The sequence below is a fragment of the Adiantum capillus-veneris genome, chromosome 27 (genome assembly GCF_014529385.1).
Source record: "Adiantum capillus-veneris isolate H3 chromosome 27, ASM1452938v2, whole genome shotgun sequence".
Taxonomy (NCBI): domain Eukaryota; kingdom Viridiplantae; phylum Streptophyta; class Polypodiopsida; order Polypodiales; family Pteridaceae; genus Adiantum; species Adiantum capillus-veneris.
Genome location: NC_140957.1, coordinates 83,505,426 through 83,577,514, shown reverse-complemented (window position 1 = coordinate 83,577,514; position 72,089 = coordinate 83,505,426). Strand labels below are relative to the sequence as shown.

The 72,089-nt window shown below is 42.0% G+C and overlaps 1 protein-coding gene across 3 annotated transcripts; it reads left to right on the top strand.

Moving 5' to 3' along the window:
• Nucleotides 1-41,380: 41,380 nt before the first annotated feature.
• On the top strand, nt 41,381-45,322 carry LOC147422288 (pentatricopeptide repeat-containing protein At3g26782, mitochondrial-like). Of its 3 annotated transcripts, XR_015186825.1 has the most exons (4): nt 41,381-41,739; nt 41,826-44,233; nt 44,318-44,760; nt 44,847-45,322. XR_015186825.1 is itself a non-coding variant. In XM_086503422.1 (2 exons), exons 1-2 carry the CDS (start codon nt 41,528-41,530, stop codon nt 43,918-43,920), a joined length of 2,307 nt encoding a protein of 768 aa, XP_086359548.1. In that variant the 5' UTR covers nt 41,381-41,527; the 3' UTR covers nt 43,921-44,824. The 3 variants fall into 3 exon arrangements, 1 of the variants encoding a protein (XP_086359548.1); XR_015186824.1 differs by having other exon boundaries at nt 41,826-44,760; XM_086503422.1 differs by lacking the exon at nt 44,847-45,322 and having other exon boundaries at nt 41,826-44,824.
• Nucleotides 45,323-72,089: the final 26,767 nt, after the last annotated feature.

The window sequence follows — 72,089 nt, the reverse complement described above, 5'->3', positions numbered from 1 at the left end:
TGGATTTCCCAGCTATAAGCATGTCATCAACATACAAAACTAGAATGATCATCGAGCCATCATCTAGCTTTCTTGTGTACAAGCAGTGATCCTCTTTGCTCCTTTTATATCCTTGAGACCTCATACATGCATCAAATTTATGATACCACTGCCTTGAACCTTGCTTTAAGCCATAAAGTGCCTTTTTGAGCTTACAAACTAGCTCCTCACGAGATGCGTTCTCCTGAACAAACCCTTTAGGCTGCTGCATGTAAACATCCTCATCGAGATCCCCGTGAAGAAATGTTGTCTTCACATCTATTTGTAAACATCCTCATCGAGATCCCCGTGAAGAAATGTTGTCTTCACATCCATTTGGACAAGTTCCATGTCCTCAATCGCTACAAGACCAAGTACGGTTCTAAGCGTTGTCATCTTGACCATAGGCATGAAGATTTCATCAAAATCGACTTCCTTTTGCTGGTTGAACCCTTTGGCTACAAGTCTAGCCTTGTACTTTGGATTTGGATCACCTGAGGTAAATTTCTTCTTGTAAACCCATTTGCAAGGTACAACTTTCTCATTATTTGGCAATTCTACCAAGTCCCAAGTGTCATTAGCCAGAATCAAGTTATACTGAGATTCCATAGCCTGCTCCCACTTCACCACATCATCCGTCATCATGGATTCTTGATAGCAGCTTGGCTCACCGCAATCGGTCAACATGATGTAATCAAGACCTCGCTCAAAACGTGCAGGTGGACAAGAGACTCTAGTAGACCGTCTCACTTCTTGACCATTACTATCCGCTCCCTCTGGAGCATTGCTAGTGGAAGGTACATCACTAGCTCGCTGAGTTGATTTCACTGGCTCTGAGGCAACATCCTCAAAAGTGACTCTCCGAATCTCTATTTCCTTGATAGGTTGTTTATGCATGTTCGACTCATTGAAGATCACATCTAAACTATGGATGACTCGACGAGATTCCGGGTGCCAGAGACGATATCCCATCTCTCCATCTGCACCATATCCTAATGAAAATACATTTGTGTGACTTTGGCTCTAACTTTTGGCGAAGTTGTTTAGGCACGTGAGCATAAGCTTCACAACCAAAAACACGTAGATGGTCATAGTGGGGCTTACGTTTAGACCATAATTCTTTTGGAATCTCATAATTCAATGGCGTACTAGGCGAACGATTTATAATGTGCACTACGGTCAAGACGGCTTCTGCCCAAAAGCCTTGTGTGAGATTTGCCCTAGAAAGCATGGTTGTGACTCTTTCCTGAATCGTACGATTCATGTGCTCGGCAACTCCATTCTGAGCTAGTGTGTATGGTGCAGTAAACTGCCTTTTAATCCCTCTTTTAGCACAAAAATTTTCAAACTCCTTGGAGACATACTCTCTGCCGTTGTCAGTCCACAACCTCTTGAGTTTCTTGCCAGACTGATTCTCAACGAGTGCTAAATTTTTTTGGAACATAGGAAGAACTTGATCCTTATGTTTCAAAGGATATGCCCACACCTTTCGAGTAGAGTCATCTATGAATGTCACAAAATAGCTGCCCCCCCCTAGAGATTTGGTTGACATAGGACCACAAACATCACTATGCACTAAATCTAGAGGTTTAGCTCGCTTTTGACCCAATGGTAAGTGCACGAACCTAGTCTGTTTGCCATAGATACAGTGCTCACAAACAGGAAAGTCAACATAAGACAAGACAGGTAAGTATCCAAAACAAGTCAGAGTTCTTTTTCCTTTTTGGCTAATATGACCTAGCTGGCATTGCCACAACTCAGTAGACGGCAGCTCGGCTATAGAAATGTAATCATGACCAACATCTGACACATGCTTGGAATACAAGGTACCATGCTTCTGACCTCTGAGTACAACAAGATTACCTTTGCATACTATTCACAAACCATTGACAAATGTGGTGCTGTAGCCCAAATTATCAAGTTGACCAACAGAAATCAAGCTTTTAGTCAACTTAGGCACATGTCTGACATTACATAAAGTAAATTGCTTGCCATTCCTTAGATGCAGTTTGAAGTTTTCGACACCCTCAAGGTCTAGTTCATAAGCATCACCAAGTCTCACTTTGCCACAAGAGTGAGAATAAGTAGAGAACCACTCTCTATGTGGTGTCACATGGACACTCGCACCGGAATCTACTATCCAATTTTGTGCATACTGCGCATCTTCTGTAACAAGAGCCTCGACAGGTAGATCTGTTGTGAAGACCAATACGTCAGAGGTAAGTGGCATAACAACCGCTGGAAGAGTCTCTACAATAGGAGCATTTGAGGACTCTAGCACATTGATCTCCTCTAACTTTGCTTTGCCCTTGTTTGAATCATCAGACTTAGAAGTTTCATTGGATTGTTTATCTTTCTTGCTTTGCTGCCATTTCCTGCAATCCTTCTTCACATACCCTTTTTTATGGCAGTGATAGCACTAGAAATTACGCATAGAACCCCCAAAATTACTGTGTGAGCCCCCACGTTCCTTGCTTTTGGCACGACTTTGAGTGCGACCCCTTTGTCTATCACTAGCAACATACGCATCACCATCCTTCTTGCCTTCAAGAGATTTCCTGCGAATCTCCTCGATAAACAGACTTCCAAGGACGTCATTGTACACTAGACCAGTACCAGGTGCTAAGTTGCTAATCGTAGTACAGAACGTATCCCAAGACAAGGGTAAACTGCATAGCAAGAAGATACATTTGATTTCCTCATCGAAGACCAAACCCTGAGTGGTCAACTGAATAAAAATGATATTGAACTCATTAATGTGAGTAGAAATAGTGCCCTCTTCCTTCATACAAAGGTCAAACAACTTCTTCATCAAGAAAACCTTATTAGTGGCACTTTTGTTCTCATAACTGGAACACAACTTATCCCATACATCTCTAGTAGTAGTTCTTTCTCCAACTATAGTAAAGTACACAGATTCGGCCAAATGCAAACGGAGGGTAGATTTGGCCTTAGCATCAAGTTTCTCCCACTCAACGTCTGTATACTCGCCCTCTGGGCGCTCCATGATAGGATCCAGCTGGCCTTTTTGTATAAGAACATCTTGAATCTGCTCTTTCCAGATAGCAAAATTCATCCCATCAAATTTTTGGATATTGTAAATATCCTTTTCACCACTAGATGACATGGCTACAAGCTAAAGATAATATGGCGATAAACACTGGTAATTCTGAAAAAAAAATGGTAGAGTTTCCCCAGAAAAATTGACAGAATCTCAATCCAAAACTGTCACATAGCTACAAGCTAAAGATAATATGGCGATAAACAGTGGTAATTCTGGAAAAAAAATGGTAGAGTTTCCCCAGAAAAATTGACAGAATCTCAATCCAAAACAGTAACGCATCAAAAGTAATGCTCTCAAAGCATAAGAGAGGTGCATCAACCACTAACTGTGCATAAAAAGTCAAAAGCTGACCAAGACTGCCAACACGGCGTCAAATGTACCTAGCCTTCTCTATACATGTCCTATGACGAGGCCACGAAAAAGGGGTACTCCAACAATCTGTATCACCGAAAGGATCTCAACATTCGAGAATCCCCCAGCTCAAGAAAACCTCACGCTATCGACCCTCACAAAAGGTTATGCAGACAAGAAACCAACCCAATGTCAGAAAGGGCCTCCAAACCGAGTCTCCGAAACGGTCGGGACTGCCAGAAACAAGCCAAATCGGCTCCACAAAAGATACATATGGCAGTTTCCGCAACTCAACGTACATCCATTGTCAACAATACTGCAAGGTGCAGTATACGCGCTCAAACAGGTACCAAATAAAATGTGCAAGCAGTAAGCAAATCCCTGCGGGAAGTAAAACCGCTCTAAAAAGAGCTCCAGCACTATCAAAAGTGCCAAAACAATGCATATGTGCATCAAATACTCCCACTGAAATCTGTGCTGATGCTAAACACTGCAACCTGTAAGAAACCTGGATGTCGTGTATGTATGCAAGAAACTGTGAGGAGATGGACGCCTGAAAAACCGGAGACAATGTCGATGCCGAAAAGTGCTCCTAATCAGCCCATAAACACCATCTCAATAGCACATCATAGCCATAAAGCGTCTATATACCATCCCAAAATAGTCTCTGAACAACCTGCACCTGTGTCCTGTACATGTACTTGTATTTGTAGAAAAAGTGGAGGTGAAAAAAAATACAACTCCTGAAGCATAGCTCTAATGAAGCTTTCGACTGCACGAATAGCTTTGAAAGGGGGATAAAACTTCAGGACATCTACTAGAAACGCTCTTGGAACGCTGAATTTGTCGATGCCGAAATCTGAAACCTGTTTGCACTTTTGAAAGTGCGCGCGCGTGGATGCAAAAACGGCAAGTAGAAACCCTGCTCATATACCAGTTGAAGGTGCCGCAAGAAGCGTGTGCGAGTGCAAGTGCGAGAGCAGAGAGAGAGAGAGAGAGAGACCTGCTTTGGGTGGAGCGCACCTTGACCATCAAACCGTTTGATTTTCATCAAACTTTTAGTGTCAGATGCTGAAGAGGAAGAAGCCATTTTAATTCAACCACAAGTACGTATACAAAAGAGATGCAATAGGCTGAAAATTTTAGCAAATAGGAGCAACCACAAGACTTTGCATACGATAGACCACAATTTCTTTACATGAAACTGTCCAAATCTGAAATTTCAACTGAAAAGTGCAATTTCAAGCACCTGTACTCAGCTTTTCACTCAATTTGTCGCAACAAACATCAATACATGTGATCCCACAACTTTGGTACACTTGTGTATTGCTGTTTTGACCTGTTATAACCTGTAAATCACCCGTTTTGACCTAAAAACATCATGTTTTGGGTTGTTTTGGCAGTTTTGGTGACCTTTTCGACTCCGGTAGCAAGGGGCTTCGCGATGGAAGCGAAATTGATCGCGGGAGAGCAATTTTAACTCGCTGTCCAGCAGACTGCATAGGGCTGTTTTGAAACCCTAGGGCTCTGATACCAGTTGAAAGCGTGAAGCAAAAGGTACCGGTAGGTGCGCGTCGCGATATAGTGCAAGATTGGGGCAAGAAGCAGGAGGCGGAGTGCAGCAGAGAGGAAGCGCTAGGGATCGAAGCAGGGAGAGAGAGAGAGAGCTCACATTGTTGGGAAAAACTCAATAAGTGAGTTTTGGGTTTTCCCACTTTTATTATAAGTGACCTTAAAAAAATGTGTCCAGGTTCAATATGAACCTGGACAAAGTATAAAAATGTACAAAAAAGGGTTATTTAGGACTTTAACCCAACACAATATGATGCTTGTGAAGATTGCCTTGGAGCAGTTTTGCTTCAAGAAGGGCATGCCATAGCATATGAGAGTCGAAGACTCAATTTCGACGAGCGAGTATCAGGCATCTACAAGAAGGAGCTACTAGCTATCCTACATGCCCTCGACACATGGAAGCACTATCTTTTGGGGACTCCATTCATCTTACGTACGGATCACCAAAGTCTTAAGTACTTCATGACGTAAACCAAGCTCTCCGACAAACAAATGAGCTGGGAAATTTTATTTCGCAATTTAATTTTCATATTGCTTACATTGCTGGCAAGCACAATCAAGTAGCTGATGCACTATCACGAAGGCCAAGAGCCAATGTGTTGTCCATAACAACTCACAATGATGTATCTTCTATGATAGATGAGTATGCTACTGACCCCAATTTTAAAGATGTAATTTCATCCCTTGCCTTAGGGAAGAAAGAAGAACCAGTCACCTTGCAGGATGGTTATATTGTCTATGGTAATAGGCTATGTGTTACTCACTCTCTCCGTGAGAAAGTGATGTATGAATATCATGCTCCTTCCTATGTGGGGCATCGAGGGATTCAACCTACCCTTCGTAGCGTAGAGACGTATTTCTATTGGCCTACCATGAAGACGGACATACAAGACTATGTGTCAAAATGTGTGGTATGCCAAAAGACAAAGTATGATAGGGTGAAGCAACTTGGATTGCTCCAACCTTTGCCGATTCCTAATTCATCGTATGGGAGAGCATATCCATAGATTTTATCTTTGGATTACCCAAGTCCATCCATGGGAATATAGGAATATGGACAACAGTAGACAGGTTTAGTAAACAAACACATTTTATACGTATCAAAAAGACTATTAAGGCACACCAAATGACAACCTTCTTCATATCCCAAAATTTTAAACACCATGGCTTGCCAACGTCAATAGTGTCGGATAGAGACCCTCGAATGACCAGTAATTTTTAGAAGGGTCTCTTTGAGAATCTAGGTACTAGGCTTAATTTCTCTTCAGCCTATCACCCACAAACGGATGAGCAAAGTGAAATAGCCAACCTTACGATTCTAGATCTACTTAAGACCTATGTTATCAAGGTATATCAACGTTCACAATGGGAAAAGTACCTACTTCTTGTAGAGTATGCGTACAATAACATTGTCCATACTACTACTACCGGGAAGGCACCTTTCGAAATCATTGAAGGAAGACCAAAAAGTCTCTTGCTACTTAAGGTACATTGGAAGATCTTCATTGCCGATGAGTATAGCCGAGACCTACAAGAATCTTTTCAAAAGATTAAGGAGGCTATATCCATCTCGCAACAAAGGCAAAAATTTGTTGCTAACAAGCACAGAAGGGCCTTAGCTTTCAAGGAAAACAATTGGGTCCTACTCAAATTTCCCAAGGCTCGATTGAGGCAAATTTCGGGCAAAAATCCTATGGGCCACCAAAAGTATTATGTTAAACTAGCAAAAAGATGCTATGGTCCTTTTCAAATCATAAAACCAACCAATGAGATGGCCTATCAATTCAAGTTTCCAACCATTGGCTCATTCACAATGCTTTTCATGTGAGCCTACTTAAGCCTTACAAAGGAGAGCCACCACAAGAACCAATCATTGAGGACCCGCCCGAGATCGAAGATCAAGAAGAGGTGCTTCAGCCCAAATCGATTCTTCAAAATGAAAACAAGGTACTAAGACATGGTAAGATTATCCAACGGTATCTTATAAAGTTTAAAAACTATCCTTTTGAAGATGCTAGATGGATGCAAGGAACACACCTTAAGGATAGTATGAACCTTGTCAATGCTTACAATGCTACATTAGAGTAAGCAAATGTAAATACTTGTTACCATATACATGTGGTAGTGATGTGTGTGAACACACCGCCAGGGCATTTTTTCCCTCTTTAGGAGGTTTTTTCCCCCGAGCATTGTATATACGCCCATCACTCTAGGGCTATCTATGTTTCCATTGCACACTAAGTAATACACACTAAGTAATACACTCTCTATTGTGTGCCTTGAGCTTCCTTCGTCTTCTCCAAGCTGTGTGCGTTTCTTGTTGGAATTAGGGTTGCAGAGAAACACACACAGCTTGGAGAAGACGAAGGAAGCTCAAGGCACACAATAGAGAGTGTGTTACTTAGTGTGCAATGGAAAGATAGATAGCCCTAGAGTGATGGACGTATATACAATGCTCGGGGGAAAAAACCTCCTAAAGAGGGAAAAAATGCCCCGACGGTCCTAGTGTGTTCACACACATCACTACCACATGTATATGGTAACAAATCAATCTAGAGCGACAGGATTTCAGGGGAAGTCGAACGACTAGAGGCTTACCCTTGCCAGACTATCTCGCTCCTCTACCTGAATTCCCTACAATGGCATGGTTGGACAAGACAGTGAGAGCAGCTCGACAGATCGGAGAACCCATATCTCTAGAAGAGGAAGAGCTGGCTATTGGATGTGACTGGAAGTATCATACATACATGGCACTGTGGTCGCATGGAAAGCATTTCAGAACACAACAAATTGACAGCAGAAGAAACGCGTTTGACAGTGGGGTAATGGTTAGTTTCATGCAAAAGAGCACGGCCAGTGCTAGAGACACGAATGAGAGCACTAGCAACCTGGATTACTGTGGTCTGGTGTCAGATATCCTGAAAGTAAGCTTCAGGCGGTTTGAGATGTTTTTGGTGGATGTGAAGTGGTTCAAGGTGATTACTTCTGGTCGCAATGCAACGGTACGCAGAGATGGAAACAAACTTGTGCAAATAGATTCTACAAAGACTTGGATAGATGCGAGCGACACATTTGCTCTCCCCGAACATTGCGAGCAAGTGGTCTTTGTACCGAACCCTCGAGAGCGACAATGGTGGTTTGTGGTTCAGGTTGCTCTAGAAATAAACAAGTATTTGAAGGGCAAGATCTCCTGGAGGAAAGTCAGTCAGACGACGTCCATACTACTGTGACATTAGATGAGATGGACGAAGGTATGGCAGAGGAAGCTGACAGATATACGAGGGATGACGCAGACGATCCAGAATTGACACTTGTAGATGAAGATGCAATGGATGAAGACAATCTGCCAGAACGAGTTGGGGCAGAGTTATGTTTGCAATTAGAGATAGATGATGATACGATGCAAGATCTTATCGATGATGCCTCACTCGTCGAGGCCTAGGCCTGTAAGTGTTTGTGTGAAGACTTTCATTTAAAATTAAGCTTAAAGTTAATTTAAATAATTGTGTTCTGACGCTTTATTTTACTTTCTTTGTGCAGGACTTTAGTATGGCAGACGAGATTCCAGATCCCGCTTCCATGAGTGTAGATGCATTCATGGGCTTCGTTACACAGATGACGCCTGCTCAGATGGCAAAGGCTTCTCAGTACTGGGTAGCCAGAGGCACGGGTACTACGCCTCCGGGCTTCACACCCGAGGGACCGACGCCTAGGGGGGGACGCCTACGGGATTTAGGACGCCTATGGGTACGACGCCTTCTTCTCCCATCACGGCCGCTTCGACACCTAGGGGTGGGGCAGAGGCGGGTACGTCCTCATCTCTGCAGCACAGGCGCACTCGCCGATCTCGGCGATCGTCAGGTGGAGGTGGTGGTTGCTGTGGAGGAGGGTCCACAGATGCTTCGACCCCTCCTCGCTCACGACCCCCGTCTTACCCAGGCACACCTCTCGACACACCTCTTGGCACACCTCGGACACCTTGGGGGGCACACAATCCTAGTGCCTCCAAGCTCTATACTATACGGGGAGATGGTTTTGTTGACATGGATAGAGTCGAGACTGAGATGCGACAGCGGATTCGCCAGCTCGTGGAGCTGCAGTTTTCGACCAGCATTTTGACGTCTTGGGATGAGCAAGAAAAGGAAAAAGTCACTTACATAGTGGAGACCATCCTGAGAGAGTACCAGCCTGCTCCGGCTTCTTCCATTGTTTCGGCGCGGTGGATCAAGGGTGTTGCATGGGACACCATCAAACATCGACGAGATGCAGCTCGGAAGGCTTTCAGGACCGGCTCGCCGAAGCCCTCGGGCATCCCACATGAGACGTGGCTGCAGATCTAGGAGGATGAGCGGACAGCGGCCACGCGGTTCAGACAGCAGCGTAAGGCCGCGCAGGTACGACAGATGACTAGGGGGACATCTCATCTTGGCAGCGGAGGCTTCGACACCTTTCGCTATGAGTTTGTGAGTTTCTAATCCAATCTTAACTATGGCGTTTTTTAAAACGCGATGAATCATGTATTCTTATTACTTAGATTTTTGTATAAACACAGAATCTTGCGATGCATCGAGCTCCATCATGCGAGGAGGAGTCAGATGGATATCGCAGAGGTATCTATGAAGTACTGAATGATCTTGAAGCTTCAGGAGAGCCTGTAGACTGGGAGGCCTTACAGTCTCGCTGATCGCTTGAGGTGAGACGTTAATATGTGTGAGTTGATTTAATTAAGTCAGTATATGTGAAGTAATATCAATACTAATTTTGTGAGTTGTCCTATGTGCAGGTTGAGACGCCTAGTCATTAGTGGACCAGATTTCATCTATATGCTTTGTGAGACACAGACACGCTTCTGTGTCTCTTTTTTGTACAAACAGCTAGTGTTCAGACAGTTATTGTTTCCCTTATGGTTATGATTATTGTCATTGTCATTGTATAGACAATTATTGTTTCTCTTTCTGGTTATGCTTATGGTTATTGTTAATTTTGTTTATGGTTATGGTTATCTGCATTATGGTTTTGATCAAAGTGATTATAGCCGGTTATGGTTCTAAGTTATGGTTATGCTTTTAAGTTATGGTTATGGTTCGTTATGGTTATACTTTTAAGTTATGGTTATGCTTTTAAGTTATGGCTATGCTTTTTAGTTGGTACGGTTGTCTTTCATTGGCCTTAAATCTCATGTGAGATCCTACATGGATAGCATGTAGGAGGCATATACATGATATGATTTTTTTTGAAAAGTTTATGTAAAAACAAAGGAAACTCTGTCGAAATTTCTGCACGCCGAAGCATGGTTGATATTTTGGTGCTGCTCGCTTTCTTGGACAGAGGGCAGGAAGTTTGGCCGTGGCTATGTCCATCTTTTAACTAGGCACAGGCCAGGCTATCTACCCTCTGTCCAAGATTTTTTTTTTCTGCTATGGTCATCGCTATATGCGTCGCTATGCGCGTGGCTATCAGCGTCGCTAATAGTGACTGGTTTCACAGCGACGCATATAGCGACACTCATAGCGACGGGCAGCGTCGATATATGTGTCGATAACACCTTCATTTGTTGTAGTGTGGAAAGCTTCATGCATCACAAGCATAACATAAACTTGAAGAAAGCTTTAACTATCCCAAGCCTCAGTCCCAAGACCTCAAACACCTTCGAAGGTGGAGAGAGCTAGCAAGGAATGAGGGTAGGGAAGAGGAAGAAGAAACATTTCATAGGAGAAAGTGATAGTTCCTCACTTATCATAACTCTTCTTGCTAGCATACATAATAGCATAGTAATGAAGAAGAAGGAGATGGCAAGCTTAAGCATTGAAGCATGGCTCTTGGTTGGATTTGCACTCCATAGCCAAGAGTGTTGGTGTAGGCTCTCAACCTCTACTTGCTTGGAGAAGGAGAGGGAGCTCTTGCACTTTGCATAGCACACAATGAGAGCGTTTGTGAATGTGTGTGGGTGAGTATACCCCCTAAGCAACCCCCTAGCTTGCTTGGGTCGACCCCCCCTTGTAGCTCATGCTTGAAGCTCATTGGACCCCTTCAAGCCTAGCCAATCACAAGCAGGAGGCATTACAAGCAACAAGGGTAGCTTTGGGACAAGTGTCCCCCTTTCCCCTTTGAGAGAGAGGGCTTGATAAATGCAAAATCAATTAATTAAATCTCCTAAATTATCATTGGACCCCTTGGGTGGCCAACCAATAGGCTTCCGGCACACCATGAGGGCAACATGAGGAGGAACTTGACAAGTGTCCCTTTTGCTTTCTTTGTACCATGCATGCCTTGTGTGAGTGTGTGGGTGTTCTCTCTCATCCCCCCTCATGTAGGGATCGCCCCCTCCTTGTAGGGATTGAATATTTGACTTTTTGACACCCCAAGCCCCTCATGCATAGGCCCAATCTCCACCACAAGCTTGGCCCTTAAGCACTTTAAGCTTGGGCTGGGTTCTCACCTCAAGTGAAACCCTAGCATCTCAAGCATGTCAAGCACCTCAAGCATCTCAATCATCAAGAAACTCAAGCACCTTAGTCATCAAGCATGACAAGCACCTCGAGCTGGGTCGGGTTCCCGTGCTCAAGCTCAGCCCTAGCTTACCTAAGGTCAAAGGAATTTTACACACATTATTGGAGATCTTCAATGAAGCTAACCCTAAGGTCTTATGCTCCATTGGTTAGCCTTGCTCTTTGATAGACCATCTCTCATTTGGGCCCCTTTACTATTGGCCCCGTGTTGAAATAGATCTATAAGCACATGTCTACATCTTAACCCTTGTTCCCGTTTATCCTCCCACATCAAGTGATCAGTTTAATATGAGAAAATCATTTGGGTTGGTTAGATATTAGATATTAGATTTTATGACATTACCTCTCTCTTGAAATCATAGTCGTCCTCGACTATGAGGTAGAGGAGATAAAGCCTTAGTCATTAGTCAATTTTACTAAGCGGGTAGAGGATCCCTTTTTACCCTATGACATCTTTTCAAGATGGATGACTAATCCATTTGGTGCTTGGGAGACATAGCTGCCGCAAGCATGTCTGCTCTTTAGTCCATTTCATTCTCCCAAAGTAGTGACAAATTCTACTTGGTGTTTGTGAGATGTCGTCATCACAAACATGATTCTAAGCATGCATATTAGTTAAATTTGTGCACAATTGAAAAGAGGGCTAGTATTATAAGACAAAAACATGAGTCATTTAAAAGAAATTTGTACATTTGTTTACCGTAATGTAGCATTGTAAGCATTGACAAGGTTCATACTATCCTTAAGCTGTATTTCTTGCATCCATTAACATCTTCAAAAGGATAATTTTTGAACTTAATTATAAGACCTAGGGTAACTGAAGCTGGGATCCTCCTCCCTATCGCCCCTTATATAGGCTAGCTCCTAGCACTTGCCTTAAGCGGATCCCCAGTCCGCATTGGTCCAGCCGGCCCTTGGCCTAGGTCCCTGACCCCCTAGGTTGGGCCTTGCCCCGTAGGACCCTTGTCCTGACATTACTCCCCCCTTAAGGAAGAGTTTTCGTCCTCGAAAACACAAGTAGTAATATCTTCTTAAGAATACTGATGTTCTCGTTATTGACGTCCCATAAATGAGCCAGTTGCCTGTATGACCGATAATTGGTGCAGTGAGGAGGTTCAATGAAACCAAGAGCAATATCTTGATTTTCAACATTGTTGTCCATTTGCAACCACTTGGGTTTAAATGGTACTCCATTGATAACTCACTCGAGTACTGTAAAGGAGAAACCATAACGAAGAGTTGCCCAAAGGCATAACCAGTGTTCAGATCTTCTGAAGGTACTGGAATAATTCAAGGAAACCTTGGTGCAACTGTCCCTGAAGTTGAGAGCCAGATTTCCAACTTGCGTGAGTATCTTAAAAAGCTTCATAGCTATGAAGAAGTATAGTAGGGTGTGTCCTTATGGCAGGCTTTTGAACATATTGGAACACATAGAACTACAGGTTCTTCCCTAATGAAGGTTGCTTGCCAACATACTTTGTCAGCACACCTGGTAAGTCCTTGATGTATGAAAGTATTGACACAATCTCCAACCCCACCACAGGAGGTGTTCGAAGTCGAAAATCGTACTTAAGCAAATTCTAGAATAGGGAGAAAATCATCTATTCAGAAATGCGTTGTGTTAATGTATGCTCTTAGCAGATCCTTTAGCACAAGATTACTCTTTGTAATCTGTCTATCCCCTTGGATGACTGACAGTATTGAGGTGTGTTTTCCTCATGGTTTACAGACAGTCGTCCTAGATGACTGGTAAACGGGGAGTCACAGTAGTGTATAACCATCGTGGTTAACTTGAAAAAATCTACAAACGCCCAAACCGAGCCATGACCTCTATTGGTGATTAGTAGACCCAAAAGTAATCTCATAGAGATAGTGCACATAGAGTGCAAAATGCTTCATAAGCAACAACCTGAGGAATATGCATGCCGTTCCAAATCAGCCTTTGCTAAACACTAGGGCCCATAACACCTAGTGTGCATGCATTTAGCAAAACCTAACCCGAACCTGTATATCCATAATGGTCCTTGCCAATACTGATGGAAAATGTGATGCGCCTAGCACACATTAAAAGGAATGTAAATAGTTCTTAAAAGAAACTAAATACTTTTAGTTGCAAGCTTTTGCAAGCCTTGCTGTGAAACGTGTGAGTCACAATAGAAGGTGAAACATTGATCACTTCTAGGTACAGACAATGAAAATTTTCATTAACAACGTATAGCCTTGCTATATGTATAAACAACCATCTGTAATGTTGTTTAGCAGTACTTGTACCTTAACAAGTCATTCTGAGTATCCGACAATTTTTGGCCACAAAATTGCTCCTGATACGTCGTGCTAAAAATGGTCTAGAAAACAGATGTGACCAACACCTAGGGACTTTGTTGTGACACATAATTGAAATAATGGCGCCAGTGTCAGTCCAGAGACTCATATTCTCCACATGTGGAATATGTCTCATGTAAGGATGTGTAAAAATGAAGATCCTTCAAGTACAAGATGTACTTGTGTGTGGAGGAACTGTAAAACACTCCGCGACAAGAGTGAGAGGGACCCTCATGATCTTGCTCCACACTGGCTAAACCGAACTCCTTGAGTTCGAGAGCATGTTGTATCCCATGTGACAACATGTGCCAAATTGAACTCTACAAGTAGGGTCGTAACAACATAAGGTAGAAAGATAGATTGGACACTTGGCCCAAAATACGTTGTGCCGACATGCCCTTGGCATGGCTCTGTAACATTCAAGTGTACTTATACGTCTTGAAAAACCAAGCAAAGCATACTAAAAATGGAATAACACCAAATCAATAGATGCGTACCTGGAGATTTGAACGTAATGTACACTTAACTGTATTCAAATGGAGAGGAGCACGTCCCCTTACTTGAAAAAAAAACCAGCATTGCAATGGGAACCGTGGGTGTTGCCTTTGCCATCCAAGCCCTTGAATTAGAATCTACGTAGTCAAACCCCTTGGTAAGACTCTTTGTAGAGAAACTGCTCAACTAGCAGATAATGGTAACCAACATAGTAAAATGTGTAAAGACTGATTGGAATCAACTTGATAAGTGTGTCCGTCCGCTGCTGCGTGTGGGAGATTACGAAAGTCTTTCCTGGGAGAGATCAACTGTGATCCTCAATGCCTATGGGGTGATGTAACAATCACCCCCCGAGTCTTACCCCAAAACAGTGGTACTGTGACCACAAAGCATGATAACCACCTGAGGCTATAGAATGCTATAGACAAGATGCCGTGACCTTGAGCTCCATACTAGGACTACATACAAGAGAGTGGTAAGTTGTATAGATTGTTTACACATAAAAACAATCTTAATAAAGAGTTGTACTCGCCTTGAACTATCGTATAGAAAAAGGAAACTATCTCTGAGGCATTGAGAAGAGAAACACCTCACACGAAAACAGGAATGACTAATAGTCATGAGACTCGTATCCAAGTGACGTACAACACTGTAACTCATAGTCAAAACTATGGTAAAAGAACCACCAAGACAAAGTGTCATCCATCTGCTGAAACTGATCCTCATGCCTTGCATGTAAGGACAAAACACCTCAAGCATATACTACACTTGCAACTTTGTGCAGAATGAGGGTAGACATTCTTTAAATCCCAACACTTTAGTGAACCAACTAGATGTTCACAAGAGAAGTTCATGGCTCCTAGCCTAGCTTGAAGTCGGACAAGCCTTGCTTACCAAATCCTAGTTGTGTCTTGCACAAGTCGAGAAATAACAACAACTCAAGTAGCTCTAGTATTGTATCTTACAACTCCCCACCTGCCTTATATGTGGTGCATACTTAGCATACAAACTTTGCTTGATGATAGGTTCTCTCGAAGACAAGAGAGTTGAACACAACTCTTTTTTCCCACACAAAGGAGAAAGCGTGTCTCACCAAAGGATTAAAAAGTCTCAATTGGACAACGACTGGAATTACGCCGTGCATATTCCTTGTTGAAATTTCTAACACATGCTCGTCGCAGTGTGTCCTGTAGCTTTGGAGCAAGTAAACCATAATAGATGTAATCGCAGCCGAGCTAGCATCTTCATGCATGAACAAAGATGTACCCTTACTCAACATACGAGGTCACGCCCAATTCATAGAGTATGCCTTGTCATGCGAGTAGGAGGGATACCAATTCATGCAAGCAAGAAAATTCCAAGCAACATGTTACATACGATGGTCTACTAGTACTCCAGTAGAGCATACACCTTGTGTGACCACTCTACCCACCTTGTGATGAAGAGTATGCTTTAATTGATAGGTTATGTCTTGTAGATACGAACGGAACATACATTACATGTCAGAAACGACTTGTAGTCTTTAGAAGACCTCGCAATTGGGAGTGTGCATATGTGCACAAAGACATGGCATCCATGGCAGTAAGTTCAAAGTACTCTGGATAGATAAAAGAACGTAAGCTGCTCACAAACTGCGTAGGATGTGCAATCAGCTCATACACCTCTTGTGTAAGACTCCGATTGGATAACTGAGAAGCATACCATGACATGAAATCCACTACTTCCTAACCATCATATACATATAGAATAAAGATGGATAGGTGCTTGTAGGATAGTCTCAAGGAGTAGGTGACTTTACCATGAGCCACTACCATCATTGCACCGTAAGTCACTACAAGCGTTCCAAAATAACATGCCATGCATTCTTGAATCTCCTTGAGAGAGCTTGTCATATCGACTCTAGCAACATAAGAATATGTTTGTAATCCTTGTAGGATAATGTAATCCGTAGACGTGATGCCATATGAAAGTTGTAGACATAGAATCATTGCCTAGTGGCATTTGGACAAGCTATGGTTACCTGTCTTACATGTTGCCCGATGTGCTCACCATCTAGGTCGCATCATCCTAAAATAGTGGTATGTACTCCAAGGTCAAAGTAAGTGCATAACATGTCGTACATGTCAGCAACTATTCATGAAAGTGTAAGTCGTACAGACATTGTTTATATATCTTAAAAAACATGATTGACTGAAACAAGAAGCCTTGCTTGATGTGGGCGTGCAACTAATAATTGGCCCTTGCCAATAATGTAGGGCAACATTATGTGAATGCTTCAAATAACTGTCCCAAGATGTGCGTGCTTGGAGTGCTTGATGCTTGCTTGGAGTGCTTGATGTGTGCTCACTTCTATTGTAGGATATAACTATGCAGCATTCGAAAGAGGAATCCCAAACTCCGAGCGAACTTTTTCGAGCGATGATAAAATCGAGCGAGTTAATGAGAGGCGCTTTATCAAAACACACATAGCCGAGCGTTCCTATAAGTCACTCATTTATATAAGTCACTTATTTCTTTACTTGAGAGACTAAATAAATTGATGGTTAACTTTAAGAGTGGATATGCTAAGCAAGACGTAGGTGTTAGCAAGCCTGACATTGGATAACTCTTGAGCTTGTTGTTTCTTGTGTTTTTGCTAGCAACCAAAAGAAACCTCTAGCTTTTCCATTGTCCAAAGGAAATTTATAAGTTTGTGAAAATAAATATTCTGTAACACTAGTCTAACATTGCCGACATGCTATCTGTAGGCCTTCTTGTGCATTAACGCTCGACCCTCCCCCCCCCCCCCCCCCCCCCCCCCCCCCCCCCCCCCCTCCCCCCCAAACTTTTGCACTATATTTGAGTATTTTTGAACTCTTTGCTCATGTGGAAACATTACAGCTAATTATCATGAATATTTTAGGGTGTTGTGAATTGAAACCGTCACCTATTTGTTGCTATTTGTTGACGAGTATCAATATCCTTGTTGAGTTTTATTTAGCTTTTATGAGGAATCTATCAAGATTCCAAAGAAAAAATTAAATGTCGACTATAAGCAAGAAGTTTGTGTTGCATTGACTATTGCATGCTTGTCCCTTCTCCTTTCTTAAAAAGGAGAGTCTCAATAAAATCCATTAAGCTTTTGTTTCCCACTTGTTCTAATCACACCCCCTCCCTCTCTCTAGAAGACTCTAGAGTCCAAAACCTCTGTTTGCATCCAAAAGACCTCTCTCTCTCTCTCTCTCTCTCTCTCTCTCTGTGCAACACATATTTGATGACTCTATGGATTTTCATGTGTTGTAGCCTGCACACAAAAAGATCCTGCTCCTTCTCAGCAAGACTGTCTGCCACCAAATCCACATCGAGTCATGCCATCACCATACTCAAGTACAAAGATTGTTGGGCGAGAGCTATAACAATTTTTTCTTTTGAGAGGAAACTCTCTCTCTCTCTCTCTCTCTCTCTCTCTCTCTCTCTAAGTTTGGTTCTAGAAAACCTGTAAAATGAGTAGATGGTGGGAAGTATTTCCACCCAACTCTTAACAGTGTGTGACCTTACTCGAAAGGTAGGGCAAGATTGTTATCGTGCATCATGTTCACCAAAAACATTTTTAGCAACCACTGCAAAAAAGGAGAGCATTGAAAATCTCCCAATTTTTAGTAAAAATTTATGGGTTTTTACTGATTTTTACACTTAAATCCTCCAAATTTAGTCGGTTTCCATCAAGGTGACCCTCCAAACTAGCCAATAATTTTTAATTTTTGTCCTTAAAAATTACACCAAAGATTGGTTTTCTATGAAGATTGGTTGTTGAAATAACACAATGAGGCCTTGTTAGTCGTAGGCTACTATTATTGAAAGATAGGGTGACATTCAAGATTGTTAATCATGAATTTTTATTAATAATAAAAACATTCATTCCGTCCAACTTTTGCTTTCTCTCTTTGTATAGTAAAAAAAATCTCCCTCGAAAGGGATGCACGGACAAATACGCTTTTAGGGATTTTTTTTCTCTACAACACATTGCTAGCTTTGAAAAAGAAAAATCTATTCACTTTTCCTTTAGTTGAGAGAGAGAGAGAGAGAGAGAGAGAGAGAGTAAAAAAAAACCTATTCACTTTTGAACTCAATATAATATGTCACTCTAATCTTTTTTCCATTTCTTTTTGTAGGAATCTCCGGAGATGCTTTTGTGAAAGTTTGCACGAAAGCTAAACTAAAGGGTGTGGGGAGGGGCAAGGCACGTGGAGGAGATAGAGAGAGATTTTCAAAAGAGGGAATTTTTTATGAGGGTAGAGAATTGAGAGGTTGTGGCGCGTGTGTCAGCGCAAGATATTTGCAGGCAGAGACAGGGGCGATGCATGAGCGGTATGCATGGGGATTTTGTTGCGTCCATGTTGTCAGGGTGATGAGACAGAGAGAGCCGACTCCGGATATTGGAGGCATTGCAAATATGTCTGGTCACAAGGGTGTATGTGTGTCAATTAGGCCAAGCCAAGGTAGACAACCATTGTGTAAACCAAGGGATGCATGTGCAGTATGGGAATCTTGCCGCTGCAGGCAATGGCATCCGTTGTGCATGGTGCGATGTTCGTCCAATTGCATTGCAAGACAAGCACGAGGAGTAGTGGGCTGCTCATCGACAACACGGCACAGAGAGGTAAGAGAACGAGCTGCGAGCATGTCTACGTAGCAAAATTATCCTCTCTCTCTCTCTCTCTCTCTGAGCGCCTCCTGTTCTGAGTGCTGTCAAGCCTAGTAGTGTGCTCTCCCTCGCAAAAGACATGTGTGGTCTCCTTTCGTGCATGCACAACAAGTGTGGGCGGAGGGGCAATCCATGGTGATTCGAAAGAGCGGGGGCCAGAGTTCGATCCTAGTGATAGACACAAGGAGTGCAGAGAGTGGAGATAGCACCGATGCACAAACTGTACCAAAGCTCGAGGTGATGGGGAGGGTGGGAACCTTGCCGAGCATAAACTTTTTAGTGGTTTTGGGAAGCAAGTGGGGAATCTTGGAAAGAAATTAATAGGGAGGTATGAAAATAGCCCCAGCATGCAATGTAATACCTCACTATAAAAGACAAAGCTTCAAACAAAAATCACTTTTGAATTCACTCAAAAAGACAAAGTTTCAACAAAAGAAAAGCCTCCTAAAGGATCCGCGCCGGCGCAGATCCTTTAGAGGCTCTTTTCTTAAACTTTAGACTTTGTCTTTTAGTGAGTTCAAATGTGAATTTTTCTAAAAACCTCTTAGGTTATTATTCATGTTATTCCACTATTATTGGCTCCCCCCCCCCCCCCCTCTTCTCCCAAACTAATTAATGGGTTTCATAAAAACAACGTTTTGAGGACCTATTCGACCTGGTTCCAATCGGTCTACTTTCGCAAAAGTCTATTAAATTGTCATCGAGATTCTGACGGATTCAATCAAATTCTAAATCAAAAGAGCTTATAATCCCTGTTCAGGTGCACCCACACCCACCTCCACAGTTTGGCCCTCCCCCTTAGACATGTTTTGTGAATCTTTGTGTTTCATGCCTTGGCTTGCAAAACAAACCTGAGGTGAGAGAGAGAGAGAGAGAGAGAGAGAGAGAAGAGAGAGAGCAACAGAAGGAGCACGACTTTGCTGCCCTACTTGTTATCCCCTTTCCTTTGATGAACAAAAGATTTGCGTTCGCAGCTCGTCCTCCTACCGTTTCTCCATACAGCCTAGCTAAGGTCCGCAAGCAGCCTCTTGGATGAGGAGTCGACCATGGAGGTGCCCCAGCTGCACTGAGCACAACACTCAAGCACGCACGAACAGAGCTCCAAATTCACAAAAGTATTAATTTGATGGGCAGATGCTTCACCATGAAAAAAAAACGAGGCCAACACGCTCCATCTCTTTGTTGCTCACCCCTGCCATATCTCATGGACACGATGCAGATGGCAAGGCCATAGTCTCTCTCTCTCTCTAAATATATATATATATATATATATATATAGTTACTACACTCTGGGAGCATCGTTGCCATGCCAATTGCAGCCCTCATCCCCCTTTCTTCCTCAGTAGTCTGTGATTTTGCCCTCTATCGATAGGGCTACTCTCCAGGATAATGCAGTTGTCTTCCTTGATCTGCATAACCACCCACACAATGGGTGCCTGGCATGATCTACAACTGCAGGAAGCCCTACCACATTCTCTCTCTTCCAAGCCCATTACGGACAGCACTACAAAAGGCGGGGGGGGGGGGGGAGAGAGAGAGAGAGAGAGAGAGAGAGAGAGAGAGAGAGAGCAAGAATAGAAAAATACATTTTTCCTAACTAGCAAAAATAAGGGCAAACTTGGATTACTCCCAATTTTTAGGTCAAAATTTGAATATTTTGCCAATATGACACTAAAACTTGTGTAAATATCTCGCTTTTTTTAAAAGGCAAGCTCAAAATCTAGTCGAGATTCTACAATTTCAGCTAGTTATAATACATTGGAACCCGGTTTTTTTTCTAACCTTGAGAGAGAGTCTCACATCCCTTGTCACACTAGAGTGCTTGCCCCACCCTCCTTTTGCAGATGGCCGTTAATGCTACTGTCACATTGGACTTGAAAACAAAAACTTTGAATTTGTCTCAGCAAATGGGAGTAGCCCAGGTTGTTAAACCTCTGGCTTAGACCTTAGCCTACATTCACGAGCACATGTGTAGTATGAGAGAGAGAGAGAGAGAGAGAGAGAGAGAGAGAGAGAGAGAGAGAGAGAGAGAGAGAGAGAGAGAGAGAGAGAGAGCATGTGAGAGGAGACCTGTCTTGTGCACTATGGTCAAAGAGAGAAGAGAATGCATTTGCAACAAGGGAGAGAGAGCGAGGAGATGCGAGAGGAGAGACAAAGAGCCTGCAGAATGTCTGTGCTCTACAGCTCTTGGAGTCAAAGACGCATGAGTCATGTCTCTTGAATGATGACGTGAAGACAAGAATCAACACAAATAGATCATTGCTCTATTAGGATTTGAAGGTGATTCTACATATGCTAGAGAGAGAGAGAGAGAGAGAGAGAGAGAGAGAGAGAGAGAGAGAATATAGAAGAAAACTGTAAACATGGTCCCTAGGTGGCATGCCCCCCTCTGCTTCATCCTTGATGTTGAGGATGGCACTCAAATCGCACCACATAGGACAACATGGGCCCATGCTATATAAATATTCGCTCGGATTTTGGTTCGCTCGAAAAATATCGCTCGGTGTATGGTAAGACTCCATTCGAAACATTGACAAATCAAATAGAAAATTTATGCATACCTTGTTAATCATGCGACCCTTGCCATGCCGTCGAAGTTTTGCATGGTGCATGCTAAATGTTTCTCAGGTTTGTCAGAGAAATCTTCAAAATCCATACCATAACCGCAGGCAAGTCATGAAATTTGAACCCTTGTTCAACCTTCGACAATTGCAAGGAAGGGTTGAATGTTTCCAATTACCACCTCCTAGCCTCACCTTCCACATCCCCATGGACTGCTCCTTTGAAAATTCCCATCTACTACCCTCGCAACAGCTTCAATGTCTCCCTATGGCCTTGCCGTGTGTTGTGACCCTTAACTGGGTGTGGGTACCCAAAATTAGGGTGCCCAATTAAAAAAAAAAAAATTCAAAATCTCCTTCCACAACCATGGCGGCCACTGTCGCTGCTGCGTAGGGAAAAAAAAAACGCCCAGAGCACGCTGCCGAGGCCGAACTAGGCGCCGTCCATGTGACGAGAAACCGGCAGCGCGCCATGGCGAAACCCATGAGGGTGATCACTCGCTATTTTGTGCAGGTCGAAAAAGCAACATCCATACGTGATGGGGTTCCTTCCCGTGCGGCTTTGTTGGCCCTCCTCGATTCTGCAGGGGACAGTGCCCATGACCATGCCTTCTCCTTGCTCCTCCACATGCAAGACATGCAAAACGTGAGAGCCCAAACGTGAGAGCCAAACACCCTTCATAGCTCTCAAGAGAGAGAGAGAGTGCCTTCTTCTTCGATCGAGAGAGAGAGAGAGAGAGAGAGAGAGAGAGAGAGAGAGAGAGAGAGAGAGAGAGAGAGAGAGAGAGAGAGAGAGAGAGAGAGAGAGAGAGATAATCATGCCTCGAGGGAAAGAGATATCCATGCCTTCTCTTCCTCCATGGCTCCACCTTTCTTCTTCCTCTCCCTTCCCCTTGAGCTTTGATACCAATATAAGACCTAGGGTAATTGAACCTGGGATCCTCCTCCCTACCGCCCCTTATATAGGCTAGCTCCTAGCACTTGCCCTAAGCGGATCCCCAGTCCGCACTGGTCGAGCCGGCCCTTGGCCTAGGTCCCTGACCCCTTAGGTTGGGCCTTGCCCCATAGGACCCTTGTCTTGACATTACTCCCTCCTTAAGGAAGAGTTTTCGTCCTCAAAAATACAAGTAGTAATATCTTCTTAAGAATACTGATGTTCTCGTTATTGACGTCCCATAAATGAGCCAGTTGTCTGTATGGCTCTGATACCAATATAAGACCTAGAGTAACTGAACCTGGGATCCTCCTCCCTACCACCCCTTATATAGGCTAGCTCCTAGCACTTTCTTTCCCTAAGCGGATCCCCAGTCCGCACTGGTCCAGCCGGCCCTTGGCCTAGGTCCCTGACCCCCTAGGTTGGGCCTTGCCCCGTAGGACCCTTGTCCTGACATTAATAAGATACCGTTGGATAATCTTATCATGTCGTAGTACCTTGTCTTCATGCCGAAGGATAGCTTCGGGTTGTAGCACCTCCAATTGGTCTTCAACTTCGGGAGGGTCTTCAATAATTGGTTCAGTTGGTGGCTCTCCTTTGTAGGGCTTAAGTAGGCTTACATGAAAGAAAATTGTGTATGAGCCAATGGTTGGGAAACTTGAGTTGATAAGACGTCTCATTGATGGGCTTCAAGATTTGGAAAGGACCATAGTATCTTTTTGCTAATTTAGCATAATACTTTTGATGGCCCGTAGGATTTTTGCCCGTCGTTTGCCTTAATTGAGCCTTAGGAAACTTGAGTAAGACCCAATCATTTTCTTTGAACATTAAAGCTTTTCTGTGCTATCAACATCAGCTTTTTGCCTTTGTTGAGAGATGGATATAGCCTCCTTAATCTTTTGAAAAGATTCTTTTAGGTCACGGCTATACTCATCGGCAGCGAAGATCTTCCCATGGACTTTGAGTAGCAAGGGACTTTGTCTTCCCTCAATGATCTCAAAAGGTGCTTTTCCCGTAGAAGTACGTACAGTATTATTGTAGACATACTCTACAAGAGGTGAGTACTTTTCCCATTGTGAGCGTTGATCTACTTTGGTAACATAAGTCTTGAGTAGATCGAGTATCGTAAGATTGGCTATCTCACTTTGGCCATCCGTTTGTGGGTGATAGGTCGAAGAGAAATTCAATCTTGTTCCTAGATTTTCAAAGATACCTTTCCAAAAATTACTGGTCATTCTAGGATCTCTATCTAACACGATGGATGTGGGTAATCCATGGTGCTTGAAAATCTGAGATATGAAGAGAGTTTCCATTTGATGTGCCTTAATAGTCTTTTTGATAGGAATAAAATGTGCTTGCGTGCTAAACATGTCGACTATTGTCCATATTCCTGTATTCCCATGGATAGACTTGGGTAATCCAAAGATGAAATCCATGGATATACTCTCCCATGGTGAATTTGGGATAGGCAATGGCTGGAGTAATCCAGGTTGCTTCCCTCTATCATACTTGGTCTTTTGGCATGTTAGGAAATAAGACGTAGCTAAATAGATATTTGAGTAGATTACTTAATGGAGAGAGATAGATTTCACACACAAGAGATTATAGAGTAGAGAGAGAGAGAGAAAGAGTACACACGATATACGTGTTTCACCCAATGTGGGCTACGTCCACGTGAAAGCATCCACTCAATGGCTTTAGTACTTCAAAACAAGAAGTAGTTTACAAAGGGATTATACCCTTTTGGAGCTCCCGCCTTGCTTCACTCTCACCTCCTCACACTCACCTTGTTGCATCAACTTCACACTATGAAATGTGTGTAGAAATGGCCTCCTTTTATAGGCCAAAAGGGCTGCCCTCTCTTATGAGAGGCAGCCATGTGTAGCCGCCCTTGTGCGAATAAGTCCAAACCGGACCCTCCAATCCGCCCATGTGTGGCCACCCTTGAGAAGACAAGTCCGCTTTTGAATTCAGCCACCGGCCACCGGCCAACCGACGGTTGTTTTCCGACCACTTTCCGGCCGCCGTCCGACCATAATATTCCGGCGAGGGAAAAAAAAAGTATCGGGGGCTTCCGCCCCCGAGGCCCCTAAAGTTGCCCTTGATTCCAGGCTGTGAAAATTTTGGTTTCCGGTGAGTGATTTTCCTTCTCGCACAATGGCTTCTCCTCATAATGGGGGCCTTACAAATGTGCGCTTTTACCACAGAAAATTACAAGGGTAAATCAGGCTCCATACTTAACAATCTCCCACTTGGAGACTGATCTCCAAACCAAACCTGTGACTGCTTTCCATTCTGGATTCTTATCCTTGAATACCGATTGAAGATGAGCAAAAGCTCAACTTCTCCTTGTTGACCACCTTTGTAAACATGTTTGCAGGATTTTCACTTGTATGCACCTTTCCTAGCTTTAGCTGTCCCTCTTCCAAAAGAGTGCGTATGAAGTGATATCTCACCTCAATGTGCTTTGTCCTTGAATGAAAAGCTGAGTTCTTTGCAAGATGGATAGCGCTTTGGATATCACTGTACAAGACACAATTGTCTTGTTTGAATCCAAGCTCTTCTAAGAATCTGTGAAGCCACAGAATTTCTTTGCTTGCCTCCGTCATTGCTACATACTCTGCTTTCGTGGTAGAAAGTGAAACCACTTTCTGCAGCTTTGAAGCCCAGCTTACTTCTGTGCCTCCAACCGTGAACACATAGCCAGTAGTGCTCCTTCGAGTATCTTTGTCACGTGCCATATCTGCATCAGCATACCCTTCTTGAAAAATATCAGTTCCTCCAAAATACAAAGCATTTGTTGTTGTCCCTTTTAGATACCTAACTATCCACTTCACAGCTTGCCGATGCTCTTTACCTGGGTTGTCCATGAACTTACTCACAACTCCCACTGCATGTGCAATGTCTGGCCTTGTCCAGACCATAGCATACATTATAGAACCTACCGCTGCAGCATATGGAACTTTAGACATATAGACTATCTCCTCTTGTGTCTTTGGACACATATCCTTCGTTAGTTTAAAGTGACCAGCCAAAGGTGTAGAAACTGGTTTTGCATTTTGCATTGCAAACCTTTCTAGTACCTTCTTGATGTAATCTTCTTGAGATAGATTTATTGTCTTCTTCGTCTTGTCCCTTGATATTTTCATATCAAGTATCCTCTTTGCAACACCTAAATCTTTCATTGAAAAAGATTTAGACAACTCCTCTTTTAGGTCTTTGATGTCTTGCATGTTAGCACTTGCAATCAACATGTCATCAACATACAACATTAGGATGATGAATTTCCCATCTCCCAAATTCTTCGTGTAGACGCAGTGATCCGAGTTGCATCTTGTGAATCCATGATCCAACATCCATCGATCAAACTTCAAGTACCATTGTCTTGATGCTTGCTTTAAACCATACAAGCTCTTCTTTAATCTGCAAACCATTTTCTCCTTACCTTTTACTTCATACCCCTTTGGTTGAAGCATGTAGATTTCCTCCTCTAAGTCACCGTGAGGGAATGCCGTATTTACATCCATTTGCTCGAGATTTAGATCATGAGCAGCCACAAGGCTTAAGACAAGCCTAATTGAGTTCATTTTTACAACAGGAGAAAATATTTCATTGAAGTCAATACCTTTCTTTTGAGAAAAACCTTTTACCACAAGCTTAGACTTGTACCTTTTCTTCCCACCTTCTTCTTCCTTCATCTTGTACACCCATTTGTTTTGAAGCGCCCGCTTACCTTTAGGCAACTCAACCAATTCCCATGTTTGGTTGCGATATAGTGAGTCCATCTCCACTTGCATGCTCTTCGTCCATTCTTCTTTGGATTCATGTTGCATAGCTTCTTCGTATGATTCCGGCTCTCCAGAATATGAGATCAAGAGATGGTTGAAGGAAGGAACAAACCTTTCTGGAGGTCTACTTGCTCTTGTAGATCTTCGGGGAATAGGTTGAGGCTCCTCATTTGGTTGACGTTGTTGCACATTGTCACCGTTTGCAGTCCTTGAGTCTTCACCGTCCTCAAGCTCCATGTACTCATCATCTGTTTCTTTTGTTTGATTTCTTTCCAAGTAATCTTTGTACATATTTTGTTCGTTAAAAATTACATCCCTACTCCTTAAGATTTTACTATCTTCAGGATTTCATAGGCGATACCCAAAGTCACCTTCTCCATAGCCAATGAAGAAACACTTTTTGGACTTTGCATCTAGCTTTGATCTTAGGCTTCTATCTATGTGCATGAAAGCCTCACACCCAAACACTTTGAGAAATGCATAATTCACCGGTTTACTTGTCCATGCCTCTTCTGGAAGTCCCCCATCCAATTCCATTGAGGGTGATCGATTGATTAAGTACACAGACGTACTTACAACTTCCGCCCAAAGCTCAAGCGGTAGGCCTGCATGTAGCCGCATACTTCGTGCTCGCTCCATGATTGTCCTGTTCATTCTTTCCGAAATCCCATTTTGTTGAGGTGTCCTTGGGGTTGTCTTTTGCCTCCGAATGCCATTGCTAGCACAAAAGCTTTCAAAAGCTTGGCCGCAATATTCACCTCCATTGTCGGATCTAAGGCATTTAACCTTGGTACCTGTTTCATTCTCCACAAAGGCTTTCCATCTTTGAAATATGGAAAATACATCGGACTTATTCTTCATGACATAAACCCATGTTTTTCTAGTCGCATCGTCTATGAATGTTACATAGTACAATGAGCCACCAAGTGATGGTGTACTTGCAGGACCCCAAACATCAGAATGAACCAACTCAAGTTTTTTATTTTTTCTTTCATTTCTTGATTTTTGAAATTTTACCCTCTTTTGTTTACCATAAACACAATCTTCACAAAACTCTAAGTTCACTTCTTTCAAACCTGGTAGAAGCTTCTTTGTTTGAAGGATTTGCATTCCTTTGGCACTCATATGCCCAAGCCGGTAGTGCCACACCGCACTGTCAACTTCTGTAGTTGCTGCACAAGCTGAAGGTTGCGTGCTCATAGTACACAAGTAAAGTGTACCAACCTTTTCTCCCTTGGCAACCACCAAAGATCCCTTTGAGATCTTCCACCGTTTGTTTCCGAATGCAATGTTGTGACCTTCATCGTCCAATTGTCCCGTAGAGATCAAATTTTTCCGAAGAGAAGGAACATGCCTAACATCTTTAAGCTTCTATTCATTTCCGTTAGCAGTTTTGACAGAAACTGTACCTTTGCCGACAATCTCACAAGCTTCATCATCTCCCAAGTATACATACCCAAAATTACCTATGGTGTAATCTTGGAAATGTTGCTTGTGTGGTGTCGCATGGAATAAAGCCCCGGAATCTACTATCCAGGAATTAGACACATTATCTAATGAGAGAATTATAGCATCTTGCTCTACTTTACCTGCCACATTGGCCTCCGATGTTGGCTTGTTGTCTTGAGACTCTGTCTCCTTCTTCTTCTTGGACCAGCAATCCTTCTTGACGTGGCCCTTCTTGCCGCAGTTCCAACATTCAAGAACTGACTTTGTGCGTGACTTGCTCTGCCTTGAGCGATCACGACCCTTTTGGTTTTTGAACCTCTCCTTAGGCCTTCCTCTTGTTTCCACTGACAGTGCAGCACTTGATGATTCTCCTGTGCTTCTCCTTCGTATTTCCTCGCTTAGGAGAACACCCACAACATCATCAAACTTAAGAGTATTTGTTCCAGAAATAGAATTACTTACAGCCATCACAAGGCTGTCCCAACTATCCGGTAGAGATGATAGTATAAGGAGAGCTCGCACTTCATCATCAAAATTGATTTTCACCGATCGAAGTTGACTTATGTTTGTGTTAAAGTCATTTAGGTGTTCTGCAACTGAACCATTCTCTGCCATCTTTAGATTGAATAAGCACTTCATAAGAAATACCTTATTGGATCCCGATGGTTTCTCCTAGAAGTTGTCAAGTGACTTCATCAAGTTCTCCGTGGTCTTCATCTCCGAAACATTGAAGGCCACCGTTGACGCCAAGCTTAACCGGATTGTTCCCAATGCCTTTCGATCAAGGACAATCCATGCTTCATCTGCCATTGTTGCGGGCTTTTTCGCAAGACCGCCTAGTGGCAAATAGAGGTCCTTCTGGTAGAGATAGTCTTCAATCTGCATCTTCCAATGTTGGTAGTTTTTGCCGTTGAACTTCTCAATCTTGAGCTTCCTTTCCTCCGCCATAACTCCCACTCAATTCAAGGAATCCTTTCCTTGAGATAATTTAGCTACGAGCAAACCTTGCTTTGATACCAGTTGTTAGAAAATAAGACATAGATAAATAGATAATTGAGTAGATTACTTAATGGAGAGAGATAGATTTCACACACAAGAGATTATAGAGAGAGAGAGAGAGAGAGAGAGAGAGAGAGAGAGAGAGAGAGAGAGAGAGAGAGAGAGAGAGAGAAAGAGTACACACGATATACGTGGTTCACCCAATGTGGGCTACGTCCACGGGAAAGCATCCACTCAATGGCTTTAGTACTTCAAAACAAGAAGTAGTTTACAAAGGGATTATACCCTTTTGGAGCTCCCGCCTTGCTTCACTCTCACCTCCTCACATTCACCTTGTTGCATCAACTTCACACTATGAAATGTGTGTAGAAATGGTCTCCTTTTATAGGCCAAAAGGGCTGCCCTCTCTTATGAGAGGCAGCTGTGTAGCCGCCCTTGTGCGAATAAGTCCAAACCGGACCCTCCAATCCGTCCATGTGTGGCCGCCCTTGAGAAGACAAGTCCGCTTTTGAATTCGGCCACCGGCCACCGGCCACTGACTTCCAACCACCGGCCACCGGCCAACTGACGGTTGTTTTCCGACCACTTTCCGGCTGCCGTCCGGCCATAATATTCCTGCGAGGGAAAAAAAAGTATCGGGGGCTTCCGCCCTCGAGGCCCCTAAAGTTGCCCTTGATTCTTGGCCGTGAAAAATTTGGTTTCCGGTGAGTGATTTTCCTTCACGCACGATGGCTTCTCCTCATAATGGGGGCCTTACAAACGTGCGCTTTTACCATAGAAAATTACAAGGGTAAATCAGGCTCCATACTTAACATGGCATACTACACATTTTGAAACATACTCTTGTATGTCCACTTTCATGGTAGGCCAATAGAAGTACGTCTCTACTCCTGGGAGAGTAGGTTGAATACCTCTATGCCCCGCATATGGAGGAGCATGGGATTCATACATAACTTTCTCACGAAGGGAATGGATAACACATAGCCTATTGCCTGGAGAAGATAACCATCCTGCAAGGTGAATGGTTCCTCTTTCTTCCCCAATGCAAGGGCTGACATTATGTCTCTAAAGTCAGGGTCAATAGCATACTCATCTATCATAGAGGATAGATAATTGTGAGTACCTATAGACACCGCATTAACTTTTGGTCGTCGTGAAAGTGCATCGGCCACTTGATCGTACTTACCAGCTATGTGAGCAATATGGAAATTAAATTGTGAAAGAAAATTTGTCCACCTCATTTGTTTGTCGGAAAGCTTGGTTTGAGTCATGAAATACGTCAGACTTTGGTGGTCGGTTCATAGGATAAACGGAGTCCCCAATAGGTAGTGCTTCCATGTGTCTAGGACATGTAGAACAGCTAAAAGCTCTTTCTCATAAATGCCCAAGACTCGTTCATCAGTATTCAGCCTTCGGCTCTCATATGCTATGGCATGCTCTTCTTGAAGCAAAACTGCTCCAAGGCAATCACCACAAGCATCACATTGGACCTCAAATGGCTTTGAGAGATCTGGAAGCACGAGGACTGGTTGGGAAGTAAGCTTCTCTTTGAGCTTATCAAAAGCATTTTTCTCCTTAGCAGTCCATACATACTTAACGTTCTTCTTAGTGAAGTCGTGTAGGGGTCCTGCTGTTTGAGAGAATTTTGCTATGAAGCGTTTATAGTATGCGCACATGCCAATAAAGCTTCTTAGCTCATGTTGATTTCTTGGGTTAGGCCATGCTTGTATTACCTCTAATTTTGATGGATCCATACGGATACCATCGTGAGAGATAATATGACCTAGGTATTGAATCTCTTGAAGGAAGAATTCGCTTTTCTTTTGGTTGAGAAAAAGCTTGTTCTCCCTCAATGCTTGAAAAATCACTTGGAGATGTTGCTTATGTTCCTCCAAAGACTTGGAGGAGATGATATTATCATCAAAGAACACTCCAGTGAATTTGCGATAAGGTCTAAAAATTTTCTCCATCAGATGATTGAACGTAGCTGGTGCATTAGTCAAGCCAAAAGGCATGACTAGATATTCATAAAGACCAAATGTTGTGCGAAACGTGGTCTTTAGGATATCTTCATCCACTATCCTTATTTGATGATAGCCACTTTTAAGGTCAATCCTATTGAAGTAGGTAGAGCCTTGTAGCTTATCAAACAGATCTTCTACCCGAGGCACGGGAAATCTGTTTTTGATAGTGATATGGTTTGATGCTCGATAGTCCAAACACATGCGGTATGTACCATCTTTATTTTGCACTAAAAGGACTGGAGAACAAAAGGGAGAGGAACTAGGCCTCACCATCCCTTTGTCTACCAGCTCTTGTACTTGCCTCATGATCTCCTATTGTTGAGCTTGTGAGACTCGATAAGGAGGCTTGTTAGGTGGGGAGCTTCCAGGAAGGAGCTCAATGCAATGGTCATCATCCCCTCGTTTTGGAGGTAAGTCCATAGGGATATCATTAATGAACACATCTTGGAATCCTTTTAGAAAATTAGAGAAGTCTAACTCTTCTTGATTCCTTCCAGCTACTTTTGATGAAACATTAGAATCTTTTGGAGACTCTTTGACAAAAATCATAAACGTAGAAACTGAGCTCTTCATTGATTTATCAAAACCAGGAGAATTTACAAGTGGAATAGTGCGACCACGCTCATTAGCATCTATATACATATTCTTTCCCTTGTAAGTGAAGTAAATTCTTCTTTCAGGGAACTTCATATTGGCAGTCATGCGATCAAACCATGGTGCCCCTAAGATAACATCATCATGTTGGAGAGGAGAGATGAAAAAGTCTTCTTAGTCGACATAGCTTTTGACATGAAGCCTCAACTTCCTAATCAAGGGAGTAACAGGGGATTTTTGTCCCTTGAAAGCTGTGTCAGCAATTACCATATCTCCCATCTCGAAAGCTTGAATGCCCAACTTGGTGGCCAACTCCATTGATATGAAGTTGTGAGTAGAACCAGGGTCAAACAAGATGAATGCATCATGCTCTCTTACCTTTCCCCAAGCATAGGAGAGTGATGAGCCTTTGCAATGAGCATCCTCTTGCAAGGAATTGCTTCATAATGGAGACTCGTAGATTTTTCCATGTCTTTGGGGCTTCACCATTGCCACGAAGGCTAGCCCACCATTGACGAGCTGATTTTTGGAAGTGCATAGCTACATGGCGTAGCTTGGAGGACTCTGTGAAGCCCTCTTCTCCAAAGGCCGCATCAAATTGCTGGATGAAGGCCAACACTTTGTTGATAGCACCAAAGGTGCCATCATAGGTGAGAAAAGAGATACTCTTTTCTCCCTCCTTGAACTTCTTTAGCTTTTGTGACCTTCGCCATGCAGGAAATGATTTGCGATGTCCTCCCCTCTTGTATTCTCTAGAAGAATAGCCATAACTTTCGTCGGAAGAGGAGGAAGGTGAAGAAGAAGGAGAAGAGGGTGACCTCTTCCTAGCCCTTTTCTTCCTTTGTTTCCTCTCTTGCCTTTCAGAGTGATGAGGAGAAGGACTATGTGTTGATCTTTTCCTCTTGGAAGGAGTGGGCAATCATCTAGACCGCCGTCTTCGTGGAACCACATCTTCAGAGGAACTTAAACTTTCATTGCTTTCTTGCTCTTTGGATTCCTCCTCTCCAATGGGAGAGAGTCTTCTTTTGGGGGTCTCTTCAAGAGGCCTCCTAAGCTCTCTCTCCTCTTGGAGACGAAGGGAAATTCCATAAGCACGAAGTTGTTGAGTAACTTCGGCTTGCAAAGCAGGGTTGCCCATTGTTGCAACCTAGTGACGAGATAATTCACAAACATGGGAGCATCATCATTAGCACCTTCATGTGCAAAATCAAAGCTATCAACGTTCATTCTACTCTCTTGATTATTGTCAGCCATGTTAACAAAATTTATGTATGTACTTAGTGTATGCTTTGGCAATTCAAAACCTTAGTTGCCACTCCTCTTAGCCTTTGAAAATCGGCTCTTAAGTATCTACACCGACGGCTCAAAGTGGTTAATTATAGAGAGTAGAGGAGAGATCTAACATAGCAGAGTTGCCGAGGGCTAGCCTCCTTTCGGACTTCTTATGGCTCAATAATGGTAAAGCTGTAGGCAAGTCTAAAAAGACTCCATTATTAAGTCCAAATCTCCCGAGGTATGCACCCTCTCCCACATAGTGGACTCAAGAAAACCGATAATAGATCCCAGTTCTACTTACCCTAATATAATTAACAACATCAACCATTTATAGGCTACTTAAGGACCTCTCTTCTTAAGAAAGAAAAGAGAAACCAAATGCTCTGATACCAATGTAATGGAATTGACCTATTTAACTTGAGAGTAGCGGAAATTAATGAGAGTACTTTTGAGAAATGACTTTGTGAGCATAGCGGGTGAACATAATTGAAGATAGCAACATAATCACAGCAATTAGTTAACTTGGCATGAACAATACTTTTGCAAGAGAGAGAATTTAGAGAACATGACAACAGTTGAGGACCGGATTTATGTGGAGCCGGTCCCCCCTCCAATAGGCATTTGTATTATGATTTCTCCCATTAAGAGAGACTTGTTACAATCCAATCTTTGTGTTCCTTGTAACTTAGGTGATGCAATGAAGATGGAAAGCTTCATGCATCACAAGCATAACATAAACTTGAAGAAAGCTTTAACTATCCCAAGCCTTAGTCCCAAGACCTCAAACACTTTCGAAGGTGGAGAGAGCTAGCAGGGAATGAGGGTAGGGAAGAGGAAGAAGAAACATTTCATAGGAGAAAGTGATAGTTCCTCACTTATCATAACTCTTCTTGCTAGCATACATAATAGCATAGTAATGAAGAAGAAGGAGATGGCAAGCTTAAGCATTGAAGCATGGATCTTGGTTGGATTTGCACTCCATAGCCAAGAGTGTTGGTGTAGGCTCTCAACCTCTACTTGCTTGGAGAAGGAGAGGGAGCTCTTGCACTTTGCATAGCACACAAAGAGAGCGTTTGTGAGTGTGTGTGTGAGTGAGTATACCCCCTAAGAAACCCCCTAGCTTGCTTGGGTCGACCCCCCCTTGTAGCTCATGCTTGAAGCTCATTGGACCCCTTCAAGCCTAGCCAATCACAAGCAGGAGGCATTACAAGCAACAAGGGTAGCCTTGGGACAAGTGTCCCCCTTTCCCCTTTGAGAGAGAGGGCTTGATAAATGCAAAATCAATTAATTAAATCTCCTAAATTATCATTGGACCCCTTGGGTGGCCAACCAATAGGCTTCAGGCACACCATAAGGGCAACATGAGGACGAACTTGACAAGTGTCCCTTTTGCTTTCTTTGTACCATGCATGCCTTGTGTGAGTGTGTGGGTGTTCTCTCTCATCCCCCCTCATGTAGGGCTCGCCCCCTCCTTGTAGGGATTGAATATTTGACTTTTTGACACCCCAAGCCCCTCATGCATAGGCCCAATCTCCACCACAAGCTTCGCCCTTAAGCACTTTAAGCTTGGGCTGGGTTCTCACCTCAAGTGAAACCCTAGCATCTCAAGCATGTCAAGCACCTCAAGCATCTCAATCATCAAGAAACTCAAGCACCTTAGTCATCAAGAATGACAAGCAGGACAAGCACCTCGAGCAAGGTCGGGTTCCCGTGCTCAAGCTCAGCCCTAGCTTACCTAAGGTCAAAGGACTTTTACACATATTATTGGAGATCTTCAATGAAGCTAACCCTAAGGTCTTATACTCCATTGGTTAGCCTTGCTCTTTGATATACCATCTCTCATTTAGGACCCTTTACCATTGGCCCCGTGTTGAGATAGATCTATAAGCACATGTCTACATCTTAACCCTTGTTCCCGTTTATTCTCCCACATCAAGTGATCAGTTTAATATGAGAAAATCATTTGGGTTGGTTAGATATTAGATATTAGATTTTATGACATGTGTAGTGGAAACAGAGGCCGAAATGTGTCCGAATCAGAAATCTGAGCAGACTAAGCTCTACGAGTTGTTCCAAAGTATTTGTTGACCTGGTGACGCTCACAAAGCTCACAAAAATCAAAGAAATTGAGCAGGCGTGTGTTGGAGCTGCTGGTGACTATGCTCGGGAGGATGCAACCTGCTCTGATACCAATTGCTAGAATTAGGGTTGCAGGAAACACACACAACTTGGAGAAGACGAAGGAAGCTCAAGGCACACAACAGAGAGTGTTTTACTTGGTGTGCAATGGAAAGATAAGTTGGCCCTAGAGTGATGGGCGTATATACAATGCACAGCTGTTGCAACAAATAGACCAATCTCCTCCATGCAAGCGGTGTATCCCATGTTGTTCACCGCCCATTCAAGGTTGCCATAGATGTTTGCCGCATGGCATGCACATACAAGTGTCCATGACCCCTCTTTCCCATGAAACGTCACTGAAAGGACAAGGGGGGATTGGCATGCTACTCTCCTCCCACCCACCTCCTCTTTTAGACTCGTAGCTTATTTTTAGGAGCCCTTGAACATGTACACCTTGCTGCCCTTGCTTAGGGACTGTGCCTGCCGTGGTCTTACCCTTCTCATGACAAGAACTTCTTCAAGCATTCGTAAGTTCAACAAAATTTGTCAAAATCTCTTTATATTGAGAATCAATGTTACTGTTACCATATACATGTGGTAGTGATGTGTGTGAACACACTAGGACCGCCGGGGCATTTTTATCCTCTTTAGGAGGTTTTTCCCCCCGTGCATTGTATATACGTCCATCACTCTAGGGCTATCTATCTTTCCATTGCACACTAAGTAACATACTCTCTATTGTGTGCCTCAAGCTTCCTTCGTCTTCTCCAAGCTGTGTGTGTTTCTCTGCAACCCTAATTCCAACAATTGGTATCAGAGCCGGTCACGTCCTCCCGGGCTTAGTCGCCAGCTGCTCCAACACAAGCCTGCTCATTTCGGCCTCCGTTTCCACTACAGGCAGTACTGCACATGCTATTTCGCCATTTTGTGCAGAATTTCTGTCAGTGCCATTTTCTGCATAATAGGTGCCTTATAGTCTTCTACGGTTTGTGCTATATAGCACAGGTTGTTCCCGCTCCGTTTCTCCTATTTTCGGGCAGTTTTCACATCAGGTGCAACATTTACCATGGCTGACAACAACAACACAGATGTGTTCAAGATGTTTGCTGCTGAGGACAGGTTGGATGGGGACAACTACCCTATGTGGGCTTATATGATGCAACATGTTCTTGTGTCAAAGGGTGTCTGGAACATTGTGCAGGGCATTGATGTACGTCTTGGTTCTGAGGATGTAGGCGATGTTGAGGATGTTGCAGGTCTTGCTGCAAGGATTGCAGCTGTTAGAGTTGTTTTGCTTACGGCAGAACAAGCTCGTTGGGATGTTAAGGATGCGTAGGCTCATGCATTGATTGTGTTGACTGTGAAGCGCACAATTGTTCCTCACATCCGTTCAACAAAATCTGTAAAACAGGCTTGGGATATTTTAGCAGGTCTTTATGCAAGCCGCAATGAGGCTAAAATTGCTTTGCTACGTAAAGAGCTGGAGTCGAAGATTATGCATGAGGAAGATGATATGGACACTTTCCTTGCTAGTGTCAAGGATATCAATGAGCATCTTGTTTCTGCAGGTGAAGTCAGTTCAGATAGTTCCCTTGTGCAGACTGTTCTTGATACCTTACCAGATTCCTACCAGACTTTTGCTAGTACTTGGAGACTGATGACCCAAGGAAATCCTGAAGTTGTCAAGTTTGATGCATTATGCACATTGCTGTTGCAAGAGTAACTTTCTAGAAAAAACAAGACTAGGCAGCGTGCAGTTGAACAGGCTTTTATTGCTTCTCAAAGAAAGGGTGGTTACAACAATGCAGCCACTTCTTATGGTTTTGCTGCGAGTGGCAAAAATTATGTTCCTAATGCTTCTGCTGGCAGTACTTCGTCTGGCAATTCTGGTGATAAGGGCAAAAAGAAGATGCGTTGCCATTATTGTAAAGCCAATGATCACTTGATCAAGTCGTGTCCTAAGTTGAAGGCCAAAGAGGCTAAGAGGAAAGAGGGTGGTTCCACTGCAAATGCTGGTTCCACTACAAATGCAGCCATTGTTGAGTCTTCTGTGAAAGGAGACTATGTTGCTGATGTTGATGCAGAATGGGCGTTTAGCGCAGAGTGCACTTACAATCCTGCTGTCCATAATGCATGCTTGTCAGTTGCTACAGATTCACATGTGTGGTATTTCGACAGTGGTGCTACAAAGCACATTACCTCACATCGTGAATTGTTTACCTCTCTTTAGTCTGTCCCTCATGGGAATTCAGTCACCTGTGCCAACAACGCCTCTTATCCAGTTCAGGGAGTTGGAAAGATTGTGCTCACTGCTACTAATGGCAGTTCCTTCACACTTGTTGATGCACTTTATGTACCTGGGATCAAGAAGAATCTCTTGTCTGTATCCGCACTTGCTAGACTTGGACTTGTAGTCAAATTTGTGGATGACAGATGTACAGTTCACGATCTCAGTTTTGGTGATGAAATTGTTGCATCTGGGCTTTTGTGTCGTGGGTTGTATCAGCTCACTTTGTATGACAAGTGTGGACAAAATTTTGCAAATGCTGTTGCAGATTCAAGGGCTATTTCAGATGCAAAACTTTGGCATGCACGTTTTGGTCATCTGAATTTTGCCAGTTTGCTGCGTTTGCAGAAATCTGATATGGTTGCTTCTTTGCCGCCTCTTGAAGCACCTGTCAAACATGTTTGTGAAGGCTGTATTTTGGGTAAGATGCAGCGTTCTAAATTTCCAAAGGATGGTTCAGTTCGGGCCACATGCAGGTTGCAGCTTGTGCATAGTGATGTTTGTGGGCCCATGCAAACTCCGTCCTTGGGCAATTACCTGTACTTCGTGACTTTCATAGATGATTACTCCAGGCATGCATGGGTATTTCCGCTTAAAGCGAAGTCCAAAGTTTTTATATGCTTCAAACAATTTCTAGCTATGGCTGAAAATGTCTCGAAATGTACTATGGGCACCCTCAGTTCTGATTGAGGGGGGGAGTATATGTCTCATGAATTTAATGCATTTCTGGCTAGTCGTGGGATAAAACACCAATGTACAGTGCCTTATACACCCCAGCAAAATGGTGTTGCTGAGAGGAAAAACAGGTCAATGACGGAAATGGCACGATGTATGGTCAAAAGTCAAGCTTTGCCGCATTCTTTTTGGCTTGAGGCCATTATGTGTGCCACTTATGTACTTAACAGGTGTCCTACGAAAGCTTTGCAGTCTATTACTCCATATGAATCATGGCATGATAGAAAACCTTCTATTGAGCACATGCGTGTTTTTGGTTGTTTCGCATATGCTTTGGTGCCACAAGTGCAGCGCAGAAAATTGGATGATAAGGCTGTCAAATATATTTTTGTTGGTTATAGTGCTGAAAGCAAAGGTTACAGGTTGTATCATCCGCAAACAAAACGTATTCTAGTTTCTCAGGATGTAGTGTCTGTGGAAGATTCTGTTCAGCCCTTGCTGTCATGTACTAGAGACAGTAATGTAAGCTCACAGGACATTTATGACACTTTGTTGCCTCTTTTCAGTGGTGGAAATACGAATGTAAGTTCCAATGAGGCAAATGTACAGCCTATGGGGGTTTCTGAAAATGTTCTAGATCAGCCTATTACTGATGCAGATGTACATGATGTACTTGATGAGGAAAGGGCCGAAAATGAGCAGGCTAGATGTATGCCAAAATGGCTGGTGCACACTTTGCGTGACAGTAAATTGGATGCACCTTTGTCTAGTCATACTCATTCAGCCTCTCGCCATGCATCTTATGCATCAGATTGTTATGCTTTGGCTGTGTCTAGCTTACATGATGTTGAGGAGCCTCTGACTTTTGATGAAGCACAAAATTCAAAAAATTGGATGGCTGCCATGCAATCAGAATATGATGCACTTATAGAAAATGACACATGGACTTTATGTGATTTGCCTCCTGGCAAAAAGGCCATTGGTACGAAGTGGGTTTACAAGTTGTAACGCAAGCCGGATGGTGAGATCGATTGCCATAAGGCTTGACTTGTTGCAAAGGGTTATGCACAGCAAAAAGGCATAGATTATGAAGAGACTTTTGCTCCCACTTGTCGTATGATTACTGTGCGTTTTCTATGTGCATTGGCAGCTCATTTTGGTTGGGATGTACATCAATCAGACATTGTTACTGCTTTCTTGAATGGTGACATATTTGAGGAAGTTTATGTAACGCAGCCTCGTGGTTTTGTCATTAAAGGACAAGAGGACAAAGTGTGCAAATGTAACAAGGCTTTGTATGGGTTAAAGCAATCTCCTCGTGCTTGGTATGAGAAAGCTGACACTCATTTGGTCAAACAAGGCTTTCGTAATAGTCCAACAGAAAGCACATTGTATGTAAAGCGTGAGGGTGATGTACTTCTCATTGTGGTTCTTTATGTTGATGATTTGCTGATCACTGGACCAAATGAGAGACATATTGCTGAATTTAAGGCTGATTTGAATGCTACTTTCAAGATGAAAGATTTGGGGCTGTTGCATCATTATTTGGGTGTACAATTTAAGCAGTGTGATGGTGGTATTGCATTGTGTCAGGAAAGTTACATAGAGACATTGCTATGTAAGTTTGGACTTGAGGATTGCAAACCTATTGCCACTCCCATGGAAACAGGTTTGAAGTTGAGTCTACATGATGCTGGTGATCCTGATGATGTCACTCTTTACCAAACTACTGTTGGCTGCCTCATTTATGTATGCAACACGAGGCCGGATATTCAGTTTACAGTCTCACAGGCCAGCAAATTTATGCATAGCCCAGGGTCTAAGCATTGGCAGGCTGTCAAGAGGATTTTCCACTACCTTAGTGGCACTTTACATCTTGGCTTGTTTTATCCCAAGGGGGGATCATTGCCGCCAGACTTACATGCTTTTTCGGACTCAGATTGGGCTGGTTGTTTTGACACGCGGGTGTCCACAAGTGGTTTTTGTTTCATGCTTGGCAGTTCATGTATATCATGGTTGAGCAAGAAGCAACCTACTGTGGCCACTTCAAGTTGTGAGGCTGAGTACAGGGCAGTCTTCATAGCTACGGTTGAGTGTGTATGGCTCAGACGCCTTATGGTTGATTTGGGTGTTGGACATGACACTGCAGTCAGAGCGCATTGGCAGTTGCGAGGAACCGAGTTTTTCATGCTCGCACAAAGCACATTGAGGTGCATTACCACTATGTCAGGGAGAGGCTCTCAGCAGGAGAGATCAACTTGGCTTATGTGCCAACACAGGACAACCTTGCAGATCTTTTCACAAAGGCATTGTCTCGTAAGAAGCTTGAAGCTTTCCGCAAAGCTTTGGGCTTACTCCCCTTTGTGGACTGATCCTGTCCTCAGGGCATGGCACTTCCCTTTACTCATGTGCCAGCTCTAGTTCACCGCATCACTCCAGGGGGGATTTTTTACCATATACATGTGGTAGTGATGTGTGTGAACACATTAGGACCGCCGGGGCATTTTTTCCCTCTTTAGGAGGTTTTTTCCCCCGTGCATTGTATATACACCCATCACTCTAGGGCTATCTATCTTTCCATTGCACACTAAGTAACATACTCTCTATTGTGTGCCTCGAGCTTCCTTCGTCTTCTCCAAGCTGTGTGTGTTTCTCTACAACCCTAATTCCAACAGTTACGTTGAATCCAAGAAAAATTACTCTAAGCATGATGAGCATTGGGATGAAACTGTGAGGTAAAAAGGACTCCTCAAATTGAGCTTGAGGGTGGGTTCAGACGAGCTCAACTTTTCTGCTGCCTTCACTTGCCTTGTTCACAAGAGACAGAAGCCATGAAAAATAAACAAGAATTGCATGTAATCAGAACCAGCGTATTGATGAAGCATACACCTTTGTAAGCCGTTGATTGTCTGTAAGCTCCCACTTTTTTGCGCTACAGATCACCTGGGTAGCTGTTTGTTTTCGAGGAGGGGATGTCTCACCCAAGATCGAGGTGGGTCAGAAGGTCTACCAATCCATGTGCACCGTCAAGGTTTGATGCCCCTTTCCTTTGCATTGTCACCGGCCCATCTAAACCTAGCCTGAAATTCAGTCCATATGTGTGCAGAATTGATACTCCCTCCTCCGCTCCCCTCGCTTCAAAACATATTATTTAAGGAAATTACCAAAATACCCCTCCAATTTGTGGAAATTCCCAAAATACCCCTCAAATTTCAAAAATTTCCAAAATACCCTTGTATCTAGTTTTGTTGGATTGTTCAAGATCTTCTAATCTTTATTCCTTTTTGACATTGAGATCCACTTTTTAGTGCTTAAAATGTAATTAGTCACAAAATACCTTGCAAAAGAAGGCAATTATGTTTGAAAATAATGAAGAAATTCATCTCCACAGCCTACAAAACCAACTAAATTCTAGTTTTAGCATCTTTTATGATAGACGATCCGTCTTCTTATGAAAAGCTACAATATTTTTTTATTTTTGGAGAAATTACTCTCACAACTATGGGTATTTTGGGAAGCTTGAAAATTTTGAAGGGCGGCATTGGGAATTTGCGACAAAATATTGGGGGTTTTGTGGGAATTTCTGAAATTTGAGGGGTTTCTCCACAAATTAGAGGGATATTTTGGTAATTTTCCCTATTATTTATTGATACCGACGCGTATCCGACCGACGACGGCAACTGGCCGGTGAGCTCCGATCCGTCCCGTCGTTGGCCTCTCAGAAGTGACACACCCGTCTTTGGTTGTTCCGCCATTAGAGGAAGTTTTGACAGCCTTGAAGATCTATCAGTTGTATCCACCTGCCATGGCGAACCTGCAGGATTTGCGTCCCATGGCAATCACAGTAAACCCCGAGCTCGTACAAAGCCCCACCCAAATGGAATTCTGGAAGCCTCTTTCTTTTCACGTGAATCAGAAATTCAAGCAAACCTCGGTTAGTTTCGATTGCCCAGGAACATCAGTATATTTGCAAGAGCCCCACCCACCTTGGAATTGGTCGAAAAATCACAACAAAAGGTCAGTTTTCTCACATGCATTTGTGCTTTGTTGATTTGCCGGCTCTAGATTGACATGCACTGTTGTGATGCATGCTTCCCTTGCAGTTCCTTGCCAGCCGATGGAAGTGGCGGAGGGTCGTTTCCACTCCTTCTTGACCCTGATATTAGCTTGGATAACCCAGGACTCCTTAATGAGCTTCAGAGTCAGCTTCAAAGATGTATAGATGAGGGTAATCACTCAGCTGGAGAAGCACTTCAGAAGTTCATATTACAAAATGATCTGGCAACAAATATTACATTGGCAAATTCCTTGATTCGCATGCATGCGTCCTTTGGGAATCTTGCCCAAGCTAATCAAATTTTCAGAATTTTAGAAAAACCTGCTGCTTCTACCTGGGGTGCCATCATTTCGGCCCATGCCAGGCTCGGTGAAAAGGACCAAGCTGTTGCTCTTTATCATGAGATGCTCAACTCAGGATTATTGGCAGATGGTCCTTTATATGTAACGGTTCTTAAAGCATGCTCTGCTGCTGGAATCCCTTTAGAGATTGGCATGCAGGTTCATGCTCATACTGTCATGAATGGTTTCGAGTCGAATGGTTTCGTTGGCGGTACGTTGGTTGACATGTATCTGAAGGTCAGAAAGCTTGATGTTGCTCAAGTGCTCTTCAATAGATTGCCACGCAGAAATGTTGTAACATGGACTACACTGATCACAGGGTACGCAAATCATGGTCAAGCAGAGGAAGCACTTCATTGTGCAAAGCAAATGGAGTGGGAGGGTCTTCAACCAAACGAAATCACCTTTGTTGCTCTTCTCAAAGCATGCTCTAGCATTGCAGCTGAAGAGCAGGGCAAATGGGTACATGACCAAGTTATTGCAAGGGGTCTAGATATCGACCCATTTATTGGCAGCTCCCTTGTTGACATGTATGGCAAGTGCGGCAACATAGAGGAGGCTCGTGTAGTATTCGATAGACTGCCTTACAAAGATCGTGTGTCATGGAGTGCCTTGATTGCTGGTTATGCACACAATAGACAGGGTGAGGAGGCTCTTCAGGTGTTTGAAGGGATGGTGCAGAGAGGAATAGAGCCAGATAGGGTTACATTCATTTCCCTGATACAGGCTTGCACCAGCATTGTTGCTTTAAAACATGGAGAGTCGATTCATGCACAGGTAATTGACAAGGGGCATGAATCTGATTTCCATATAGGTAGTGCACTTATAAATATGTATGCAAGCTGCGGGAGTCTAGAGGATGCTCACATGCTATTGCAGCGGTTGCCAGTAAGAAATGTTGTTACCTGGAGTGCGATAATTGCTGGCTGTGCTCTACAAAGCAACTTCTCCTTGGCTTCTGGTTATTTTCAGAGCATGCTAAATTCAGGGCTCAAGCCGAATGATGTGACTTTCCTCAGTTTGCTCTCCGCTTGCAGTCATGCAGGTGAGGTTGAGGAGGCATGCCGACATTTCAAGTCTATACGGCAGAACCATAACTTAGAACCTACCCTAGAGCACTATAATTCTATGGTGGATGTCCTCGGTAGATCAGGGCTTTTGAAGGAGGCAGAGGATCTTATGGAAAGTATACCATTTTTTCTGGATATTATTGGATGGACCTCCTTGCTTGGCTCTTGTAATGCACATAACGATGTGACATTAGGAGAACGCTGCTTCGATAGGGTGCTCGACAAAGGGGGTTGTGCGACTGCTTATACATTGATGTCTAGCATCTATGCCAGTGCAGGTCTGGAAAAGGATGCAGCAAGAATACAAGACATGAGAAGGTTCTCAAGAGTATGGAAAAAGCCTGCAAAGGCTTACATTGAGGTTGAGAATCAGGTACATTCCTTCCTGGTTGGAGATGACAGCCATCCACGATCAGATGATGTCTATGCTAAACTTAAATCCTTAAATGCAGCCAAGAGAGGGGCTGAGTATCAACATTCCAATACCATAGTTGCAAAAGACAAAGTAGATTATAGTTGTGGGCATTCGGAGAAACTAGCCATAGCCTTTGGGCTCATAAGCACTCCTCAAGGCACAACCATCCGGGTAGGCAAAAACTTGAGGGTATGTCCTGATTGCCATACAGCAGCAAAGTTCATTTCCAAGGTGGAAATGCGGGAAATCATAATATCAGATTCCTACAGGGTCCACCAATTTAGGGATGGATTGTGTTGCTGCAATGGTTCTTGATTAACTTGTGGGGTAATAGTTGCGGAGACTCCACCCAAAGCTGCTTCAAGTGATGCTACAAGCTTTACGTGGATGTTACAAGATATAGCCTCTATCAGACTTTCCTTCGATCAGGGATTTCAGTTCTGACAGGATAAGGTTTCAGATATCTGCAGCATTACAGAGAGGATACTTCACTATTGGTGGTCTTCCTGCTTTGTTGCATGGTGCTGGTGGTAATGAGCCTTTAAGGGGTAATCCGGTCTATTGGCAGGGTATCCCATTGGATCACCAACACTAGCATTTGGGTCGCACACGATGTTCCTCATTGGAGGTGAGTTTTTTCTTCTTCGTGGATTCTGATGGGATGTCCATTGGACTCGAGACTTTCTGCCAATACTCTTATCTCCATTCACAGTTCAGTGTTCACTTTGGAGGAATGTTGCTTGGTATGCAAGGTGGTCAGATAGAGGTTGTCAGCTATTGGACTACCTCAGGGCTACCCTTCTTGATATGCATATCTGGAGGATTGCGATTGTCTTCCTGCTGGGGACAGGTTGTTTCAGGGTCCTGCTTGAGACATCGGACCAAGCTAAATCAGTTCTTGCGCGGAATTCCCTTTACCATGGCAAAACTTATTGTTATCTGCCTTCGTGAGGGTCTAACTATCATTGCCAGATTTTAGGTCTATTACCAGAGTTGCATCCGCATATTTCAGAGACCAATAATAGTCTGGGAGTTAGAAAAAGTGAGGATGGAGCACCGTCTGATGGTGTATAGACTCCCACTCTTTGACTGATCCTTCACCCCTCTCTCGTGAGAATCATCCACGCTTCATCTATCTTCCAAGGATACATGAAGGTGACATTCAGGAGATTATGTTTTTTAATATGCTTCCATGATTTCTTTAATGGGGCTTCCATGATACTGTTATGTTTGTGGTACAGCATGCAGACGTTCAAGAGATACAGACACAGGTATCTACTACAAGGTCAGAGGTGGAGAGAGGTAGGAGGGAAGCAAAGAAAGAGAGGAGAAGACGACAGGGGCAAGATAGAGGCTCCTATATGCAAGGATCCTATTCCACAGGTGACCCTTTGACGATTTTCCTTTGGCAGCTATACCACGTCTTTCTCCCGAGCTTGATAAGGCTTCTCAAGAATTGCTATACCTTCAGGTAGCTTGGATAGGGATGAGATTCCTCTTGCTCTGCTCATGACACAATCTGGTGAGAGTATTCCACCTCTTGGACTCCATGAAATTGTATCATTTCGGAGACATGAGAGATTGACAACCAAGAAATAGTCTTTATATTTGGTTGTATCTTCATGGATTTTGGAGTCACACCCTTGTTATTTTTTGTATTTATCTTTACTGTGTGCCCTTTAGATTCACATTCAAATAGAAGATTTATTTTTCTTTTTTTAATTTGTATAGAGAGTTCTATGGGGAGCAATCTCCTCCCTAGTTAAATCATGTATAAGTCAGATCGAATAGATTGGAATCAGTTCTCTGTGCTTGGATTGTCGCCATCTATGTTTTTGTGATTACTTTGCAGTTTGTTATTGTCATGTTTTTGTATTTGACCTTGGGGTCTATGCCCTCAAGTTTTTCATTAATGGGAGATATTGCTGTACACATGATAGAGACTACTCCCAAAGAGATAAAATCATCTGCAAGGAATTTCAGTAATAGAAATACAGCTCTCTTTCCTGCAACAGTGGGATGGATGGCCACATTGTGGTTCAGCTTGGTTGATCTTCTCCTCCTGCAATTTTGGTAGCCACCTTGAGTATTCGAAGTGCCCTATATTGAGATCTTTCCTTGTGGCCGTCGAAAGTCATGGATTTCTTTTCAGCATGGACATTGTTGCTGATTCTTGGTCCGTCGGCAGCTTCTTACCCTTCCTCACCTCTTTAACTGCTTGGTGTGGTTCTCCTTGGTGTCTTTGATGTCAAACATGCATCTTCTTTGGCATTTTTTATGTTTAGAGGGGTTGATTTGTGTGTGTCGATTTTTCAGAAACTCCTGAGTTCTCTCTCTTTCCTTTTGTAGAAATGCTTTGCCTTTTTGAAGGGAGAGTTTTTTTTAGTTGCATCAACTTATAGGCCTTCCTTTGCCTCCGAGCAGTGTTGTAACCTTATTGTATTGCAATGGTGGCGTACTCCCTTTTGAGCCTCTTTAGGGGTTTCAACATTGTTAGTTTTAGCGAGACTGCCAAAGAAGAATAAGAAAAGGGATGTTCAAATCTCCCGGGGTTTTTGGTGATGTTATTGTGGGGCAGGTCGTGAAAAGGGCCATAAATTGACCCCATATGCTATCATATTCTAGGTATTTGCATACATAGTACTCCTCACTCTCCACCCCACCTCTACATACCCTACAGGTGACCAAGTCTCAATCAATTTGAACTACCCACCCAACCAAATTCCTTGGTCCCCCCCCCCCCCCAACACACACACACACACACACGCGTGTGTATACATATTACACACATATGTACACACATATATTTCTCCATATATCCTCGCCAATAGATGAAGCCATCCTCTCGAGCGAAGCCGGCCTTGTGATAGCTTCCTCAAATCTCTCGATAAAACATGTTTTCTTAAAGAGCCTCCCCTAACATGGGCAATATGGCTAGCTCCACTCTAGTACTGGTGTGTGGAATAGAGGCTTTCTTGTGGATGATATGGGAGATCATTATAACATGTAGTTTCTCAATCTTGGCCCACCATGAAGTTGTAGGTCCAAGTGCCCAAACTTCTATTGAATACATCATGGCAGGGGTAACTAAGGTGTCAAAAATCCACCCATGCGTGGGGCTTCTAGAAGTGTGTCAGGTGAAGCACCATATATTCTCTAGTGACAACGCAAAATACCATCTAGTGATCATGTCTCCGACTGCACTCGCCATTAAGAAACGGTACATGGTGGCTGTGTGACAGCAATCCGAAGGCATACATATGAGTCTACCACCGTCCAACTAGTTTGAATATGTCATAAAATCTATTATCTAACCAACCCAAATGATTTTTTCATATTCAACTGATCATTTAATGTGGGAGAATAAACGGGAACAAGGGTTAAAATATAGACAAATCTATCTCAACACGTTGCCAATGGTAATGGGCTCCAAATGAGAGATAGTCTGTCAAAGAGCAAGGCTAGCTAATGGAGCTTAAATACCTTAGGGTTAGCTTCATTAAAGACCTCCAAAGGTTAGTGTTAAAAGTCCTTTGACCTTATGCAAGCTAGGATTGAGCTTGAGGTGGGAACCCGGCCAAGCTTAATGTTCTTGCTCACTAAGGTGCTTGTCGTGCTTGTTGACTAAGGTGCTTGAGGTGCTTAATGACTAAGGTGCTAAGGTGCTCCATGACTAAGGTACTTGAGGGTAAGGTGTTCCACAAAGTCAACAAAGATCCCTACAAGGAGGGGGCAAGCCCTATAAGAAGGGACTAGAGAGAGAACACACACACCCTCACACAAGGCAAGCTTGTTACAAAGAAAGAAAATAGGACACTTGTTAAGCTCCTCTCCGTGTTGCCCTCATAGTGTGCCTAAAGTCTATTGGTTGGCCTCCCAAGGGGTCCAATAATAATTTAGTTAATTTAATTAATTTTCTATGCATTTATGAAGTCCTCTCTCAAAGGGGAAAGAAGGACACTTGTCCCAAGGCTACCCTTGTTGCTTGACATGCATTCTGCATGTGATTGGTCAAGCTTGCTGGGTCCAATGAGCTTCCATGTTGAGCTAGAAGAGGGGGTCGACCAAAGCAAGAAGGGGATTAGCTTGGAGGATATACTCTCCCACACACACTCACACACACTCATTGTGTGAAGTGCAAAGTGCAAGAGCTCCATCTCTTTCTCCAAGCTAGTAGAGAAGTTGAGAGCCTAAACCAACACTCTTGGCTATAGAATGCAAATCCAACCAAGAGCCATGCTTCAATGCTTAAGCTTGCCATCTTCTCCATCTTCATTACTATGCTATTATGTATGCTAGCAAGAAGAGTGATGATAAGTGAGAAACTATTTGTTTCTCTTATGAATGTTTCTTCTTCCTCTTCCCTACCCTCATTCCCCGCTAGCTTTCTTCACCTTTGAAGGTGTTTGAGGCCTTGGGACTAAGGCTGGAGATAGTTAATGCTTTTTACAAACTCTATGTTATGCTTGTGATACATTAAGCTTTTCATTTTAATTGCATCATCTAGGTCACAAGAAACACAAAGATTGTATTGTAGCAAGTCTCTCTTGATGGGAGAATCTATAATACAAATGCCTATTGGAGGGGGAACTAGCTCCACATAAATTCAGTCCTCAATTGTTGTCAAGTTCTCTAAACTCTCTTTCTTGCAAAAGTATTGTTCATGCGAAGTTAATTAAGTACTATGATTATGTTGCTACAATCAATTAAGTTCACCCTCTATGTTCTCAAAGTAGTCTCACAAAAATGCTCTCTTTAATTTTCCTAATTCCGCTATTCTCAAAGTTCATAGGCCATTTCCATTACATTGGTATCATGGCTATTGGTTTCTCTTTTCTTGCTTAAAAAGAGAGGTCCTTAAGTTTTCCATGAAAGGTTGGGCCTATTTATTGCAATAGGGTAAGTGGGACAGGGATCTATTATCTTGGTTGAGAAGGACTTAGTTCGAGGTACACTGTTGGGAACTATAGTCTTAATAATGGAGCCTATTGGATCTTGCCTTTGGCTTTACCATTATTGAGCTACGAGCAAGCTCAACAGGAACCATAATCAACTGAGCAATGTTATACCCTCTCCAGTAGACTTTGCAATCAACAATGTCTAAACCACGGGTGTGGCTGCTTGAGAACTGATTTTCAATGTAAAGAAAAGTAGCGACTAAGGTTTTTGAGGGTACCAAAGCACAAAGTAATCTATACAGAAGTATAATTAGCATGGCTGACAATAACCAAGAGAAAAGAATGAACATTGATAAGTTTGATTTTGCACATGAAGGTGCTAATGATGATGCCCCCATGATTGTCAATGGTTGCAACAAGCTATGGGTAACCCTGCTTTGCAAGCCGAAGTTACTCAACAACTTCGTGCTTATGGGATTTCCCTTCCTTTCCAAGAGGAGAGAGAGCTTAGGAGGCCTCTTGATGAGACCCCAAAAGAAGAATCTCTCCCATATGAGAGGAGGAATCCAAAGAACAAGAAAGTAATGAATCCTTAAGTTCCTCTGAAGATGTGGCTCCACGAAGACGGCGGTCTTGATGGTCGCCAACTCCTCCCAAGAGGAAACGGACAGCCCATAGTCCTTCTCCTCGTCACTCTGAAAGGGAAGAGAGGAAACAAAGGAAGAAAAGGGTAAGAAAGAGGTCACCCTCTTCTCCTTCTTCTTCACCTTCCTCCTCTTCCAACGAAAGCTATGGCTATTCTCCTAGAGAATACAAGAGGGGAGGACATCGCAAATCTTACCCTGCATGGCGAAAGTCACAAAAATGATCTCTTTAATTCTCCTAATTCCACTATTTTCAAAGTTCATATGCCATTTCCATTACATTGGCTCGTCAATGGTGGGCAAGCCTTCGTGGCAACGGCAAAGCCTCAAAGACACAAAAGCTCAAGAAGTTCAAAGAGGGAGAAAAGAGTATCTCTTTTCTCACCTATGATGGCACCTTTGGTGCTACCGACAAAGTATTGGCCTTCATCCAACAATTTGATGCGGCCTTTGGAGACGAGGGATTCATGAAATTCTCCAAGCTACGCCATGTAGCTATGCACTTCCAAAAATCGGCTTGTCAATGGCAGGTTACCCTTCGTGGCAACAACGAAGTCCCAAAGACAGGGAAAACTCTACGAGTTTCCATGATGAAGAAATTCCTTGCAAGCGTCGCAAAGGACAAAGTGCTTATCGAATTGCAGAGTTTAAAGCTTCTCTCCCATGAGTCTATCCATAAATGTGTAGACAAGGTTTGGGATTTACATCTCAAAGCTACTGTCTTTCAAAAGATAGACTTCGGTGAGCAAAATCAACAATTTTGTGCGGGATTACCTGAAGAGATGGCCGAGTATGTCAACTCCCAACAGACTGGTCCTATCATCGAAGTAATCCACCGCACTATGGTTGCTTCGCGCATCAATTTCCAACAAGGGTCTAGATGGAATGTCAAGCCCATGGAAAGCAAAGACAAAAGTGATACAAAGGGGAAAACCAATGCCCAAAATTCTTCCCAAGGCAATTCCAACAACAAAAACAATAACAATCGGTCCAAGGAGAAGGGAGTTTACAAAGGTAAAAACAAACTCTCTCTTGAAGAGCTTGAAGATTTTCTCAAGGACCATAAATGTTTTAAGTGTGGGGAGCAAGGACATAGCTATCATTCTTGTCCCAAGAGAAATGCCCACAATGAGACTCCTAGAGCTTCCACTATCGAAGCTCCAAAAGAGGATGCTCATTGCAAAGGATCACCTCTCTCCTATGCTTGGGGAAAAGTAAGGGAACATGATGCCTTCATCTTGTTTGACCCTGACTCTACTCACAACTTCATATCAATGGAGTTGGCCACCAAGTTGGGCATTTAAGCTTTCAAGATGGGAGATACTGTAACTGTCGATACCGCTTTCAAGGGATGTCAAGCCTCATTTACTCCCTTGATTGGGAAGTTGAAGCTTCATGTCCAGAGCTATGTCGACAAAGAAGACTTTTTCATCTCTCCTCTCCAACATGAGGATGCTATCCTAGGGGCATCATGGTTCAACCACATGGTTGCAAACATGAAGTTCCTGAAAGGAGAATTTACTTCACCTATAAGGGAAAGAGCATGTATATAGATGCTAGTGAGTCTGGTTGTACTATGCCACTTGTAAATCCTTCTGCTTTTGATAAATCAATGAAGAGCTCAGTTTTTGCGTACATGATTTGTGTCAAAGAGTCCCTAAAAGGTCCTATGTTTCATCAAATGTAAATGGTAGGAATCAAGAAGAGTTAGACTTGTCTATTTTCTAAAAGGATTCCAAGATGTGTTCATCGATGATATCCCTATGGACTTACCTCCAAAACGAGGGGATGATGACCATCGAATCGAGCTCCTACCAGGAAGCTCACTGCCTAGCAAACCTCCTTATCGAGTTTCTCAAGCTCAACAAGAGGAGATTATGAGGCAAGTACAAGAATTGGTAGACAAAGGGATGGTGAGGCCCAAATCCTCTCCTTTTTGTTCTCCAGTCCTTTTAGTGCAAAAGAAAGATGGTACATACCGCATGTGTGTGGACTATCGAGCACTAAACCATATCACTATCAAAAACAGATTTCCAATGCCTCGGATAAAAGATCTGTTTGATAAGCTTCAAGGCTCTACCTACTTTAGTAGGATTGACCTTAAAAGTGGCTATCATCAAATAAGGATAGTGGATGAAGATATCCTAAAGACTGCGTTTTGTACAACATTTGGTCTTTATGAACATCTAGTCATGCCTTTTGGCTTGACTAATGCACCAACCACGTTCAACCGTTTAATGGAGAAAATATTTAGACCCCACCGCAAATTTATTGGAGTGTTCTTTGATGATATCATTATCTACTCCAAGTCCTTGGAGGAACACAAGCAATATCTCCAAGTGATTTTTCAAGCATTGAGGGAGAACAAGCTTTTTCTCAATCAAAAGAAAAAAGAAAATTTTTCCTTCAAGAGATTCAATACTTAGTTCATATTATCTCTCAAGATGGTATCCGTATGGAACCATCAAAGTACTTACTTCATATTATCTCTCAAGGTGGTATCCGTATGGATCCATCAAAGTTGGAGGGAATAAAAGCATGGCCTAATCCAAAGAATCTACATGAGCTAAGAAGCTTTATTGGTATGTGTGCATACTATAGACGCTTCATAGCAAAACTCTCTCAAATAGCAGGACCATTACATGATTTAACAAAGAAGAACGTTAAGTACTCATGGAATTCTAAGGAGAAAAATGCTTTTGACAAGCTCAAAGAGAAGCTTACCTTCCAACCAATCCTTATGCTTCCAGATCTCTCAAAGCCATTTGAGGTTCAATGTGATGCTTGTGGTGATTGCCTTGGAGCAGTCTTTCTTCAAGAAGGTCATGCCATAGCATATGAGAGCCGAAGGCTCAATACGGATGAGCGGGCCTTGGGAATTTATGAGAAAGAACTTTTAGCTGTTCTATCTATTGGGGACTCTATTTATTCTACGAATAGACCATCAAAGTCTCAAGTACTTCATGACGCAAACCAAGCTTTCTGACAAACAAATGAGGTGGGTGGATTTTCTTTTGCAATTTTATTTTCATATTGCTCACATTGCTGGTAAGCACAATCAAGTAGCCGATGCACTTTCAGGACGACCAAAAGTTAATGCCGTGTCTATAACAACTCACAATGATCTATCTTCTATAATAGATGAGTATGCTACTGACTCCGATTTAAAGACATAATGTCAGCCCTTGCTTTGGGGAAGAAAGAGGAACCATTCAGCTTGCAGGATGGTTATCTTATCCATGGCAATAGGCTATGTGTTACCCACTCCCTTCGTGAAAAATTCATGTATGAATCATATGCTCCTCCCTATGCGGTACATAGAGGCATTCAACCTACTCTCCAAGGAGTAGATATGTATTTGTATTGGCCTACCATGAAAGTGGACATACAAGAGTGTGTTTCAAAAAGTGTGGTATGCCAAAAGACTAAGTATGATGGAGAGAAGTAACCTGGATTACTCTAGCCATTGCCAATCCCTAATTCACCATGGGAGAGTATATCCATGGATTTTATCTTTGGATTACCCGTCTATCCATGGGAATACGGGAATATGGACAATAGTCGACAGGTTTAGCAAGCAAGCACACTTTATTCCTATCAAAAAGACTATTCAGGCACACCAATGGCAACTCTCTTCATATCTCAGATTTTTAAACGCCATGGATTACCAACATCCATCATGTCAGATAGAGATCCTAGAATGACCAGTAATTTTTGGAAAGGTCTCTTTGAAAATGTAGGTACAAGATTGAATTTCTCTCCAGTCTATCACCCACAAACAGATGGCCAAAGTGAGAGAGCCAATCTTATGATTCTTGATCTATTAAAGACTTATATTACAGAAGTGGATCAATGCTCACAATGGGAAAATTACTTACCTCTTGTAGAGTATGCGTACAATAATACTATCCATACTTCTACGGAAAAAGCACCTTTTGAAATTATAGAGGGAAGACCTAAAAGTCCCTTGCTATACTTAAAGTATATGGAAAGATCTTTGTTGTCGATGAGTCACAGCCGTGACCTACAAGAATCTTTCCAAAGGATTAAGGAGGCTATATCCATCTCTCAACAAAGGTAAAAATTTGTTGATGACAAGCACGGAAGGGCCTTAACGTTTAAAGGAAATGATTGGATCTTACTTAAGTTTCCCAAGGCTCGATTGAGGCAAACGATGGGCAAAATCCTACGGGTCATCAAAAGTATTATGCTAAATTAGCAAAAAGATACTATGGTCCTTTTCAAATCTTGAAGCCCATCAGGCTCAAGTTGCCCACCCATTGGCTCATACACAATGCTTTTCATGTGAGCCTACTTAAGCCCTACAAAGAAGATCCACCAAGTTAACCAATTATTGAAGACCCTCCTGAAATCGAAGACCAAGAAGAGGTGCTACAACATGAAGCTATCCTTCGGCACGAAGACAAGGTACTACAACATGGTAAGATTATCCGACGGTATCTTATTAAGTTTAAAAATTATCCTTTTAAAGATGCTAGATGGATGCAAGGAATACAACTAAAGGATAGTATGAACCTTGTCAATGCTTACAATGCTACATTAGAGTAAGCAAATGTACGTATTTCTTTTAAATGACCAATATTTTTGTCTTATAATACTAGTTCTCTTTTTATTGTGCACAAATCTAAATAGTATGCATGCTTTCAATCATGTTTGTGGTGATGACATCTCTCAAACACCAAGTAGAATTTGTCACTCTACTTTGGGAGAATGAAACGGACTGAAGAGCAGACATGCTCGCGATAGCTACGTCTCCCAAGCACCAAATGGATTGGTCATCCATCTTGGAATGATGTCGTAGGGTAAAAATGGATCCTCTACCTGCTAAGAAACATTGACTGATGACTAAGGCTTTATCTCTTCTACCTCATAGTCCACGACGACTATGATTTCAAGAGAAAGGTAATGTCATAAAATCCCAATTTTAACCAACCAAATGATTTTCTCATATTAAACTGATCATTTAATGTAGGAGAATAAACAGGAACAAGGGTTAGAATATAGACATGTGCTTACAAATCTATCTCAACATGGGGCCAATGGTAAAGGGGTCCAAATGAGAGATGGTTTGTCAAAGAGCAATGCTAGCTAATGGAGCTTAAAGACCTTATGGATAGCTTCATTAAAGACCTCCAAAAGATAGTGTTAAAAGTCCTTTGACCTTAGGCAAGCTAGGGCTGAGCTTGAGGTGGGAACCTGACCCAAGCTTAAGGTGCTTGCTGACTAAGGTACTTGAGGTGCTTGTCGTGCTTGTTGTTGACTAAGGTGCTAAGGTGGTCCATGAATAAGGTGCTTGAGGGTAACGTGTTCCACAAATTCAATAAAGATCCCTACAAGGAGGGGGCAAGCCCTACAAGGAGGGGCTAGAGAGAGAACACACACACCCTCACACAAGGCAAGCTTGGTACAAAGAAAGAAAATAGGACACTTGTCAAGCTCCTCTCCATGTTGCCCTCATAGTGTGCCTAAAGTCTATTGGTTGGCCTCCCAAGGGGTCCAATAATAATTTAGCTAATTTAATTAATTTTCTATGCATTTATCAAGTCCTCTCTCAAAGGGGAAAGGAGGATACTTGTCCCAAGGCTACCCTTGTTGCTTGACATGCATTCTGCATGTGATTGGTCAAGCTTGATGGGGTCCAATGAGCTTCCATGTTGAGCTAGAAGAGGGGGTCGACCAAAGCAAGAAGCGGATTAGCTTGGAGGATATACTCTCCCACACACACTCACACACACTCATTGTGTGAAGTGCAAAGTGCAAGAGATCCATCTCTTTCTCCAAGCTAGTAGAGAAGTTGAGAGCCTAAACCAACACTCTTGGCTATAGAATGCAAATCCAACCAAGAGCCATGCTTCAATGCTTAAGCTTGCCATCTTCTCCATCTTCATCACTATGCTATTATGTATGCTAGAAAGAAGAGTGATAATAAGTGAGAAACTATTTGTTTCTCCTATGAATGTTTCTTCTTCCTCTTCCCTACCCTTATTCCCCGCTAGCTCTCTCCACCTTTGAAGGTGTTGGAGGCCTTGGGATAGTTAATGCTTTCCACAAAGTTTATGTTATGCTCGTGATGCATGAAGCGTTCCGTCTTCATTGCATCACCTAGGTCACAAGGAACACAAAGATTGTATTGTACCTAGTCTCTCTTGATGGGAGAATCCATAATACAAATGCCTATTGGAGGGGGGGCCGTCTCCACATAAATCCGGTCCTCAATTGTTGTCAAGTTCTCTAAACTCTCTTTCTTGCAAAAGTATGATTCCTGCCAAGTTAATTAAGTGCTATGACTATGTTGCTACCATCAATTAAGTTCACCCTCTATGTTCTCAAAGTAGTCTCACAAAAATGCTCCCTTTAATTCTCCTAATTTTGCTATTCTCAAGGTTCATAGGCCATTTCCATTACAGAATATAGCTTTACTCTTGATATGGCCATCTTATTAGGGTTAAGTACCATAAATACCATTAGCCTTTCTTTATAATAGTATCTTACTCACATTGCATTTCACTTAACCATTTTTCTAAATTTTGTGCTTCATCAAATGACAAAGTTTCTTCCTCGTCATGCACACTAGAACCACCAAAATAGAACAATATGATGCATGAAAGGCATGATCAAACCCCAAATGAGTACGAATAGGCAAGACTAGGCAAGAACAATATGATGCATGAAAGGCATGATCAAAACCCAAACAAGTACGACTAGGTAAGACTACACTCAATTTAGTAATGTAAAGTCTGTATCAACCATTTTGGCATACCTCTAGCTTGCTCATTCTCAACAATATCCCCGTTAAGTATATCTTGTAGATCTATATCAATAGTTGGATAATCCATGGTATCATTTGAAACTTGCATAGATAGTACATGTGCCCCATTAGGACTTACAATGTACTCCAACCACTAAAGAGAAGCAAGCACGCATCACACGTAGTGAGCTCGCATCTTTCTCCTCCATCTATGCCGTCAAACACTAATGGGATCTTACAAGAAAACTACATTCAAACTAATCAAGATGCACCTGCTTTGTTGATGATACAACTTGTAACATTGCATTCCAAACTGTAGCCAACAAACCTATATTTTATAGCTTTATCATCCAATTATTCATGTAATTGCTTAGGCATAAGTCAAGCAATCAAAGACATGCAAGTAACCAATAGATGGCTTCTCGATTCAAACGGAGTTATAGACTGTCAAACTTTAGTGGAACACCTATGTAGTACGCACGAAGCAGACATGACAACCCCAAGCCAAAAGGCAAGTGCTAAAGCTTGGTTTTTGATCTTATATTATGGCATCTCCATAAGTGGTAGCAACACCATTTTGATGAAAGTTGCATGAAAATGCACATTCATATTAAGGCTCCTAGCAACGTTCATGATTGTGAACTATCAGTGGTGGCTAGATTATGAGGCTTGCATAAGTTGGATAGGCTTGAGGTCCCTAACATCTTAAGGTTTTGAGGTCTGGATATGGCTAAGGAAATTTTTGGAATCTTTCACTTAAGTGTGCATGCATTTAAATAATACTAGGATGGGTGACCTCCCTAAAAGGTGCTGCCCCCATGTATCTGAGGCATAGTTCAAATTCCAATCTCTAAGTTTGTAGAAAGAGACATATTTAAGGTATAGCTGGCTTAAATCGTTGAGCCAAGGACATGTTGAATTTGTCCATGACTTTTACCTATGAGCTAAGGACATAAAGCTATGGATGACTTCAGCCTTTGATCCAAAGAAAGCACACCATGTTGATACTAAGGAGGATAAAGAAGAATTCCTATGTTTGGCTTAAGGGGGATAGGTTGTTGGGGTAAGCCCAACTTGTGAAATATCAGTGGTGCCCAACTATGAGGATTTCATAAATTGGAGGTCTCGAGCACCTTAAGGTTTTGAAGTATGGATGGTAGAGTAATTTGTGGAACATTGCAATTAAGCATGTATGCATTGCTTTTCAACTTGTTGTAATGTATGACATAAGGTTGTGACAAAAGTATGTAAATGAAAAGAAGAAATCAATTACGTTTGGGATAGGTGGTTAGGTTTTACTACATGTTTTATAGCATTCAAAAAGGTTTTAGACTAGAGAACCACTAAAGTTATCTCCCAAGAATGGTGAACCCCACAAATAGTTGAACTTGCCTACAAGTTGCAACTACTTGCTAGCTTGTGTGTCCAACCCGTCTTTCAAATAATCCATTTACAAAAATTCCTTGACAGGTTATCAATTTGACATGTGAATTATCAGGTTGACATGTGTGAAATAGTAGACTCTTTCAAACCTTCAATTCAACCACAATAGAAAAAACGTACTTCAAATAACAATGGGAATTGTATGTGACATAATGTGAGGGAATGTGTTTTTCAAGTGGAAGGACATACTTGAGGAAGGTTCCAATCCCAAAAACATTAGTGTTGTGAAGAAAAAATCTCCCTCTTTTACTTTTGAGGATGCAAGATTGCCCTAAAGGGGGAAATAGTGTCAAACATGGGTTATATTCAATGTTGAGATATCAAGCTATCAAGCTCAACACATGGTACACTTGGATGACTTCTTGAGTACATCGCTAGCATAAGGTAGAAGACATTAGGATCATTATCAAACGTACTACAACTAGACTTTACCAACGTGGGCTACCTAGTGAGAGTGATGGCCACTTATCTTGCTAGCTCACTCACTAGCAGTTTCACATGGATCCTTGTACATAGTCTCTTATTATGTGCATTTCTTACTTTTGTTATAAAGATCTTATCATCATTCTATGTAGTGAAGAAGAGGAAGCAAATCTCAACCTCCATCTCCATGATGTGCCCTCTCAATTGTGTCTATGCTTGCAAGAGCTTAGGATTTCTCCTTCTCTACTCTTTTTATGGTATCAGAGCATGGTTGTGGCTAAATATACATGATTGAAAAGCAAGAGAAGTGGAAGAAGTACTTGAGAGTAATAATTTCTTGGTTCTCCTCCCTCATGTCTTGGTATTACACTCAGCCCCAAGATTCTCAACAGATGGGGTAATGGACTTTGCTTTTGAATACTTCTATGGGACATTGTGTTGTTTCAAATTCTATATAGATCTTTGGAGTGTCCTTTGGACTAAGCTGGTCTAGCAAGATTTCCATGTTGGGCTCGTTTCCACCTCTGCTCTAAGTGAGAATGCATTTGTATGTAGGATCCCAAAGACATGCTTGATTGGTGCGACAAGTTTGACAAATATTATGTAGTATTGTGAAGCAATGCATTGTGTGTATATACACATAGTAAGGTCACATGATATGATAGATACATGCTATTTTTGGTGCGATGCAGGTTTTGTATAGATTTCTAGTTTTCTACAAACATGTCTATCAATGGTGGAATCAATGCTATTGTTAGTGAGAAGCTAGATAAGAACCTCCATGCTTTGGAAATTTAGAATGACCAATTCCTTGATGGGCAAAGGTTATTGGGCATACATTGAGGACGAGGAAGACAAGCAAGTGTTGCTTGATGAGAATCCTCCTCCTCAATAGGTGTAATCTTTCAAAGGTTGAACGATGGATCATGGAAGGTCATGTATTTATTATATGTTAGTTTGCAAAATACCATGATTGGGCATATGTACAAGATTCTAATTCCCCCAAGGTGGCATAGAGGAATTTTCTCTTACTTGGATGTGACAAAAATAAGGTAGAGCTCAACACTATGTAGAAAAAGGACTTTTGGCTATGAATGGAATCTTAATGGCACATGTGAATACCTTTCATCTAATGGTGTCACGGTTGATTATGATGAAAAGGTAGAACCATGAATGCATAATCTAGGAACAACATACAAGCAATATGAGATCTAGATTATTATTGGGAAAAATATCTTGAGTTTTACATATCTTCTATCTCTGCTAATTGTGGAAGAGAAGAACATTTTTGAAGAATTGTCTTCACAAGGTGGAAGTAATTCCCAACGTGGCTTTTGCAATAAAAAAGGTAGAGGTAGAGGATTTGTTGTTGGGGTAAGCCTTTAGCTTACACTCGATACATGACCAAACCCTAAAGCCAAGCACACCAAGCATGCACCCTTTTGTGCATGCATATCTCCCACTACATAGATTTCCCTAACACATGATTCTTTATAGTCACAAGCTATTCGGTATAACCACATGCTATTTGACCCTTTTCCCACATGTGATGCACATCACTTTCTAGCATTTAATTCCACCTTCCTCTTTGAGCCTATATAAGCCCATAATGTTTATCTTGTAATTTTCTATGGTCATCCTTATCAATTCATCTGTCACTAGTGTTTGTTTTGCACTTGTGCTTCCCACATTGCCTTTTAGATTAAAGTATTATCTAAATATGAATACAACTAACCCTTCTTTGCCTTAATTAGAGCTTTACAAGTGGTATTAGAGTGTATTGTGATTAATATCTCTTAATCACATTTAGATCCTAATTACTTGTACTAGCAACATTCCCAACTTCTAATTAGGGTTTAATTAATAGGCAATAACAAATTTCAAAACTTAGTGTCTAGTAGATGATCGAGCTCTCTAATAACTATTTCAAGGCACCATTAAGTACTTAGTGTATTGTAGGTGTTTGAGCTCTCTAATCATCCGCTTGCAAGCGGATGATCACAGAGCTCAACTCGTCCTATGTTTTATACAACTGTGATACAATAGTTTAAAAAAAATCATATAACCAATTCAGTTTAAAGCATCAATTCAAATTTTTATGTAAATCATCGTAGATATTAAAGCTTTTTGATCGTCTGTGTGCATGCCGATGATCAGAGAGCTCAAAATATCTAGTATTATAGATTAAAGCAGGCAACAAAACTAATCTAATTAATGTTTTACTTCAACTATATGGTCCAAAAAGTACAAATAATGCTCATTAATCGACTCAATGGATATATGCAATTGAAAGTCATTTGTAAGCCAGAAGATATATCTTCCTTATACTCGACGAAGGGAACGCAATGAGAACACGAAAAGCTAATCGGTGACAATTAGGCTACCTGCAATGACATGTTAAACAACTTTAAAAACTTTACTTTACTTTACAAAGCTTTGCGTTCTCTATGCAGAACCAGGGCAAAAAAACGGTGGGGTGGAGCCTCCTAGTCATCCACGCACATGCGGACGACTAGGAGGCTCAGTCCTACCCTTTTTGTTTTCCCTGTATCCATTAACCTATTCTATCTTTCTCGTTTAGGGTTCATAGAAGCTTTAGATATAGCAAAATGTGAAGCAATCCAAAGAGCCATAACCCCATAACACCATAAAGCCATAACCCCATAAAGCAAAGTGTCAAATTTCACATGTAGCAAAGTGCCATAACTGTCGAATTATGCAGCATCATCTCCAACATAAAGTATATTAGGCTGCAATGATAACAACACCATAAAGCCATAACCTTATAAGCCATACATGTATTGAATTTCACAAGTAGTAAAGTGCCATAACTGTTGAATTTCATATGTAGTATATTACGCTGCATCATCTTTCAGCATAGTGTGCAATAGCCATATGCAGTGCCTCTCGAGCATAAATTCATGATGTTGTTAAGCATGTATAACAAACAATGAGAAAGTCCATTTCCCATGAGAAAATGTACAAGTCAAGACATCAGAGACGCCTAGAGCTATTGAGGTTTTGTGCATTGTGTTTGATCCATGTTTTGCCCACGAGGCAAGGCTTATTGTGAAGGTTTTGCTCTCATCCTAAAGATTCTCTGTTTCACCAATAGGAAAGGAGCTACGTCCATAGCCATTATGTGAGCTTATAGATCGTATGACCGAGCAGATGCGAAGTATGCGTATCCTATTGACACAATGCAAGAGCTCAAGAATTGCAAGGAGCTAATAGGATGTCTTAGAGTCTTAGATTATATGCGGCCTTTAAGAGATGCGTCAAACAGATGATGCATCAATCCAGTGTTAGAAAAAAACCGGGTATAGTGTATTTTAACCGGCTAAAATCATACAATCCCGGTTAGATTTTGAGCTTACCTTGAAGAAAACCGGCAAATTTACATAAGTTTTAGTGTAAATACCGGAAAAGCTTCAAATTTTGACCAAAAAACCGATAGAATTTCAAGTTTGCCCTTAAGGCTTATTTCCTTTGGTTAGGAAAAATGTATTTTTCTAGCCCTGCTGATCAGTCAAGAGATGTACAATAGAATCTTAGATTATATGCGGCCTTCAAAGATGCGTCAGCAACCGTACAAGCCCTTTATGCACGCAAACCCAAGGCGCACTTCAGACACACGGCTCCAAAACGATGGCGACCTGCATTGCTGCGGATCAGAGCCAAAATGCCTGGAAGCTTCAAAACGATGCCGACCTGCGGATCTGAGCCAAAACGATGGCGACCAGTCTCCAGAGCTGCTTTGCTGCGGATCTGAGGCTCTGAGCCAAAACGAGCAAAGTGCTTTCCAGGTAAGCGACCTGCAGAAACTTGCCCATGACCTGTATCATGCCCACGAGCTCGCAGGTCGTCCGCGCGACGAGTAGCAAGCTTGCCTGTGGAAAAGGACTAGCGAAAGCAGTTAAGTGGGCATACCTCAAAACCATAGCCAGAGACGCAGGAAACGTTGTAAGGTTTTTCGTTACCAAAAAAACCCTCACATTTCAAAATTCCCAAAGTACCCCCATTTATTTTGTCATAAATTCCCAAAATGCCCTTCATATTTCCGAAATTCCCAAAGTACCCCTGGTTGTGAGATTAAATTTCTTCAAAGATAGAAAAAATCGTAGCTTTTCATAAGAAGACTGATTGTCTATTATTACAATCAGAATTTGAGTTGGTTATGTAAGCTTTTGAGATGCATTGCTTCATTAATTTTAGACATAATTGCTTATTTGTGAAGTAATTTGTGACAAATTACATGCTAAGCACTCAAAAATGGATCTCGATTGTAAAAAAAGAATAAAAATATCCAAACAAAAAAGATACAAGGGTATTTTGGGAATTATCACAAATTACATTTTTTTTAATTTCCCCATAATAAAATCTATTAAGAGCTAGTAAGAAGCCCAAGTTAGAATATAATATTTTTCACAACTAATCTCAAAACAAATAAAATCTTTTCCTAGATTAAAACAAAAACTTTTTTAAAACCAATGACCTCAAAAAAGGAGAGCATCCGAAATCTCCATTTTAGTGAAAATTTAAGGGCTTTGACACAAAAATCCACAAGGTGACCTTAATGTCGTGAACTGTTTTTTGTGAACATTGTTTAAAAGGCAATAAAAAGTGCCATTCAGAAAAACTTAAAGACAACTAAAGATCATAATGGTTTGCCCATTTGAACTAAAGTATATCAAAAGCGTAAACACATTGTAAATAGTGCAAAATATAATAATGTAATCCTAGTATAGAATTTTGTATTACATAAGTCTAAATACTCATAGAAATTTTTAATTTAAAGATTAATATATATACATTTACAACTATACATATATAGAGAAAATCTATATAAACTCTTATCAAGTTGTGCTTAAATATATGTGTGTGTGTGTGTGTGTATATATATATATATATATATATATATATATATATATATACATACACACATTGGTATACATTTGTGTGTGTGTGTGTGTGTTTGCGCGTATGCACTCTTAAATAACTAAAAATTAATGAAAAAATTATATGCTCCATAAAATTCTCAAATAAAAAAGAGAAATAAATTTAGTGAATCATTCTCTCTCTGTGTGTTGATGGCTATACAATTAATGCCCATTACCTTTTAGTCCTGTCACACAGTCACTCATTTTATTCTATGAGATCTTCCCACTTATTGCATGATGTGAACTGACATTCAAACCACAACTCCAAAAGAATGCTTTCAAGACTCAAACTTGTCTACAGTTTCAAATCTATGCACCTCTATGTGCAAAATTAGCATAAACCACTAGTTGCCCTAACATGACTGCACATAGGCAAGGTTAGTTGAGGACAAAAAAATGCATCAAAAGGCATGGAGGAGGCACAACAAGAAAAAACCTAATTTTTTAAATATTTGACTGAACATATATATTTTTTAACATGAATTTTAGTTATGTACAAGTCACACTTCAAAAAACTCACTTACGAGCACCCAAGGCCACTTGACAGACAACGCTAGCCAAGCGACTTGCATTGCATGTACCTGCGCTTGCTAAACCAAGCTAAAAAGACCACAAAATGAAAGACCACACACCCTTTTGACATCGGACATCATGTCCATATGTACAAATGTATAAAAAATGGGCTGTTCAAAATGCGCGCAGCATCATCTACGAGCTTTATCTGCAATTTTGAGTGCTTAAATCATTGTTTTTTGGCAATTTGACCATATGAGAGTGTTATTATACCTTAGGAAGACCTATTTGGGTAGTTTTCTTGCAATTTTTATAACCTGGTAAATGATAGATCGCGATTTTGGTACCTTATCAGATTGCTGCTAGACTTTGTAGACTTATCCCCTTAGCCCTAATATAGATTCCTTTAAAATCTTGTGGCTATGCAACTCTGTTTAATCAATGAAATGGCATGATGCCCAAGAGTGGTGAGATAGGACATATGATTCTAAGACCAAAAGGAAGAACAAAATAACAAAAGTATCCCAAGAGTGTGATAAAAGTGTTCTTCTTTCAATCTTTTGTAGCCAAGGTGAGCTAAAACTATCCTGAAAATCCATCATATACAACATATCTCTCATGCCTTGCAATATATATGATTATGGCATCTATGAAAGGAAGAATGTATGGATCTCTCTTCATGGTTGCGTTTAGAGGCTTAAAATCAACAATAATTCTCCAATTTCCATCCTTCTTGGGTGTGACAACAGCAGGAATTACCCATTCCATAGTACTCATAGGACATATAAAAGATATTTTGAGAATATTGTCTACCTCTTCCTTTTAAGCATTAAGTTGTACATATCCCATTATCCTTGGCTTTTGGTGTATGGGCTAAGCTCCTTCCTTGATTAGAATGTTGATTTCCTCTCCTTTCAAACCTCTAATTATCTCATAAGAAGTGATAAATTAATTGTGAAATTGTTGTATCATGTGTAGGTACTCACCCTTTTCATGACTAGTCAAATCTAGAGACAACATGCTTTCAATTGATATTCAGTTAAAACTTTGGGTTGCATCAGCTTTTCAATTTTCTCATAAGGACTAGAGATGTCGTCATCTCCATAAGGAAAATAAATATTTGTTTCTGATCATGCTCTTCTTCAAAAAACAAGAAAGAAACATCTACATTGCTATTGCTGTTTTCTTTCACCTCTCTGCCATCATCCCCATTGTCTTCTTCTTTACTTGAAAACTCTTTCTTATCATCTTTCTCATCTAAATCAGTATCCATTTATTGCTTGCTAGCCATATTAAACTTCTTCTTATCACCCCTTCTATTGTAGAGAGTCAAGTGTTTAGTATCAAGAAAGCAATCAAAGGATACCTTTTGAATTCAAACAGGCAAAATGGCTACTTTATTTTTTCCTCCTAAAAATTTAAAATCTAGCGAGTAAAATCATATAAGGTAGCATATCTACAAAAAGAGCATAGTGTGTAGATCATAAATCTATAATCTTCACTCAAATCAAAGATCATTTGTAGGAGTTATGAAGGGCCAAAAATCATAAAATTACGCACCTTCTTTTTGGGAGAAAAAGTGTATTCTTTGACCACTCTTATACCTCTTACACATCCACCATTCTTGCACACATGGCATGCACCTGTTTGTCAAAATGTTAATCACCTCCATAATCTCATGGCAAATAAAGGGGCCCTCTCAGATCCCATCGGCTTCCTAACGTTTGGTTGCCTATAACCATGGTCTTCCAGGGATGAGAGGAAAAGAACTAATACCCACGAGCATAACATGAGAATTGACCAACACTTCAATATTAGATACATCCACCTCTAAGGATGAGAGGAAAAGCATAAATACCCCTGTTCATAACAGAGCAATTGACCAAACACTTTAACATCAAATGCATCCACCTCTAATTCCTTTATAACTCCCAAACACTTCACTGTTGATTGCTTTGCAAGCTTTATATGAAAACTTGCATTCTTCACCATGTTGAGTCCCAACTTTGATACACGAGCTTGAGTGATAATGCATACATGTGCACCTCCATCAATATACGCCTCACATACACTTAGTCGGCAAATAACAATAGAACTTGAAATGCTTACACTTGATTGACAGAACAAGAACACAATTCAAGGTTTGGAATTAAATCCGAATTACCCAATCACAAGATAAGTTGATTACAAGTTGGAGCCGCTTTGTCGCTTGAGCATACATACACATAGTTTCCTCCTTTCTCCAAAGATAAGCCTCCTTTTTATACTAAAGTCATTATCTTTTAAACCTGGGGATTTCTAGTTTCCAATAACCGACTCACATGGGCCTTTACACGTATCATGAAAGATTCTTTCAGTGGTTCTGATGGACCTTTGTTAGTCAAAACATCCTCCCTGTGCTCTTTCGACATGGTGAAGTTGTTGCCATCAAACTTGCGGATGAAATACTCCTCCTTTTTTGAAGAAAAATCCATCACTAACAAGAGGGTTTGAGAGGTGCCAAACTATGGCGAGAAGCTACAGAAATTTGGGCAGAGTAACCTCTGTATTGGGAGAAGAATCTCAACCGAAATAGGATCAAAAGTGCCAATAATGAAAGTCACAACTTGCGGGAAAAATCCGTCAGAGTCTCCTTTGTATGAAGAGTCAAAACTCAACTCAAAAAACGCATAGAATGTTCCCATTGCACTAATTAGGCATCAAAAACTCACACTATCACTGCCAATAGGCTGACATACATGGCGTTAAGCATAAAATCCAACCAGATACTGTAATGGAAAAATCGAGCTACGTGTATCACCGAAGGTATCTCAACATTCGAGCATACCCCAGCTCAAAGAAAACCTCACGCACACGAGTCACCAAAGGCTAAGCAGACTCAAAGACACTAGCCAGAGTCTTAGAAAGGGCTCTTCCAAAATAGAGTCTTAAAAACGACCGAGAAATTGCCAAAGTATCACGCCAAATCGGTGCCACAAACAACGTACATAGGCAGTGACTGCAACTCAACGTACATGAGTGATCACACACAAACAGACACCAAGAACTACTGTGTGTAGTAAACAACATCCCTACAGAGATACCTGCTCTCAAAAGAGCTCAATAGCATTGTGTGTGCTTAAAAGAACATGCATCTGTCAATGCATGGCTATCCACAGAGAAAATGTCTTCAAAATGACTGTCACAAGTACTGTGAAGGCGATGTGTCTGTAAGTGTCTGAAAACCTGGAGAAACTATGTGGGCTCGAAAGCCCCCTATAAACGTACGTGTCGATGTAAACTAGGAATGTCGGTGCTAATTTTTGTCACTGGATGAAAATGTGCTCAGTGTGGATGCCGGGCGTCAATCCTCTATTATAGAGGTACCTCGCCCATGCATGCCAAGAGTAAAACCGCTAAGCCAATGCCGAAGGTCAATGTTGAAAATGCTAAATCGACGAGCCGATTGCCGCCTCCCCTTGTCGGACGGGTATCTCTGATGCTGATGACGCGCTACTGAGTGTGTGTGTGGGGAGACACGCGTGTGTTGGTGTCCGAGTGCCGATGCCGGTGGTGTCAACACCCAAAGTGTGTGATTTTGAGCGTGGGAATGCACCCTCACACACACAATAAGTCAAAATTTGTTATTGTTAATTGTTCCTTCCTCACTCACGCTCTGTCAATTATAGAGTATGTGTGTGTGTGTGTGGAGAACACACACGATTTCCTCCCCAGCTGCTTCTCTGCCCTGCATCGCTGCACTATGAATCCCCTTTGCCTTGCACATTGTTACTCAATTGCTGATGACCTTCAATTTGCAGCAATTGTCAATTGCTTTTAAACACTCTCAAGCATTTGTGGATGCCTTGCTCACAAGCCCTACAATTTCCCCTGCTCAGGTGCTTGCAAGCTCGATTTCACTGTTGCTCCAAGCACTTGCCAATTTGCTCTTCGGTGCCTCTCACCAAGGCTGCTTGATAGCTGCTACAAATTCTCTGACTCACAAGCTCTCCTGTGTGTTGATTTTCCCTGCAAATTTTCCCAATGTTACAAGCTTGACACGAGTCTTCTGTTTGTTACAATGCTTCGACTCATTGACTACCCCTCGACTTCCTTGCTATGCGCATCTGTCGCACGTGTCAAAGCAAGGGACTTGCTGTACATTGTGCGCGTGCCATAAATGGCTGCAAGCACACAACCAGACTAATCTAGCAATCTCAAGAGAGAAAGGGTGTGTCACTCACCGCCCTACGCTCACCTTCGTGGAGGATTCCTCGCCACGAAGAAGAGGGAGCTACCGCCGTGCCGCGCTCAACCGCCTCGCCGCCGTCGTGCCATTGCAATGCTCTCTCTCTCTCTCATGCATACACATACACACAAGGAGATGAAGAAGAAGATGGAGATGGAGCAAGAGCACTCTTCAATTGCACAAATGAGAGAATGAGTGATTTTTAGGTTTATGTGACTTTTATATGAGCTCGCTCATTCACACTTGGGCGCTGCCAACTAACCCTTGAATGTTCCAGTTAGAGTGCACCTCTCATCGACGATCACTCTTACCCTTTTTCTATTGGATGACAAGCCCCGCCCATGACTACTAGAACTGGACGCTGGTGGTTAACATGCCCCCCTTCCTGATGTAGATTCCGCCCTTGGAATATAACAATGCAGCATCGGGATCCATGATAGGAGTACCTGTAGCAGAAGAAAAACAACATTGTAAAAGCTCAAAGGCAGCATGTGCAGGTATGCAATAAGTGAGATGCATACATGGTATTCAAGGAAATGCAAAAAATTCATGAATTGTAACATTGCCAAACTAGAACAAGCGTAGTACCTGAATGAAATTCCATTGAGTTAAGGTCTATTAGGTTGACTCTAAGAGAAGTACACAAGAGCTAAGGCTAAAGTAAGTACTAGATTGACCAACATTAATTAAAAAATGTCAACTAAAGAGTAGTTAATCCTAGGAATTCTCGCCGGGGTCTAAAGACTAGTGATCTTGTCACTTATACCACTTAAGTGTGATCCACATAAAATACAAGGAAGTTTGTGCTATTTGCTTTCTCTTTTTTTCTTTTGTCTTTTTTCTCCCTTTTTTTTTTTGTCATAGTTGCTACAAGTAGCTGGGGAACTCGAAGTCTCAAATACCAGCAGCTGGGAGACTCGAGGTCTCAAATACTAGCTTGAGCATAAACTAGCCAAGAGACTCGAGATCTCAAATACTAGCTTAACACATGGACTTCCACAACACAAGTCACACTTAGGTGGAATAGGCTAGAAAGAACTATATCCTCATAACCTAAAACATTACTAAAGTTATAACAATTAATAGACTATTTAGGAATTAAAGTCAGTAATTAAGTGGCTTAGTTTAGCTTAAGGTCCTGATACCTACTTAAAGCCAACTAATAGACCAAACTCAAAGAGAAGAACAAGGTACTAGAAGTTTGAAAAAACTATAGCATCTAAATTGGCAATGTCACAACGTCATAAATTTTATGCATTGTTAGAAACTCAAATGACGAGATACAAACATGTAACTGTGGAAAGCATAGATAAAAGGAAGTAGTACACCTGATATAATGAAGAACATCCATTGTAACATGTAAAAATCCATTGTCGTTGTCCTTCGAAGGCATCCTTATGTAGTCACAAACTGCACAATAGTCACCACCAAACATCCACCTTCCAGAGGCACATCAGTGGGAAGAGGTACCAACCCTTATTGAACACAATTAAATAACATAAGGAACCCTAACCTAATTATTTGCACTCCCCCTAGAGAGTCAAGGGAACAAGATATTGTAAAGATTGGGAGGGAACCCTAAGGCAAAACCCCTATCCTCATCGTCGAGAAAAACAAAGTCATTATCAGTGAGACCATATGTGCCATCTGTGTAATCATATAAATTGTCTTCATCATTAGAGGCACCAATGTTTACTAAGAAGGTCACTAAACGTCTATAGTCATTTTGGTCAAAAGGGTAGGCTTGTGCAATGGGAGAAACACTCTTTACTAAGTATGGATCAGTCGTGGTCAAGAGACGTATCGGCCATTTTAACTCGTCGAAATTTCTCTCACATGCTAGCGTACCTACCAAATCCCATTCACAGGCAAGCACATGAAAGACCATGTGAAACACTTGTGAAAAGTAACGAGGGTACCTCTCACCTAAGGCAGGAGTGGATGACTCTAGCGTACTACCCATATCTGTACACACAAATAGATGATGGTTAGAGTGAAAATATTATAAGGGTCGTGTCAAAAGGTCGTGTCCTTGTGCATAATGTGTTTTTATGATTTTGTGTTATGTATAGAACTTGTAAGTTTCCAGATTATTGTTTAGTGGCTCTTGCTCTTTTACTTTTTTATCTTGTTTTTTGTGAATATAACGCTTTATATATACATTCCCTAAGATTGGCAGATTGAGAGGTCAGGGAGGAAGGTTGAGAGGCAAGCAAGTGCATGATGGATGTCAGCAAACACTCCCCCCTTCCTTGGGTAGATCATACCTTTTTGGAATGATGTCGTCACCTTTTGAAACCAATTGTTCCAAGTTGTTATGGGTGAATGCTTTAACCGATAGTTTTCGACCGCCCTATGCATTTCATCTAGTTGCAAGGGTGGTAAGGTACTCTCCCATGATTTTATTCGCAACGTTGTTGTAGGTGGTGAACTTACAACGGGAGGTGCAAACTCTTCTTTGTTTGTACGGATATGTACAATGGTAGGTGGAGGTTGTGTCGAAGCTTCTATTTCCGTATAGGAACTACATGAAGAGCAAGAAGCTTCATTTGACTTCCCTGTTCCTGAGCTAGGTGGAACAAATCGTTCTTTCTTCGGTACCCAAATAAGCCTTGGAGCGGGTGTGTAGCATTCTGTGATTTTTTTCTTTCCACGATCGTCATTTTGTTTTGGAGCTACAAGATTGGTCTCACATGGGTCAGGTGACACATAAGAGCACAATTTACGTTTTGGCACCTAGATTTGATGATTTCCTTCATAGTAGCCTTGGGTTTCCAATAGTATTTTAGGAATCCAACGCAATGTTTCTTTACATTTCTTGGGCGAGTGGGACGTCTCTTACCAGGCTCCTGTCTTTTAGCACTAGCTATGGTCTCTAAAGAAGCTTTAGGGACCCACTTGTATGTTTTCTTTGTTATATTAGGATGGGTCTTGTGTGTCTCAAACTTTTTTTTAAACTATAGCAGTTGAAGCTCTAGAGAGTTGGGCTATGGGGACATATGGTTCAACCTCTTGGACATGCAATGTTTTGGGGTTTTTTTCATGAAGAGGAAATATCTTAGGGACTATGGCTTGAGTGGTAGGGCTAAGAGTTGGTTTCTGCATTGTGACACCCCCAGTCCCCCAATCAATAGTGCATTTGGTGGCTACCATCCACGTGTATCCTAGGTTTATATTACCCTCCATAGTTCCAACAGGCATGACCAAAAAGTCTTGAGCTACAACCCATTTTTCATAACTGACAGAAGTGTGTCAGATTCCCAAAACCACAGTTTTTTTCTTATTGACACCTTTGACTTGGATAATACTCTCAGATAGACGTGGCTTCCCTAACTGACACCACACCCCATATGATAGCAGCTTATACTTAGCACCCGTGTCCAATAAGGTGTTATATAGCACTTTTCCATAGGTGCTATTTAGCTCAATAGGGTATCGTAGAGGTGTATCAGAGTCCAACCAATCATCCTCTGTTTTAACGTGGAATGCATGTGTAACTCCAAGGTTGGCCTCTCGTTGGCATCTTATGCATTGTTGTCGCTCTTTAGCCTCAGCTTGAGCTTGTATCTTCTTCAATTTTGTTTGTGCCTTGGCTGCCTTTTTTTGATGGATGGCACGTAGCTCCTCTTGGCTTAAAGGATCATAATATCTTTTAAATTTGCTACCATTGAGGAATCAGATGGTTTCAACTCCATCAAGAGTCTCCACACAAATGGTTCCTTGTGGAGTGATTTCACATACTCTATATGGTCCTTTTCCCGCATATTTGAAATTTTTCTTTTCGTTACGCACTCCATACATAAGGACTTTATCACCAACATTGATATCTTTGTTCTTTAGATGACGGTCAAACCATTTCTTCTTTCTATCTTTCTCCACAAATGCATTTTACACAGCCAATTGTCTTTCTTCATCTAACCTCTCAAGGATATATAAGCGCTCAACTAAGAGGATTCCTCGCCTCGAAGAAGAGGGAGCTACCGCCGTGCCGCGCTCAACCGCCTCGTCGCCGCCGTGCCGTTGCAATGCTCGATCACTCTCTCTCTCTCTCTCTCTGTCTCTCTCTCTCTCACACACACACACACACACACACACACACACACACACACACACATACACACACACACACTCTTACACATACACACAAGGAGATGAAGAAGAAGATGCACTCTTCAATTGCACAAATGAGAGAATGAGTGATTTTTAGGTTTAGGTGACTTTTATATGAGCTCGCCCATTCACACTTCGGCGCCCATGCTTAGCCAACTAACCCTTGAATGTTCCAGTTAGAGTGCACCTCTCATCGGCAATCACTCTTACCCTTTGCCTATTGGACCGACAAGCCTGGCCCATGACTACTAAAAGTGGACTCCGGTGGTTAACACTTGCTCACAGGCCTCCAAGCTCGGTTCTCCACTTGCAGGTCTCAATCCACGCTACCTGTGTATGTGTGTGTGTGTGTGTGTGTGTGTAGACACACAATTCCAATTCCCCTTGCAATGCTCTCAAGCTTTGCAAAACTAACTTGCTTCTCAATTGATTGTTTTTGCTCCCAAAAAACGCTGATTTTGGGGGTTCTTGTTTGTCACTATTGAAAAAACATCAAATTGGGGGCTGATTTGGGGT

Coding starts and splice junctions, on each gene's coding strand:
- LOC147422288 (XM_086503422.1), top strand. CDS start 41,528: ATGGCGAACCTGCAGGATTTGCGTCCCATGGCAATCACAGTAAACCCC. Junction 41,740..41,825: donor TCGAAAAATCACAACAAAAG/GTCAGTTTTCTC, acceptor CTTCCCTTGCAG/TTCCTTGCCAGCCGATGGAA.